Raw genomic sequence first — 69066 nt, 5'->3', positions numbered from 1 at the left:
CCCATAGAAAGTGAATTATCTACATACATGTCATTTTTCTGTCCGATTCCTTTAGTTAAAATTGTTATGTTGGGGTCTGGAGGATGGTCAATGGCTGCTCTTCCTTCCAGAGGACCCAGGTTGCATTTCCAGTATCCACATCACAGCTCACACCTGTCTCTTAATTTTAGCTCCAGGAGATGTGATGCCCTCTTCTGGTCTCTGCAGGCACCAGGCACACAAGTGACACACACATGCAGGCACAACACCCATACACATAAAAGTTCTTAATCAAAATCATTACATGGAAGAGGTATCCACAGTGGCTCTAACCCCTAATTCTAAGCTTTATCTTCATGGAGCTGTGCCGTCTGCCTGCATGAGCAACTTTCTCAGGTCATGAGCAGCAAATGTGGGGTAGTTTCTGCATTGTGACTCCTAAGGGTATAAAAGGGAGTTTATGGGGAATGTTTACAGTGCTCATAGACACTAACCCAGCCTCTGACCCTTGGAATTGTGGAGAGGTCTGCTGAGGATCTTCTTCTCGGTCTTTCTCCCAGGCACTCCAAGAAGCCCATCGCGTCCTAAAGCCAGGAGGACGGTTTCTCTGTCTGGAGTTTAGCCAAGTGAATGATCCTCTCATATCCAGGTTAGCATCGATACCAGGGCTTTCTAAACTTGTCTAGCAAGAGGTTCCCCACCCCAAAATAGATGGAAAATAGCAGTAAGTTACAGGCATCTGTGGAGGTACCAAAGGGCAGACAGGGGCTTGTAGAGGTCAGTGATTCCTTAGTGACAACGCTTAAGCCAGAAGAGCCTCAGCAGACACCCACCCAGAGGCTGGGTTAGCCCATCCACATGGTTTAGTGTTGGATTCGTGTGTCATTTTAAGAAATGTGAGCCAGGTGTGGTGGCTCACACCTGTAATCCCAGCCCTCAGGAGGCTGAGGTAGGAGGGTCACTTCAAGTTCAACACTTGGTATATATAATGAGTTCCAGGACAGGCTAATCTACAGGATGAGGCTCTATCTCATATCCACCAGCCAGCCAAAAACTTAAAATCGGGAGATTTTACATAAGGACCTGGATTTCCAGCTTCATTAGGAAAATCAGATGTGTCACCAGCCTGGCAGAGCAGACTCCTTCACGCAGGCATCGAAGGCAGAGTTAACTGCCTCTCCTCCGGTGTTCCGCAGCTCTGTCATTCACTGCGGCCTCTCGACCTTGCTTTTGCCCTACGTGCCTTGTTTCAGGCACTTGCTTGACCCTGTAGACATCTGAGTCAGTGACTCCTGCCTACACGGTCCGACTTGCTACTAAGGGATGATCCAAGCCCATTTTTGTAAAGCTTTTTTTTTTTTTAAAGACAGGGTCTCACTCCGTAGCCCTGGCTGTCCTGGAACTCTCTATGTAGACCAGGCTAGCCTCATACTCAGAGATCTGCCTGCCTCTGCCTCCCAAGTGCTGGGACTAAAGGTGTGCACTGCCATGCCTGGCTACAGGAAGCATTCTTAACCACTGAGCCATCTCTCCTAACCCTCCACTTTTCCTTATTTTATTGGTGAAGAGGCCAGGGAATATGCCCAGAAATGCACACAAATCCTAATCTTTGCCTTTGTCCCTCTTTTTTTTTTTTTTTTTTTTCCAAGGCTTTATGATCTGTACAGTTTCCAGGTCATCCCTGTCATTGGTGAGGTCATTGCAGGAGACTGGAAGTCCTATCAATACCTTGTGGAAAGTATTCGGAAGTTCCCAAATCAGGTACAGGGCTTTTGTAACTTACAGCAAAGGCCCTGAGGTTGAAATCCAAGCATCCCATGTGCCTTCTCTTGTGTTTTAGGAAGAGTTCAAGGAGATGATTGAAGATGCAGGTTTTCAGAAGGTGACCTACGAAAGCCTGAGCACAGGGATCGTGGCCATTCATTCTGGCTTTAAACTTTAGCTCCCTTCCTGTTGTACAGCATGAACAGTCATTTCTGCTGAGGAACTGGAAGATGGTCTGTCTCCCTGGTGAGCCTGGCTGGGCATCTATTTCCCCTTATGGCTGTAAAACCTCGGATTCATGCTCTGCATTGACCAGTCTCAAAAAGGCAGATACAAACCCTGCCATTTTTTGCAGTTCTCATTAGTAGCAGCCCAGACCACTGAGGCCTTGTCCCAGAAGTGTCTGGCCTGGTTTTGCTGAACTCCTGCTAACACTTGCCTGTGCAGTGTGGAGTCAGGTAAAGCCAGCACTCACCCAGTTCTGAAGCTTCTCTGTCACAGATGCCTTCCAGAGGGATAATGGATCACTGGAAGCCAAGGATAATTTGAACCAGCCCTTCAGACCAGAATTGAATCTAGGGCCAAAAGACCAGGTCCAAGTCAGAACACTGACAATATTAGAACCGGAGGCTGAGGGTGCAGCTCAGGGCAGAGCACGTGCTTATGGACTGTTGAGGGCCTGGGTTTGGTTCTCATCACCAGCAGCAAACAAACAAAAGTAGAATTTTGTGAAGCAGTAAAGTTTACAGTTTGGGTGGTATCTGCTACTCTTTCTTGGAGGAGGTGATACAGATGCAGTGTGTGTCATTGTCCTTCTGTCAGTCCTCATCACCAAGACACCATCCTCAGAGAGAGAAAAGGGAGTGGGCAAGGAAATGATAGTAGGGTTGGGAGATGACTCAGTGGGTCACTCACTTATTGCTCTTGCAAACCAAGTTTAGTTCCCAGCACCCACATGATGGTTCACAGCCATCTGTAATTCATGCCTGGGGAACCCAGTGCCCTCTTTTGACCTCTGTGGGCACTATGCACACACATATATGCAAGCAGTGATACACATGAGCAGTAAAATAAATATAAATCTAAAGAATACATAAACTATGAGCCTTGAATGACCACCCAAAACTGCAGTCCCAGCACTCGGGTGGCAGGACTGCCAGCCAAGTCTGCATAGCAGTTCCAGGCCAGCTTGGGCTTCCTATTGAGTTCGTACTTATCTCAAAAAACGTAACCAACAAACATTACTATGCACATAGGCTACTCCTCCAGTATTTCAGATGGGTCTAGGCAGTGTCCTGTATAGTCCATTGTGATGCTAAGAGGCCATTCTGGCTACAGAGCGAGTTCCAGGACAGCCAGGGCTACACAGAGAAACCCTGTCTCAAAAAAGAAAAACTGCAGAAACCAGTCAGGTGTGGCAGTGCACACTTGCAATCCCAGCACTCGGGAGGCAGAGGCAGGTGGATCTCTGAGTTCAAGGCCAGCCTGGTTTACAGAGCGAGGAGTTCCAGGGCTACACAGAGAAACCCTGTCTCCAAAAACAACCAAAGCAAGGCAACAACACAATAGTCCGGGGCATCTGAAAGGGCTGCAGATGTTGCTTTTTGGCTCAGCACACTAGGGGTCATCTACATATTTCACAAGACCTGGGCTGTCACTGAACAGCTTCCAGACAGCCCACTCAGATGTCTCAGCAGTAAAGAACATCCCAGAAAATGCTAAACCTTAAAACTGCATTTTGTTTTTCAGCCAGCTGGTGCCTACTGGCTTTTAAATTAACAGGAAGGAGCAGGCACTAAGAGATACTCCATAAACCATCCAACCAATTTTATTTCTATAGCAACATGTTTTCTCACATCTGAACCTGAAAATCAAAGTTGAAAGCCACCAGCCTCTTGACAGAAAACCGGGCCAGATCAAATTAGACTAGAACCCTCAATGTCCAGCCATGTTGTCTTGCATCAGCTCTGCGACTGTTGCTGGAGACCGTCATCTGGTTGGATAAACTACAGCTTTGATGGCCAAATTCCTGGGGGGTTTCAGATAAAAATACAGCCAGGTCATAAAGAGGGAAAGAGACTCAATTTATTGAAACATTTCTATCTGTTCAAACATACAAATCTCAATTACCCTAACTGTAGTCTCTCTCCTGCTCCAAAATATGCCCTTCTCTGCAGATAGTAGAGAACATAAGACAAATGTCATAAACACTAAAACAACCAGGAGGGATGTCGCACATCTACAGCTCCAGGATTTGGCAGGTGTTCAAGTAAGCTTAGTTTGGAGGTTATCAACTATATAGCAAATATAGGGCTTCATAAGACAGTCACAAAAACCAACAGGCCTGCAAGATGGATTACGGAATAGACTTGCTGTCAAGTCTGCTCAGAACCCACATGGTAGAAAACCTGCTGCCTGGTTGTCCTCTGCCCTGCATGTGCATACTCACATAAACAATAAAGCAGTTTCATACTCCTTCGAACTGATGAAAAGTGTCTAACCAAGTTCAGGTGTAGAGAAAAACTTTCCAAACTGTAACTGACCTGCTATTATCCATAAAGTGTCAGTTCAAATGTGCAACTCTAGTCTTGTGAAGCAGCTTTTTGGCTGCTGAAAAATCTCAATTACATCTAAAGCAAAAGGCTTTTACCTCATGAAAATGGAAACAGGGAGCCCTGTTGTGATCTTGTACTTCTCAAAGGCCAGTGTGGGTTGGTTCTCAGCCTGTAAGGGGTTGCTTTTGGTGACCAGACCCACAGCTTTAATTAGGTCCTTATATGAAGCTTTGGTTCATTCACCAATTAATTTCTGAGCACAGCCAGTGAAAGCACAAGTTCAGAGATACCGGCTCACTCTTAATTCAGGCCCGCCTGGAACCTACAGTGCTCCTGCCTAAGCCTCCTGAGTGCTGGGGTGACAGGGATGGGGTCTTAGACCTGTGGCTAATAGCCTAAATAATCTGTAGAAGCCACTGGCCAGCTGAGCATTCCATCTCAAGGGCACTAAAATGTCTAATCCCACAAAACAGTCCTCAACCCTAAAGTCCTGGGGATTTGTCGACTGGTAAGCTGCTTCAACCCTATCTTACTTGAACAAACTAACACACACATACACATCTCCAACAGATTTATTTTTAAAGGAATGGCCTAAGGGAGAAAAAAAAAAATGGGTACAGAAGTATGGACTAGAAAATAAATACAAATGTAAGCTGTTTTACTAATTATTTTATAATCACAAACTCGTACAGAGGATGATGCCCTGTACAAAACACAACAGATTCAAACGAGGTGTTCCCTTAGCAAGGCTGAAGAGTCAGTCTCTGGTATTTGGAATTTAGGATGCAGTCCTTGTTTTTGGATGGATCACTGGGTGTTTGGCACAGTCCATGCTTTTAACCAGATTTGAACAGAAGAATAGCCACCTGACCCAGGTAGAAGTAGATGAAGTGTTTGGTTTCATGTGTCACATAACTACCGAAGTTCCGCCCCACAATGCAGTGCCAGGTGGGGTTGTACTTCTTGTCAAACTCCTGGGAAAGAATAAAACAAACAATTATAGTGGCACACCTGGAAAATTAACTTTCTAGAAAAGCCAGAGCCTGTAGGACCAGAAAGGACAAACACTGGCATCTTCAACTGTTTTCACACTTGGGACTGCATCCAGGGCCTTGGGCGTGCTAGGCAAGCACTCTACCACTGAGCTACTCACAACGCAGCAAATTCTTAGGATAAAAGAATGTTCCCTCACTAAGTCACCTACCTAGCATAGGACTGCAAACATGCTTGCAGTCTGAGGTGAGATGGGAACGGGAGCTGAAGAGATCAAAGGCAGAGGGACATTTTCAAAGACATTTCTTTCAGTGATTGCACCTGACTTCTTGGGGGAGGGGAATTGTTTTGGGTTTCTTGAGATGGGGTGTGTCCTGGAATTCCGTATGTAGACCAGTTTGGCCTCGATGTCAGAGAGATCTGCCTGCCTCTGCTGGGATTAAAGGCGTGCACCCCTGACTTCATATGGTCAATGAGGCTAGATGACATCAGCGCTTGTAGTTTATCAGGTTGTTCCTGATAACTATCCTACCATGAACCCCAAACCCAGGAAGACAGAATTTCCCCCCCTCAGAAAGACTAAAGCCTCAATTATAATCTAAATCAAGCTGGACTGAAAAATAAAATGCTGGTGAAAGACTGACAGCTAGCTTAACGGCCAGACTTTATCCTTTAAAATTGCTCTCCTCTCTGAATCCACTACCTGGTCTTAAAGATTAGCATCTGCTCCCTGCTTCCCCCATCCCAGCGGGCAGCTACAACTAAAAACGTTAATTTCTTCACTAGTTGGATCGAACCGGGGCCAAAGAAGATGTACAATTCCTAAGGCTCCTCATATCTCACCCTGCATGCAGCCTGAACACCGTCTATTAACTAAGCAGAATGTCTTTCCTCCAATCTAGACTCACTGCTGCATTTGTCAAAAAAAAGGTATTCATTCTGTTCCATGGGAAGTCTTTCATCTTCCCATTCTCCACTGGAACCCTCCCACGGCTTCGTTCCCCAGTTTCCTCTCCTTCCAGCAAACACAGCTTGACAAGTTGGCAGTCTTGCCAGCTTTCTACAAACTGCCATTTCACCGAGCCTCCACCCAAGCCCCCAACCACCACTGCCACCCACTTGCCCTGAACTGCCGACTAACTCCCGGCTGGAGCGCTGGCAAAACCTCCTCCTAGCCGGGCTGGAAACACCCACGCAGCGCATACCCCCCCACCCCAAACACCCAGATGGATCCTGGGCGCAGGAATCCTACAGTAGGGAACTGCTCGCGGCTCCCCGGTCTTGGAAACCGTTGCTAGGTGGCGCTTTCCCCCAAGGAGCCGGGGTTTAAAAAAAAAAAAAAACAACTTCGGGCGTTGAGGGTCTGGTCTTCCCAGGAGGAACGCAAAATCCGTTCGCGTCCTCTCGAGAAGTGTCGTCTCCACCGAGCCGCCCTGCGCGCCCGGGGCCCGCGGGATCGGGGGAGGAGAAGGACGCGGAGCCGGGTCCTCACCTTCTTGATATGGGCCGCAATGTCCTTCTCGATGTTGTACTTCTCCAACGCCTGGGTCGCGCACTCCACCGAGTCCTGTTGCATCTCTTCCGACATGTCTGCATTTTTGATCACCGCCTTCCGGTCGCACATGGTCGCCTGTGGGACGAGGCGCGGCAGAGCTAAGCTAAGGGTCGGGGTGCGGGCCGCGCTGCCCTCCCTCCCGTCCGTCCGTCCGTCCGTCCGTCCCCTGAGGACGACGCCCCCCCCACCCCACCCGCTTCCCAGGCGCAGCTCCCGCGGCTCGCCCCGCAGGCCCCCGGGGCCCGGAGGGCCCGAGCCCCCTCTCACCGCGAAGCAGGGGCCAGCCGGCTGCTGCGAGCTGCTCGGGAAGGTGCTGGCGCCGCTCAGGCAGCTGGGGAGAGCCGGTCGCTACCGAAGCCGTGGCGCATCTAAGGAGCCCCACGCCAGCCGCCGCCGCCTAATCCCTAGGCCCCGCCCCGCGCCCGCGGCCCCGCCCCCGACGCACGCCTCTATTGGCTGAGTGCGGCCAACAGCCGCTCCCTATTGGCCCATGGATTCAATGGTTCCTTCAGGATCTTTCTCCTGCATTTTGTTGCAGACCACAATGCACCGCGCTCGGCGTCGGTTGCCCGGGCGATGCGCCGCACGCGTGCAGGCCCACACACCCTGAAGGCGGAGCCCCGGTGGAGAGGACCTGGCTGGTTCCCGGACCACCCAGCTGCCTGGAAGGGTGCGAGGCCCAGGGAAGGTTCTAGTAGCGGCGGTTTCCAGAAGACCGGGAGCCGCCGCCCACTGCCCGGGGTCAGCACACTTGTTGACAAGTGGCCCCTGGCCTCCAAAGGGTCCGCAAAGCACCGGCAGGCCGCCGACTCAGTTGCCCGAAGGGTCGCAGGGCTTGGTTTCAAGCTCTGCTGTCTCATCCCTGACCTTTGCGCGTGCGTGCATGCGTGTCTGAGGAGGCCTTGGGCCTGAGAGGCAAGTGCGATGATCCTGCTTTCTTTTTGGTTTTTCTGTTCGTGTCCTCCCCACGTCACCCGAGCAGGGTCTCCCTAGGTGGTAGCCCAGGCTGGCCTGAAACTCGCAGCTCTCCTGGCTTGGCCTCCCTGTGCTCCCTCACTCCAGGGTAAATCCCTAGTTTTATAACCTGGCACTGCGTGTTTGTTTCATGCTGTAGCCCCCGTGTTGCCGGTCCTGCCCTAGAAAACTGGATGCATGGTGATAGATAGCCTCAGGATTGAAGGAGAGTTTCGGCCCAGGAATCATCTCCAGGAGGTCGAGTCTGTCTGCCAGGCAGTGCGGACCGCAGGAGTTTGGATGTGGGTGGCTGTAGGGTGTGTACAGGTGAGGCTTCCATTTTGGGGAACGTTTCTTGGTTGAGGATTTATTTCTAGAAAGGAAGAAGTCTCTTAATGGACCATAAAGTGATCCTCAAAGGTGTCTTCTCTGGCATAGGTACATTGATGACTAGTGAGTGGTACCTAAATAATTAAATAAATAAATAAACAAACAAATAAATAAATAATAAGGTCCCTGTAATAGGCTGATGGCAGAGCTCTTCCCTCACACGCACCATATCCTGAGTTTGATACCCAGTGCCTCAAAAACAAAACAAAACAAAAAGGTAGTCAAAAAGAAGGTGTTAGGGAGCAGAGTCATCCCAGCACTGCTGGAACCTGCCTTGTTCCTTTCTATTTGTAGTGGGGACTAAGAATAAAAGGAAACCGTTTGGTAGGTGTGTGGGAGCACTAAATGTTCTTGTAGATTCTCGGCACAGTTACGTATGCCTTATAGTGCTGAATGAATCCTACCAATCACTAGTGTTGAACCATCAAACCTTCAATACCTGTAAATATATTTTTTGAAACTCCTTAAATAATTTTTGGGTTGTATAGCTTCAAGTTTTCCTGCTCACCCTTCTGCATTTTTACAATGTCTGTCATGTATGTAGCTCCAGGCATCAAACCCCAAAGATCCACTTGTCTCTCTGCCTCCAGAGTGCTGGGATTAAAGACAGTCACCACCACACAGGGCTAACCTAGAACCCTTTTACACTAAATTACGCAGAGGCGCACCCCTCCAAAGAGAAAACGATGGGAGTGACAAGGACTTCCTCACAGTGTATGTCTCAGTCAAAGGCTTCTCCCAGCTCCCTCTTTGATCTTTGCTAAAATGAAGCCATTGCAGCTCTTCATTTCTAATGGCAGCATTGGGGACTTGAGAACTAATCTTGAGGAAGAAGTGGGTTTGTCAAATGAGACTGGTTGGTGTGTTTACTAGCTTTGGCCTCCCGCTCAGAACCCTGGCATTACTGACAACCCCAGAATCTGAGCTGCTCGGCTGATAGATTCATGTTTTTCTCTGATCTGTGGCTTGGTCTTGTTTACATCAAAGAGCTGAGTATCTAAAGCAAACAAAGTAGGACTGGGCGTAGGTAGTGGTAGTGTTTGCCTAGCATGAGCCCTCATCTTCAATCTTGAGCACTGCAAAGTAAATAACAAAAATAACAGAGAACCGGGCTCTTGCTCAGTCGGTCCAGCTCTTGCTTAAGTATGAGTGAGGCCAGAGGCCACGTAATTGATCCCTAGCAGGCTAAGGGGAGGGAGTCAGGCACATGTAATCTCAGAGTACTTGGGAGATGGGGCCAGGAGGATCAGACATTCAAGGCCAGCCTGGGCTTCATGAGACTCTGTCTCAACTCTCCCTAATAAAATAAAGAAGAGGTAGGAATAGCAGCAGCAGTGGGTACTGATCACCAAGCTCAGCACTTACAGTCACTGCCTCAGTATCCCTCAACCACTGTTTGAGATTCTTTCCCTTTCTCTCTCTCTCTTGAATGCTTATGGGTGTTTTGGTTGTTGGTGTATCTATGCACTACATTCGTGCCTGATGCCCACCAAGGCTAGAAGAGGGCATTGGATGCCCTGGGTCTGAAATTCAGACACTTGGAAACTGCTGTGTGGGTGCTGAGAACTAACTGGCTCCTCATAACAACCAGTGCTCTTAACTGCTCATCCATCTTTCCAGCCCCAAGGAGACCCTCTTTATTTACCGACTCAGCAAAGCTTTGTAGCTGAGGATGACTGAACTCCTGATCTTCCTGCTCCCACATCTCAAGTGCTGGGATTTCAGGCATGTGCCACCGCAACCAGTTTTGTGGGGTGCAAGGAGCTGGACCCAGGGCCTTGTGCATACCAGGCAAGTGCTCTACCAAATGAGCAGTTTCCCCAGCTCTGCCTCATTAGACGACAGCTCCAGAGTGTCCTTGGACTCCTGTTTGCCTCCGTCACCACTGTGCTAGTAAGTCTGATAATGTACAGATTAGCTTGTGCATTGCCCTTCTTGCTCAATGGCTGCATGTTGCTGCCTCTTCTGTCCCCGGTTCCATCTTCCACATTCAAGTCACTGTCTGGGGTTAGGGATGTAGCTCAGTAGCAGAACCCTTTACATGTTTTCCTCGGTACTCAGTAAATATGACTGAAATTTTAAAACCACTAGGTCTTATGACCCCCCTACACAACACACACACACACACACACACACACACACACACACACACACACACACACACACGATCAGGAGATATAACAGGGGTCAGCAATTGAACGTGCTGGGCTGCGCAAACTCAAGAGCCTGATCTGATCTCCAAATGCAGGGACAGGCAGAGAGAGAAAACCAACTCCAGAATATGGTCTTCTCACGTCTACAAGTGAGGCATGGACATGAGCACTGCCCCACACTCCAAAATAACACTTTTACGAAATTTAGGAGTGAAAGGTATGAAATAGGTTGACTTTCTTTTTTTTTTTTTTTTTTTTTTTTTAGCTGAGGACCGAACCCATGGCCTTGTGCTTGCTAGGCAAGCGCTCTACCACTGAGCTAAATCCCCAACCTGACTTTCTTTTTTATTGTACTTTTCTTTTTGAGACAGGGTCTAACAGTGGAGCTCCCAGCCTTGAATTTACAGAGATCCTCCTGCCTCTGCATCCTGAGCACTGAGATTAAAGGCACACACCATCACATCCCATTTTTCTTTTTCTTTAAAGAAGGTCTTCTCAGCCAGTCGGTAGTGGTGCACACCTTTAATCCCAGCCCTTGGGAGGCTGAGGCAGGTGGATCTCTGTGAGTTCGAGGCCAGCCTGGGCTACAGAGCGAGCTCCAGGACAGGCAGAGCTGTTACACAGAGAAACCCTGTCTTCAAAGGGAATGAAAAAGGTCTTCTTAGTTAAGCTGTGGCTGGCTTCGGGCAGCAGCCCTCCTGCCTTGCCTTCTAAACGATGGATTATAGGCCAAGGCCATCATGTATGGCTTGGAAAATCTATTTTCTTATGTGTGTGGCCAAACTTACTCCTTTGAGATGGGGGTCTCTCACTGAACCTGGAGCCCTTTTTTTCAGCTGTGCTGGAAGCCAGAAATGCCCTGCACCCTTCCTGTCTCTGTCCTACTCATTTTGAGGATTATAGAGGCATGTAGGACCATACATGGCTTTACATGTGATTGCTGATTCAAATTCTGCTCCCCATGTTTTTGCAGCAAGCTCTCTTAACCAATGAGCCCTATCTTTAACCCAGCTCCTCCTTTTGTGAGACTGGGTCTCAACCCAGACTAGCCTCAAACTTGCTATGTATCAAAGATTATCTTGAGGGCTGGAGAGATGGCTCAGAGGTTAATAGCACTGACTGCTCTTCCAGAGGTCCTGAGTTCAATTCCCAGCAACCACATGGTGGCTCACAACCATCTTTCATTCGATCTGGTGCTCTCTGCATATGTAATAAATCTTAAAAAAAAAAAAAAAAAGATTATCTTGAATTTTCGATCCTCCTGCCACTGTCTTCCAAGTGTTGCAATTATAAGCATGTGGCTACTTTATCCAGTGCTGGAATCCTGGGCACGCTAGGCAAGCACTCCACTGATTAAGGGACATCCCTGCCCCAGTGCCATCTTATTAAAAAAGATGTGTACATGTGTATGTGTCTGTGTGTACATGTGGATACGGAGGCCGGAAGAGGGTATCAGACTCCCTGGAGCCAGGGTAATGGGCTGTTGTTAGCCACCCAGTGCAGATGCTAAGAACTGAACCCAGGTCCTCTGCAAGATCAGGAGGGGGGGGGGAGAGGGGGGAGGAGGAGGAGGAGGAGAAGGAGGAGGAGGAGGAAATGTTGCCTTCTCAGAATGCTGGCCCATCACTAATTCTAATGATTTCAAAGAGAGATAGTGATCTGGATCATTTCCACAGGAAAGAGCTCCATTTGTAAACATTGCTTACAAATTATTTAAGCACTACATAGTACAGCATGTGGGCCTCCAATCCATAACCTCTTTTGGGAGTTTGACACCAAATCCAGGGCTTATCCTTAGGTACCAGGAGATTCATACTTTTCTGGGAGCAAATGGACTGACTATACTACCTGGCACACAATGTTTACCCAATGAATCCTGAATGAACAAATGGCCGCACCAATAGCCACACGAAGATGGTATCTCAGACAGGTTTTTAAGAACTTGAATTTATTTTTATTTTAATTGCATTGGTGTTTTGCCTGCATGTATGTCTGTGTGAGGGTGTCAGATCTTGGCATTACATATAGCTGTTAGCTGCATGTGGTTGCTGGGATTGAACTCAGGACCTCTGGGAGAGCAGCCAGTGCTCTTAACTGCTGAGCCATGTCTCCAGCCCCCTGGTATAGGTTTTTCATTGTCATTTTGTTCTTGTTTTCTTTTTGAGACAGTCTCACGTGGCTCAATCTGGCCTCACACTTCCTATATATAGCTAGGATGGCCTTGAACTCCTGATTCTCCTGCTTCTACCTTCCAAGTGTGAATGGAAGTGCTTATACCACCATGTTGGTTCTGGTACAGTTTTCATTGGCATCAAGAGGGGCTCCATTCACTGTGGTCAGTAGAGAGATTCCACAGGGAAAAAGGAGAAAGCAGTGGCTCAAAAGGCTTCTGCTCTGGGTTATTAAAGCCATCTTGTCAGACTGGGACAGACCTGGACCCCCTGCTGGGGGTTCTAAAGTAAGCCCCCCCCCCCAGAGTCCTCCACACAGAGCTCCTAAGTCACTGTCAGATGTGTTTGTATAACGGGTACCTTTATTATTATTAGTGATTCTTTTTTTCAGTTTTTATTTTATATATGTGTCTGTTTGTACGTGCACTTATGTGGGTGCTCCGAGAATCCAGAAGAGGGAGTTAGAACATCTGGGACTGGAGTTACAGGCATTTGTCAGCTGCCTGATGTGGGTGCTGGGAACAGAACCCAGGTCCTCTGCCAAAGCAGCAGGCACTCTAGTTGCTGGGCGACCTCTCCAGTCCCATTTGTGATTTACTTATTTACTTATTTATTGTGGTTTTCTGAGACAGGGTTTCTCTGTGTAGTAGCCTTGGCTGTCCTGGAACTCACTTTGTAGACTTCAAACTCACAGAGATCTGCCTGCCTCTGCCCTCCTGAGTGCTGGGACTAAAGGCGTGTGACACCTATTTGTGATTCTTAACCTTATATTGTCTGATTGGACAGAGAAAGGCATAGGGCATTAGTAAAGGACAACTCGGTGTGTGTGAAGGTGTTTCCAGAGAAGATGAACCCAAAGGACAGAACCCACTCCATATGGTGGCACCACTGCACAGACTCCAGTGGAATTTAAAAGGGGAAGACGGGGCTGGGGATGTACCTTTTTTAGGTGGACCCTGCCTACCATATGAAAGGCCTTGGGTTAACCCCAGTTAATTGAAAAGAAAGAAAACAAGAAGGCAGACAGCACAGACCGCACAGACAGCATGCCCCTGCTGCCAGGCACTGTGACGTGGACAGCCCAGTCTACCCAGCTTTCCTGGCCATGCTGGACTGATCGGAACTCATGAGTCAAAAATCTTTCCATCTATACTTGGTGGTTCACAGCTATATTCCCAGCACCAGAGAGACCGAGGCAGAAGGATTCCTTAAAATTTGGAGCTAGCCAGAGCTACATAGCAAGACCCTATCTCCAAAAGGAGGGCAGTGGGTGGCTTGAGAGACAGCTAGCTCAGCTGGTAAAAGGTACCTGCCACCAACCTGATGGACCCGAGTTTGATTCCTGGAACCTAAATTGCAGAAGCTGACATCACGTTGTTCTCTGACGTCCTTATGTGATCTGTGTAACCCCTCACCCCCATAAAAATAATTTATTTTTTTTAAGACAGTCTCACTATGTAGCCTGGGATAGTAATTTAACAGTCACTATTTTCTTTTAAGCTCTCTTTATATTTTAAGTGAGTGTATTTTAATTTTTTTAAGTTAGGGTCTTATGTAGCCAAGGCTAGCCACAAACTTGTGTTTAGGTGCTAGGCTCATAGGCAGCTGCCATGCTCAGTTCATGTGCTGCCAGGAATTGAACTCGGTGCATCATACATGTTGGATGAGCATTCTACCAATCCACTACATCCCCAACCCCAAATTATTTCAGTTATTTTTATTTAATTTGTGTATTTCCTTTTTTGTTTGTTTGTTTCTTGAGATAGGATCTCTCTGTGTAACTACTGTGGCTGTCCTGGAACTCACTCTGTAGCCCAGGCTGGCCTCTAACTCATCCGCCTGCCTCTGCCTCCCTGGTGCTGGGATTAATGGCATGTGTAACGACCGCCTGGTAATAATTACATTTTTGTGTGTGTGTGTGTGTGTGTGTGTGTGTGTGTGTAGGATTGCTGTAATGTGCATAGACGTCAGAGAACAGCTTTCAGGAGTCAGTTCTCTCACCATGTAGGTCTCAGGGATTGAACTCAGGTCATCAGGCTTGATGGCAGGCACCTTGACCCACTGAACCATCTCACCTACTCTATTTTTCAGTGGGAATTTTCAAACCAGGGTATTGGAATGGTGAGTGAATATTCTGCCACTAATCTATATTCTCAACTCAGTAAATGTATCTTTATTTTTTTTAATTTTAGTTAAGTATGATGGCATACAGCTTTAATCCTGGGACTAGGGAGGCAGAGATAGGCAGATTTCTGTGATTTCAAGGCCAGCCTGTTCTACATAGTGAGTTCCAGGAGATGCAGGGCTATGTAGAGAGACACTGTCTCAAAAAAAGAAAATAAAATTATTTTGAGAAGTGTTAGACAGTTCAGGTGGGCCTTGAGCTCAAAATTCTCCTCCCTCCCCCAGTGCTAGGTTCAGATCCCCCAGCACCTTCATAAAAGCCAGGCACAAATAAGTCTAACCCTGGGGAGACAGAGCTGTGTGGATCCTGGAACCTGCTGACCAGCTAGCCTAGTAAAATCGATAGCTCCAAGTTCAGTGAGAAATCCTGTTTCAAAACAAAGTGGAGAATGGCCAGGGACTTAGTAGTAGAGCACTTGCCCAGCAAGTGCAAGGCCCTGGGTTTGATCCTCAGCTTCAGAAAAATTAAGCTGAAGTAGCAAAAAAAGTCAACTCCTGACTGGCATGGTGGCACACACCTTTAACCCCAGCACTCAGGAGGCAGAAGCAGACGGATCTCTGAGTTTGAGGCCCGCCTGGTCTACAGAGTGAGTTCCAGGACAAACAGCGCTACACAGTGAAACCCTGTCTCAAAAAACAAAACAAACAACAACAAAAACAAAAAACTCCTGCAAACTCTGATCCCCACGAATACATGCACACAATAAGGAAAAAAAAAGGGTCCCTGCCCCCCTTTGAGACAGGGTCTCACTATACACCTCTGGCTGTTCTGAACTCATTATGTAGACCAGGCTGGCTTTGAACTCAAAAGATCTGCCTGTCTCTGCTACCTTGTTGCTGGGACTAAAGGTGTGAGGACTATGACCGGCTAGGAAACAGGTCTTAAAGCCAGGTCTGGTGACAGCAGGACTGGGACCTCGGCACTCCAGCACGGAAGAGCTGGAGACAGGAGGATCAGGAGTTCAAGGGCAGCCCGGGCTGTGTGAAACCTTGGCTCAAACAAAATAAAAGTCACTTCACACAATGTGGACTGAGTCTGAATGTTACTATGACAGATCTCTGTCCCCATGCGCAGGCCACAGAGCAGTAGGCTGTTCTAGGTTCATTTCTGTTGGTGTGGTAAAGTAACGAGTTATCAGGAAAGGGTTCATTCATTGTACGACTCCAGGGAAGTCACGTCAGATCACAGAGGTGCACGCATGCCCGCCTGGGTGACTGTTCAGCTGGATTCCTCCACTCGCAGTTTAGGACCCCTGTGTAGGGAATGGCGTTGCCCAGAACAGGCCGGGTCTTCTCACTTCAGTGAAGACAATGCCACAGATCCCATTAACTCCAGTACTGGCTATGGGAGGAACCTGTAGTCTACAGGAGGAGCCTGGGGGCCCAGATGACTTAATGGGTGACCTCAGTATTACTCTCTAATTATATGCAAAGTGCTCCTCAGTCAACCTAATTATTCTAGGACTCCAAACAAAGGAATAGGTACTTGGAATCTGATTCTGGCATCTCTATTCTGATTCAGTGAGAGAAAAATCTGACTCTAGAATTTAATAGTTCCTAAGACCTTCAATCTGGATGACTGGGAGTTGTCTAAAGAGAACTTGGCACCAGACAATCTTCTCTATGCTGCAGAAATTCGAGAGAACTGCTGGACACGGTGGCTTGTCCTTCATCACAGCTCCTGGCCAGCTAAGGCAGGAAGCTTAACTGTAAATCTGAGGTAAGCTTGGGCTGCAGAGGAAGACCCTTAAGACAGGAAAAGGGAAAGACATCTAAGGCTGGAGCGCATTACCATTGCAGAGAATACGTGTGAGGCCCTAGAAGCAAGAATCTATTTCCTCCAACTTGTATTCTAGCAGAACACACACACACACACACACACACACACTCAGGGCTGGAGAGATGGCTCGGGGCTTAAGACTACATACTCCTCTTGCAGAGGATCTGAGAGCCATTCCCAGCGCTTACTTGAGGCAGCTGCCTGTATCTCCAGCTCCAGGGGATCTGATGCCTTCTTGGAACTTCTGCAGCAGGCATCTGTACATGACACCCCCTCAACCCAAACACATACATCTATAATTTTAAAAACCCTTAAATAAACAGACGAGTAAATACAACGAATGAAAAGGTAGAAAAAGTGAAAACTCACTGTGAGGGCATGCTTGTAAGTCTAGCACTTAAGTGGAGGCAGATCAGGGTCACAGATTTCGGGGCCAGCCTGAGCTAAGTGACACCTTGTCTCAAACAAAACGAGGTGATGGTGACTTGGACCAGGACATCAGTGACAGGTGGGATGAGAGGAGGTCAGATTCTGGCTGTACTTGAGGGTGGAGCTGATTTGCTGATAAGCCGTAGTGTGTGCAGACCTTAAGGGAAATGGAGGCCTCAGAGATGACTCCAGCTGGGCACGTGGGTCACACCTGTAGTCCCAGCTGCTGCCGCTAATGAGAGAACATGGGATCACTTGTGCCCATGATGAGTTTGAGACTAGCCTGGGTAACACGGTGAGACCCTAAATAAAAGAAATAAAAAGATAGCTATGTGGTCTGAACAATAAGAAGCCAAGATGAGGAAGGCCGGCAGAAGAAGCAAATTCTGCTTCACCACGTGCAGTTTGTGATGCTTCTTAGAGTTCCCCGTGAAGTGTCAAGTGTGCAGTCGGACGTGTGAGCTCTGGGAAGATGTCCAGGCCAGAGCTATAATCCGGGGAGTCACTGGCTTATCACAGACATTTAAAGCCATGGGCCTGGATGAGATCACCACCAAGGGAGGAGTTCCCAGACGGAGGCGGTGCTGACTCAACCCACAGTGTTCTGTTATCTCAGACCAGGCCCCGAGCAAGCGCAGGACACACCTGAACTTCACTTGGTACCTGTCCAAAAGAAACTCCATTTCTTCCCGATTCGTTTCCCCGGCCTGAGCGCCGATCTTATTTAGATGATGGGCCTCCAGAGTGCACCCTGCCACAAAGTCCTAATGATCCTTTACTTTTTGGTGGTGGTACTGGAAACTGAACTCAGGGCTCAAGCATGGCAGGCAAGTGTTGAACCACTGGGCTATTCTCAGCCCTTCACGCTTGATTTTTTTTTTTTTTTGTTTAAGATATGTTCCCAAGTAACTCAAACTGGTCTGAACTCTCTGAATCCTCTATGTAGCTGACACTGGCCTTTAACTCTTTAATTTTTATTGTTTATCTATCTATCTATCTATCTATCTATCTATCTATCTATCTATCTATTCAAGACAGGGATTCTCTGTGTAGTTTTGGTGCCCGTCCTGGACCTCACTCTGTAGACCAGGCTGGCCTCAAACTCAGAGATCTGCCTGCCTCTGCCTCCCGAGTGTTGGGATTAAAGGCATGTGCCACCACCGCCCTGCTTTTTTGTTTTTTGTTTTTAATTATTTTTATTTTACGTGCACTGGTGTTTTGTCTGCAAGTATGTCTGTGTGAGGGTGTCAGATCCTCCAGGGCTGGAGTTACAGGTAGGTGTGTTAGTGAGAATTGAACTCAGGTCCTCTGGAAGAGCAGCCAGTGCTCTAAACCACTGGGTCATCTCTCTAGGCCCCCCCCCCTTTTTTTTTGAGACAGAGTTTCACTAGGTAGCTCTGGCTGGTCTGGAACTATGCAGAAAAGGCTGGCCTCAAACTCACAGAAATCCGCCTGCCTCTGCCACTTAAAAAATAAAGTGTTATGATTGTGTGTGCGCATGCGTGGCAGGCACATGTACACTGCCTGTATGTGTGACAGTGCATGTCAAGAGCTCAGATAGCTTGGGTGACTTGGTTCTCTCTTTCTAGCACATAGAACCTGGGGATGAAACAAGTCATCAGGCCTGATAGCAAGCACCTTTCCAGCTGAGCCATCTCATCAGCCACGGCCTCTAACCCTTTATCTTCCTGCCTCTCCCCCTAACTGCTGCAATTACATGCATGGGACACCACGCCCAGCTTTATTCTTTCCAACATCTCTTAAGCACCTACTCGGTATAAGCTTCCCACCTAGGCATCCAGAATGAGAAAGAACAAAACAGAGCAGTCCCTTCCATAGGGAGGAGCAGCCGCTGAGCACGGGTGTCACTGGCAGAGGCAATGGAGAGGACAGGCTAGTGTGAAAGCCAACAGTGAGGGTTCGGCTCCACCCTGGGAGGCAAGGAAGGCTGGACAAGGACGTCTCTCTCAAGGAGCAATTGGAGCAGGGAAGCAGGCTGAGGGGGAGTACAGAGAACCTTCTGGATGGAACAGCATATCCAAAGGCCTGAAGGTAAAAGGAGGTGACAGCTGAATAAGCCACAATAACTCCCTGTGTGTGAGTGTGAGTGTGTGAGTGAGGTGTTGAGAGAGATGAGGACAGAGGTGGACATCAGTGAGACTTGGGGACTTGTGAGTCTGAATAAGATATGTGGCCTCCATCTTCAACTACCGATGGTTCTAAGAGGCCACAGCAAGCAGTTGAGAAGAGGGGAGTGGGCCACCAGAGTCCAAGAGGGTGGTCGGTACGCCAGAGGCTCTTGTCTCATTCTCTCAGTTCTTCCATTGTATTTATTTTTACTCAATTTTTTAAACACTCTTGCTGTCTGGCCCAGGCTCCCTGATATTGGGTAGCAGTTAGCTCTTTAAGACACAGGATGCTCACCTGTGGGGTGGGGGTGGTGGTGGTGGTGGTGGCGGCGGCGGCGGCGGCGGCGGCGGCGGCGGCACACGCCTTTAATCCCAACACTCAGGAGGCAGAGCCAGGCGGATCTCTGTGAGTTCGAGGCCAGCCTGGGCTACCAAGTGAGTTCCAGGAAAGGTACAAAGCTGCACAGAGAAACCCTGTCTCAAAAAACAAAAAGACAAACAAATAAATCAGCTTCTACCAGGCCATGAAGTAAAATAAGGTCATTAGTGCAGCCAACTGGGGTCATTCTCAGGTTCAATGTCATGGCTGTTCCATATATGGAATATTTATTGGGGTTCTAACCAGTTTTCTTTTAACACCTATTTTTTTTTATTAAAAATTGCAAAAGCGGGGGCTGGAGAGGTGGCTCAGTGGTTAAAACTGGAAATTCTTGCAGAGGATGTGGGTTCGATTCCCAGCACCTACGTGGCAGCTCACAACTGTAACTCCAGTTCCAAGGGATCTGACGCCCTCTTTTGATCTCCTCGGGCACCAGACATGTACATGATGCACAGGCATATGTTCAGGCAGAAACACTCATACGCATAAAATAAAACCTTAAAAAATAAGTCCTTCCTGAAACTTCCTACAGTATATTTTTCTTTTTTAGTACAGAAGCAAATGCCCTCCCACTGGGGTATAACTGCACCCTTTTGTATTTTTCATTTTGATACAGGGTCTCATCAGCTTGCCACGGACGACAGCCCTTGGCTGATCTCAACTCCCTCTTGAGGGCCGGGATTATGGTGTGTGCCTCTGTTGCTGGTGTTGTGGTTTCTTCTCAGTTGCAGTGCTGAAACACTCTGACCCAAAGCAACTGCAGGTTACAGTCCATCCTTGAGGGAGGCAAGGTCACCATCTACCGTTAGGAACTACAGTTAGAAATGTGAAGGAGAAACCACGGAGCAGGGGACACTGCTTGCTGGCTCACTCCTTCATGCTTAGCTAACTTTCACCCCAGGACCACCTGCCCAGGAAATGATGCCACCAACTGTGGGCAGGGCCCTCCTAGTCAAGACAACCAAGACATCCCTGGGGGTTAAGAAGGAGGGTCAGTGGTTAAAAGCATGAACTCGGGTTCCGTTCTGTACCTCACAAGTGGCTCTACATTCAGCCCCAGGGTGCCTGCTGCCACCTTCTGGCCTCTGCAGGCCCTTACACTCACATGATGCATTCACATACATCCAGTCACACATGCACATTAACAAATATTTCTTATAAAACAGGATAATCCCTTAGAGACCTGTCCACAGACCAACTTGACAAAATAACTCAAGACTTTTCCAGGTGATTCTAGGCTGTGTCAAGTTGATAGTTAATGCTAAGCAGGACAACAGGCTTACACAGTGCTGGGGGCAAACCCAGGGTTTCATACATGCTAAGCCAGCATATTCTACTCTTGAGTGAATCACATGCCCCCAGCCCCTAGACCTTGAACAAGGGAAACAGTTTGACATAACCAATCTATGTAAGCCAGTCAAGACTGTTCCATCAAGGGCTGGAGAGATGGCTCCTCGGTTAACAGCAGAGGCCCAGAATGAAGGCACAGGTGTCCAGCACAGTCATTTACAGAAGCTGGGAGGGAGGGGCAGGCCATGGGGAAAAGCTGTTGGAGACAACTTATGAATGGCAAGGTAAGCATGTGGAGATAGATGGGGCCCTCCCCAAGGAACATGCATCCCTCTCCTCAGCTGGGTCCCCAGCATCTAACAGTGCAAAGAGACTTCTATAAATATATTGGACATCTTTTCACATGTGCATGTATGGCCATGGTCTTTTTGAGGTCTACACACTTCACATTTACCAAGCCCTCTAGATGGACCCTAAGGTTCTTCCAGTTTGGGGTGGATCAGTTGTGCATCATTAATAGCACCAAGCTCTCGCTGCCCTAGACTTTTGGTCAGTTTGATTTTGCTCTCCCCAGCTTCTAAACAAGTGCCCTTTTGCTATTCACTGCCCCCTTTGCAGACTCTGAGACCAGACTCCAATCAGGCTTCTTCCACCCCCACACCTCCAGCCTAGGCATCGAGTCCGTACAATCATCCTATTCAGTGATACACAATAAACATTTGTATGGTAAAGGCAACTCACACTGACTTCTACTGAATAGCTGAGATACTTAAGACTACACATTAGAATCCAGCCCAGCTGGGTTCTCATTTACATTAGGGCATGTCACCATTAAATCACATGTGTCTCTAAGTAAGCATGATTACCCTCCCCCCGCTTCCACCTCAGGAACTGTTTAGCTGATGTCCTCGGGCATCAGGCCAGCCTCAGCTTTCTTCCTGTGTATTTTCTTTCTAACTGGAGAGCTTTCCCTCTGCCTTCATTTCCTGCCGAACACCGTCTGGTTGGTCTGGTCTCCGTTTAGAAGCCACTCCCTCCGAGAAGCCTTCCCCGTCACCTCCCTGCAGCCAGGCTGAAGACCTACATACCCCGTGTTTCTTGTGATGACTACTTGCTCTAATGGACTTTCTGTGAAGCGGGTGAGGCCAGACACGAGGCCTTAGTCACTGCTGAATCCCCAGCATGCAGCAAGCACTTAGCCAGGCAGGTGATGCCGTGGCTCAATAAACGTTCAGTGAATGAACATATGTTGAACGGGCCAGGGGTGGGGGAAGTCACTCACGTCCCAGACGCCGGAATCCTACCCTGGCCTCTTGGAGCTGGGGTCACAGCATGCTCGGGAGAAAAGCCTACATTTGCCACAACTCCAAGTAATGTCGCCATAGCAAGAGAAACTTGAAACCACGGAGGACAGAATAATAATAAAAAAACCTAGGTCCCTAGCTGCCTCACTCCAGGGAATGATTGTCAGTGTGACATTCACAGCAGCCCTGCACATGTCAAGGGCTTGCAGAAGAGGGAAGTTAGCCAGTTAGTCTCAGCCAGACACAAGGCAATTCAGCCTCTGTTCATAGGTTCCTGCCCGCCGACCCCGCCACCCGCGCGCGCGTGTGTGTGTGTGTGTGTGTGTGTGTGTGTGTGTGTGTGTGTGAGTGTATGTATTTTCCCACATTCAGGTGCAAGCATGTGTGTCTCCAAAAAGCTTGGTTTTGGGTTAACTTTTTTTTTTTCTTTAAAATAATCTTAAGAGAGGGGCCAGCAAGATCTCCTAGCTGGGAAAGCTACCTGCCACCAAGCGTGTGACCATCTGAGTTTGATCCCCTCCCTTGTGGGAGGGACCCCACTCCCACAAATTGTCCTCCGACTTCCACATTCCAGCCATGTCATGTCCACACATGAACACACAAATTAATTTTTAAAATGTAATTTTATGTTGTTGTGATATTATTATTATTATTATTACTACTATTATTATTATTATTTTGTTTTTCAAGACAGGGTTCCTTTGTGTTGCCCTGGCTGTCCTGGAACTCACTTGGTAGCCCAGGCTGGCCCTGAACTCACAGAGATCCTCCTGCCTCTGCCTCAGTGCTGGGATTAAAGGCGTGCCATCGCCACCACCGAGAAGCAAAAATGTACTTTTCAAACAGTCTTCAGAGTAACCGGGGGCACAGCTCACTGGGGAGAGCATTTACTCACGAAGCCCCAACTTTGATCCCGATCACAGAATTAAGTAGGTATGGTGGCATAGGCCTGTATCCCTAGTACTTTGAAGGCAGGAGGATCAGATGTCCAGTGTCATTCTCAGCTCCCTAGGGAGTTCAAAGCCAGCCTCAGTTAATGATCTATCTTCAAGTCAGCTTGGGCTACAATGTGAGCCCTGTCTCACACCAAAACAAACAGTGCTGGAGAGATGACTCCATGGTGAAGAGCACTGGCTGCTCTTCAGAGGACCCCGGCTCCATTCCCAGTACCCATGTGGCAGCTCACAAGCATCTGTGACTCCAGTTCCAGGGGACCTGAATGCCCTCTGACCTCCTCAACACTGGCACGGGCATTCATGCAGACAGAACACCTATACACACAAAACTATAAAATAAAAACTCAAAGTAGTTAAGTACAATTAGGTATAATACAAAACTCAGTTTCTCAATACCAGTAGCCACACTGTGTGTGTGTGTGTGTGTGTGTGTGTGTGTGTGTGTGTGTGCACATGGAGGCTGGAGACTGACAGCCTTCCTCCGTCATACTCCACTTTATTTTTTGAAGCAGGGGCTCTCCCGCTGGAACTCATAGACTAGGCTGGACTGGCTGGCAGACAAGCCCCAGGGACCCTCCTACCTGCACCTCCCCACTGACCACAGTGAGAGTTCCGGTGACCAGAACTCAGGTCTTCAGCCCTCAGAGGCAAGCTCTCTACAACTGAGCCAGCCTCTCTGTATCAGTGACACTTTAAATGCTAATAACCCAGAACATTCCCATAGTTGTGGAGTTCTAGGCTGGGGAGGTAGCTCAGTGGGCAGGGTGCTTGCCCAGCAGGCACAAAGCCCTGGGTAATCCCTAGCACCGCATAAAGCGCCCTGGCGACAGAGGGACCAGGAGTTCAAATTCAACCTTGAGTACCTATGGAGTTGGAGGCCCGCTGGGTTACAAGAGAACCTGTGTCAGAAATAAATATGAGCCAGTGAAATGGCTGGTCAGGTGAGGGCTTCAGAGGCTCCCCCTGCACAGGCTTGGCGGCATAAGTTCAATCCTTGGAACCCACGCAGAGGTGGAAGGAGAGAACCATCTGCATAAAGTTGTCCTCTGACCGCCACGTGTTTATTATTTAAATAATAAATGCAACTTAAAATAAATAAAAGACTAAGCACGGTGGCACACGCCTTTAAACCCCAGTCCTTGGGAGGCAGCTGGATCTCTGTAAGTGAAACAGACTGTCTCCATCTGTAGACACAGGGAGTCGTCTCTGTGAGAAAAAGTAAATGTAAGTCAGGTGTGGTGGCCCATGCACTCCGGAGGCAGAGGCCAGCAGGTCTCTCTGTGAGTGAGGAGTCAGTCTGGTCTACTGGGTGATTTCCAGGCCAGCCGAGAGGCGACATAGTGAGACCTTGTCTCAAATTGAATAAATAATGATGGAGGATTCTGTCTACTTGTAACAACTTAGCAGAAACAAGGCGGCAGCTGCTGCTGTGAAGAATTCGGTGCTTTAAATAACTCCTATCAGACCAGGCTCTCCTCTCCCCACCTGTTTGACCACAGGCCAAGAAACAGCAGGTCCGTCATTATGCCACCATCATTGAAAACCATGTTCAAATCCTTTTTCTGCTGTCTCTTTCGAAAACAGCAGAGGAGAATTATGTTCACAACAGACCGAAAACCTTCTTGAATTTTCTTCCCTCTGTCTTCTGGTCCTCCCACACTTGGTACTTGCATCCCTCAAACTCTCTGAATGCACCCCCCATTCCTAACGCTCTCTGAATCTCTTAATTTAGCTGCTCGTTCTTCCCAGCCCCCAGCCCCGAGTGCTTCATGGCTCATTAGTATGGAGCTCTCCAGAAATCAACCCTTCCACCCGTCCTTCTTCCTGAACCAAACCCGGGACTTCACGCGTGCTGGGCAAGTGCTCTGGCACCAAGCTGGAGTCACGGACGCATCTCACAGATATACTGGCACATGACAGACAGCAAGCCCCAGGCTGCCGTGACCAATAACACATTCCAGTGACCCAGACCACAGCTCTCCTGCCATTTCTCCAAGATGACTCATTTTCCTCCTGACTGTCTCCTTCTTCCATCACTCCCCCTTCTGCCCGCTGTGAGAAGTTCATGACTGAGCTTCCCCACAGAAGGAAACATTTCACTGAGATGCCAGAGGGGACTGATGTCACAGGGAAAGGGGGAAAAAAAATAACCAGGTGAACAGGTTTGAAGGCATGTCTTTTTGTTTTGTTTTATTTAATTAGACACTGACTGCCCTACTTTCTGATAGAAAATGGCTTGCTGTGGGAAGGGCACTCGTTGGTTCATTAAGGTAGGATCTCAGTATGTACTCCAGGCTGGCTTCAAACGCAAGCTCCTCTTGCCTCAGCTTCCTAAATACTGGGATTATAGTCACTCCACATTACCCAGCTCAGTACAGTTAACTCCTCACAGTCTCTGAAGGTCAAGAAATGTCTCAATCTGAGGACAAGCCCATTGGTATCTAATGTGTGTTTTGTGTGTGTGTGTGTGTGTGTGTGTGTGTGTGTGTGTGTACACCTGGGTGTACCTTTCTCTCTCCAGGGGATCACATGGGCCAGCCTGGCCAATAGGATGACCTTAAACCTCTGATTACCCTGTCCCCATCTCCAGAGATGATAGGTTTGAGACACCACACCTGGTTTTCTGTGGTGCTGGGGCTTATGCCCAGGACCTCAGATAGGCTAGATATGTTCAGCTACCTCCCTAGGTCCTCCGTCAAGTTTTTTTTATTTTTTATTTTTATTTATTTATTTTTTTTACAAGAGCTCATCAATTGGTTAAGAGTGGCAGCTCAGCAAGCTCCAGGGATTCTCTATTTCCATCCCCACCAGCTCTGGGACATATCTCCACTTGGCTTGTTCATGGATCCCGGGGATCTCAGCTCAGGTCGGGTCAGGCTTTTTTGGTAAGTATTTTACTCACTTGGGCGGCCTCACTAACCCTGTTTGTTTGGAGATCTCGATCTGGAGTATCCTGAACTGGGGGGCTCCAACTAGCTACTTAGCTGAGCATGACTTTGAAATTCTGATCCTGCCACATGCTGAGACGGCAGGAGTGTGCTACCACACCTAGTTAACCCAGGTTCCTGCACACGAGGCAAATGCTCTACCAACTAAGCCACCAACCACTTGTTTTTTGTTTTGTTTTGTTTTCAGAGTAGGTCTCAGTGGGCCTGGAATCGGCTATGCTGGCCTCAAATTAGAGATCTTCTGGAATTGGCTATGTGGTCCAAGTTGGCCTCAAATTAGAGACCTTCTTGCTTTGGCATCCTGAGTGCTGGGATTATAGGCTTGTGTCTCAACTATGGCATCTTTCTTATTATCATTATAATACATCAAAGATGAGTATTGATCAAACTTTCACACACACACACACACACACACACACACACACAATTTGTTGTCTGTTGTTTTTTGAGACAGGGTACATTCAACTCACTACATAGCTCAAAGTAACTGGGAATTCCTGATCCTCCTGCCTCTACCTCCCAAGGGCTGGGATTAGAGGCATGTGTCTCCATACATGATGCTTCCATAAATTCCCTGCATGAAGGTCAGTCTGTCTGAATCATCTCAGGAATGCCTATCCACTGTCATTAGGTCCTGTTATAGAATTCTGTCTTCAGCTAGAGGGCACACATTGCCTACAATCCTTCTGCTTTTTTTAATCTTTCCTTTCTTATGTCCTCCACGTTCCCGAATTCCATATCATCCATGCCTCTCAGACTAGCTCCTTTTTCTGCAGACCAGTTCTACCTTGCAATGACATCACTGCCCAACAAATTCTCCAAGCCAGGAACCTGATCCCAGACTTTTCCTTCATCAGCCCTCATTCCTGGGCCATTTCAAAGTCCTACCATTTCCTGTCTTTGAGCCTTCTTAGCCAGTCACGGTGTCACGGGTCATCTTCCAGCTTCTTGGGAGGCTGACATGAGAGGGTTCCAGGCTCTAGGGTTAGCCTGAGCATCTTAGTGAGACACTGTCTCAAAATAAAAAGTAAATGATAGGCCAGGCGGTGGTGGTGTATACCTTTAATCCCAGCACTGGGGAGGCAGAGGCGGGCGGATCTCTGTGAGTTTGAGTGTAGCCTGGGCTACAGAGTGAGTTCCAGGAAAGGTGCCAAAGCTGCACAGAGAAACCCTGTCTCTCAAAAAACCAAACTAAACCAAACCAAACAAAAACAAAAACAAAAAAAAAAAAAAAAAAAAAAAGGAAATGATGGCTAGGGGGGGTCCAGAAAAAAAAATGATTCAGCAAGGGCTTGCTGCCAAAGGCTGATGGCCTGAGTTTGATCTGTGGGACCTATGTGGTAGACGGAAAGAACCAAATGCCTGAAGTTGTCCTCTGACCTCCACGTGTGCGCATGCATATGCGACCTTCTCACCACAAAATAAATACTTGCAATAATAAAAACAAAGAGGATTATTGGTATAGAACAGCGGTCAAGCACTTGTCTAGCACGGACAAGGCCCTAGGTTCAATCCCTAGTGTTCAAACAATCCTAGGATTAAAAAACAAAACCAAACAAAAACCTGTGAGGCTGGGGAGGTGGCTCAGTGGTTAAGAGCACTGGCTGCTTTTGCAGGGGACCCGGGTCTGAGTCCTGGGAGATGAGGGTGGAGAGAAAGCAATCCCTAGAGCTCACTGGCCAGCTAGAGTGCACTCCCGGCCCCTTTAACGGCAGTGCCCTTGGCAGAACCCAAATTCCGATCCTGTGATTGGCCTATGGCGTCTCAGCTGCCTTTTCCTCCACACCTGCTGACCTTCCTGGCTAATTCCTCCGGTCCTTCAGGCCTGCAGCCGGGAGCTCCTCCTGGAAGCAGCGTTAGGGATAGTTCTCTTCTTTCACTTGTAGTGTCTTTCAGTGTGCTTACGTGTGTGGATGTGTGACTGCCTCAGTGCCCACCTGTAGGTCAGGAGACAGCTGGTTGGTCCTCTCCTCCCATCATACTAGGGATCACACTCAAACTGTCAGACTTGGCAGCAAGCGCCTCCACCCGCCAAGCCTCCAGCCCAGAAGTTTCATTTTTCAATTTTTTTTTTAGTTTTTCAAGACATGGTTCCTCTGTGCATCCCTGGCTATCCTGGAACTCACTGTGTAGACTAGGTTGAACTCAGAGATCCACCTGTCTGCCTCCTGGAACTAAAGGCATGCGTCATCCATTGCCCGGCATACAGACCTTTTTTTTTTTTTTCAAATTTATTTTTATTTTATGTGCATTGGTATTTTGCCTGCATGTATGTCTGGGAAGGTGCCAGATCCCCTGGAATTGGTGGGACAGACAAGTTGTGAGCTGCCATGTGGGTGCTGGGAATTGAACTCTGGTCCTCTAGAAGAGCAAAGTGCTCTTAACCGCTGAGTCATCTCTCCAGCCCCCAGAACTTTTTTTTTTAAATTGTACAGAATACAAGGATAAACATACATAATTTGAGGGTTGTTGTTGTTGTTTAGGAGATATTGTTTTATGGTGTAGCCCAGGCTGGACTCCTAACACTGCTTCAACCTCAGCCTCCGGTTACCAGGATCCCCAAAATGTTACTACGGGATCAACAGCTGAGACAATGGCTCAGTGAACACACTCACTGCCTGGCGTTACAGCTAACACTCTGCTCCCCTTACCTGATCAGATCCCTCCAGCCTCCAGTCTAGGTCTGGATAGTTTTCCAAGGCAGGCTCTCAGAATGTAGCCCAGGCTAGCCTAGAATTTTCGAGTCTCTCACTCCAGCATTCCGAGCGTGAGAGTACCGGAATGCACCGCCACCCACGGCTTTGTTTCATTTATCCAGCTTGTACGTAGCCCAGAACGCACTAATAGCCAAACTCTACAGTGATGATTTTGGTGATGTTATGAAATGTTTAGTATCAGAGAGTCTTTTACACTCTTAACCTCCACAAATTCTTTTTTTTTTTTTTTTTTTTTAACCCCCTTTGACACAAGGTTGCAAAAAGAGCTTTGGCTGACCTGGAACTTCCTGGTATAGACCAGGCTGGTCTTGAACTCACAGTTATCCTCCTGCCTCTGCCCCCACACACGGAGTGCTGGAATGAATGGCGTGCACCACCCTGCTCGGCTCTCCGTAAACTCGAGACCACCTCAGGGTCACGCCAGCCCGGCGCGGGGCGGGGGCGGGGGCGGGGAGTCTGGGGCCTCGGGTGGGGTCGGGCGCCCGGGCTCCAGGAACGACGGCCACGCGCCCCGCAGGGCTCGGCGGGTGTGCCCGAAGCAAGGCGAGCCTAGGCGGCGCTCGGGAGCGAGTCCCGCGCGGCTCGGGGCTCTGGCTGCCTGGGGCACTGCCCCCCCCCGCCCCGCCCCCGCTCCGCGCACGCGCACCTCGCGGCCGCTTTCCCTTTAAGATTCCTTTAGTCTCCTCCGACCCCACGGCTCACGGCGCCGCGTTCCCACAAGGCAGCGCGGCTGAGCGCCTCGGAGCCCGCGGGGATCCGGGAGCTGCGGCGGGGATCGAGTCGGGGCTGCGGCGGGCCCGCGGCGTCGGGCGGTGCGGATGTCGGGCTGGGCGGACGAGCGCGGCGGCGAGGGCGACGGCCGCATCTACGTGGGGAACCTTCCGACCGACGTGCGGGAGAAGGACCTGGAGGACCTGTTTTACAAGTACGGCCGCATCCGCGAGATCGAGCTCAAGAACCGGCACGGCCTCGTGCCCTTCGCCTTCGTACGCTTCGAGGACCCGCGGTGAGGACCCCGCGGCTCGCCCTCCTGCAGGCGGGCGCCCGCCGGGCCGGGCCCGGCCCTCCCGTCCCCTCCCGAGCCCTCCCCGGGCGCCCGCCCGCCCGCCGGCCGACCCCTCGCGGCACACCCCCGTCCCCCCAGCGCACCCCCTGCTGGAGGCGGCGGCCGCCGCGACGTCTCTTCCTCGAGCGTTCCGGGTTGTCACTTCCCTCGTTAGTGTTTCACGGAAAAGCCCCAGGATGGGCTCCGGAGGGCCCGAACCCGCCGCACTTGCCTTCCCTCCCGGCCGGGGAGGCACCCTAACCGGGGGTGGGGTGGGGGAGCAGCGGCCCCGGGCTTGGGAGCCTCGGGGTCCCCGAACCGGCCCTGCAGAGGACGGCCGCCCCCGCCGCCGCCGCCCCCGGGGCCCTGGCCGCGGTTACGGGAGAAGAGACGGCGGGGACGGGTTGCCCGCCTTGGGCGGCCGTGAAGGGGTGTCTGCAGCCGATCCCCCACTCGGGCTCCGCACCAGCCTCGTTCGTGTCCAGAGGGTCGGATTAAAGCGGCGGGGGAGGGAGGCGGGCGGGCGGGCGGGCGGCGGCCGTGGCGACCTCACGGCCCTCTGATGAGGGAGGCCCCCAGAAGTTACCGGTCCCTGCAGCGTTGAGGATAAAGCCAGGTCCCCCAGATCCGCGCTCGGGGACGGTGGTTTGGCAGACGTGAGCCCAGGAACTTTTTGAAAGTGCGCCTTGGAAGTCACAGCGCTCCAGTGGTCGCGGGTCAATAAGGGCCTGTTCCTGTCTCCTCAGCATCGTGGGGAGGAAGGCTTCATCTCTGCCTGCCTACCCGCTGTCGCCCGGCCTGGGTTGGAGACACGGATTGCCAGGAGAAGTACCCTGGACTTCGATGGTTGAAGACTTAACAGAGCTTATTTCTAAAATGTCTTGCCTTTTGCCTCCAAAGTAGACTGCAGCATTTTTACAGATGAACGTGAGAAAGTTACGGCTCTTATTTAAGTAGTTAACCGTGCCACTGTGTATTTTGAAGTCATCTCTGTGTCGAGGGCCGTGCTGTGCAGTCGGCAGTTCCAGCAACCCACGAGGCAGATATTGTTGACCGTATTTCACAGATGAGGGAATTTAGGGTTGGTTAATGGAAGAGTTTAGTAAGGGGCTAACACGTGATGTTTCATAACGGATCTAGGTAGCATTTGAACCTCCTGTCATGACTTAACAGGTACTGTGTGTTGTTACATGGTCACGTTTTTTCCTTTAGTCCTAACAGAAGAATTATATTCTGCTCTAATTGAGAAATTTCAGACAAAGCACTTAAAATATTAGCATCTTAGTCTTTTTGATAACCCACTGAGATAGACTTATTTCTCAATTTAGAAGTATGAAAAGTTTAACTCAAAGGACTTCACATACAAATTCGATTTTAATCCTTTATATGTCTGCCCCTTCCCAGGCTCCGTTAGAAATACATTCTGGCAGGCAGCGTTGTCCTGGATGTATTCCTTGATGCCTTTTGTTTGTTTGCTTTAGACAGGGTCTTACACTATAGCTCTGACTGGCCTGGAACTTTGGTAGACCACATGGGCCTCAAACTCAGACATCTGCCTGCCTCTGGCTCCCATCGCTGGTATTAAAGATGTGAGTCATTATACCCAGCCCTCACTTAACTTTTTTAAAAGATTTATTTATGTGCGTCTTACCTGTATGTATCTGCTCCACATGCATGCCTGTTGTCCGAGGAAGTCAGAAGAAATTGTTGGATGCCCTGGAACTGGAGTTGTGAACCACCATGTGGGAGTTGAGACCAGTATCCTCAGACCCACATTTGTCTCTCATTTATATTTGTATTGACCTTTTGAGACAGTCTTTTTTTTTTTTTTTTTTAAAGAAAAAAAACACCGGACTGGTCTCAGAATTTCCTGCCTCAGCCTCCCCAGTGTTGGGAGTAAGGGTGTGTACCACCACACCTGGCCTTTTAAAACGTTTTGTTTTGTTTTATTTTCAAGACAGGGTTTCTCAGTGTAACAGCTCTGGCTGTCCTAGAACTTCATTTGTAGACTAGGCTGGCCTTGAACTCACAAAGATCCACCTGCCTCTGCCTCCCCAGTGCTGGGATTAAAGGCACCATCATCAACTTTTTAAACATTTTAATGTGCCCTCCCTATAAGCTTTATGTCGTTAGGCCTTTTGAAAGAATATTACGGGGCCTAATGTAGGATAAACCTAATGTAGTGGTTCTCAACCTTCCTCACACTGTGACCCTTTAATACAGTTCCTCATGTTGTGGTGACCCCAACCATAAAATTATTTTCGTTGCTACTTCATAACTTAATTTTGCTACTGTTATGAATCATAATGCAAATATTTTTGGAGACAGAAGTTTGTCTAAGGGGTCTAACTCACAGATTGAGAATCAGTTAGCTGTCAACAATTTTTTTTTTTAAATTGTTTTTTGAGACAGGGTTTCTCTGTGTAGCCCTGGCTGTTCTGGAACTCACTTTGTGGATCAGACTGGCCTTGAACTCACCAAGATCACTGTCTCTGCCTCCTGAGGGCTAGGATTAAAGACGTGCACTGTCACCCCTGACTATCCCTCCACTTTACATCCTTAGAATACCATGCTTGACTACTGTAGTCTTTTTTCAGTATGCACATTCAGAATTACGAGTTTTGGTATGATGCCTTCACACACACATGTCACATCTTTTGCTCCTATTCAACCCCCTTCATTAACTGTACAGTTTAATTTTTTTTTTTTTTTCAGTTTCTGAGTAAGTATTTTGCACTTGAGAATGTGTGCATGCCACAGCTGAGCCCTCTTACTGGCCCAGCTGTAAAGCTTATGAGTAATGTGAAAATGACCTCAACTACAGAAGAATACCTCAGGATTCTGTTTGGGTGTCCATCCTCCTAGGCCCTCAGGCCGATCTCCCTCTTAATTACTCATGCCTTCACTGGGAAGTCCCTCAGCCCATTGGGCAGCACTGATTTCAAGCTTTTCTTTGCAGAGATGCCGAGGATGCAATTTATGGAAGAAACGGTTATGATTATGGCCAGTGTCGACTTCGTGTGGAATTCCCCAGGACTTATGGAGGTCGGGGTGGGTGGCCCCGTGGTGCAAGGAATGGCCCTCCCACCAGACGGTCTGATTTCCGAGTTCTTGTCTCAGGTATGTTCTCGCCACAGTGAAGGAGATGGTGTGTGTGCTACCTCAGAGTCTGGCCGCTAAGGAACATGAGCTGTCAGTCAGTATGTGGTGCATGTCGGCTTTTTTGTAGCTGGTGCACATGGACAGTCTAAAGCTTTGCTCTAGGATTTTCAGGGAGGCAGGTACTGTACAAATGAAACTGTACAAGTAATATGGCCTTGTGGTACAGAAACTTGTTTGTTTGTTTGTTCATTCACACAAGGTCCCTCTGTAGTTCTGACTGTCCTGGAACTTGCTATGTAGACCAGGCTGCCCTCACAGAGATCCGCTTGCCTCTGTCTCCTGAGCTGGGATTAGAGGGGAGTGCTACCACTGCCTGATAAACATGTTTCTTATAAAGTGGTTTCTTACTGGTGAGGGGACAAGATGATATCAAAACCTTTGATCTAGAATTCTAAAAATGTTTTTCTTTGGGAATGTTCCTTGACATCTGGCTTTATAGACATCACAGGGGCCAGATTCAAAACAACTAAGAATCTTGGGGATTGCATTGGAAAGCATAGAACATTTATAGCTGGTGTCAACGAATTATGGGTGAAATGCTAAGCTCAGAAGTTTATGTCTTTGAAATATCGATGCAATGTTAAGACCCGGGGCCTCTGCACATTGCAGGGAGTTTGGGGGCCCTAGTGGAGTGAAATGTGTTGAGCCTGGCGCCTTTTAAAGTGTGACTATCCCACAATCACAGTAGTGCATTAGAGTGATGGTATCTGTCTATCTTGTATCCCTTTGTAATTTTTTAACCCTAGGACTCTGTTCCCTCCTTCGAGATGTCATACATTATCTTTTTTTCTCTCCATGCTGCTCTGAAATCCTGCTTAGAAAACTATTAGGAAATGGCTGCAGTCCCGAGCTGTGAGCGGTAAACACAGCCTTTGAGAGCAGGAGCACATTCCCCTTTCATGACACCAGGTAGGGTTGTATGACTCCCAACTAGTTGTAGCGTCTGAGTGTGACTTTCCCCAACCTTAGTGAGGAATGTTGGTGATCTCTTACGAGGTACTCTGCTCTGTCAGCCGGTCACGCTAATAGAAAACAAATTTGATATTTGTTGTGCTGTTCCCTCAGCTACACTTGGTTTGTTTTAAAAGTCCCATGTCTCGGGAAAGTAAGTTCACAAGAAATGCCTGGTACTAATAAATTTCATAATGAAAAAAAAAAAACAAAAACAAAAAACCAGAACTCAGTTTTGGGAGTGCCACATTGATTGTAAAGGACAGAATGGTAAATTCTCAGAGGTTGTAAGCCTGTGACAGGATGCTTTGTTGGGAAACTTTGGTCTCTGGACAGTTAACCTAGACTAGCTTCTCACGGTGGTTTTCCATATGTACTTAGGTATATTTCTCTGGTTTTGTGCCCCTTATAAGGATTTGTGACTTGGGAACCCTTAAGAATAAAGTGATCCACAGAGTATAGACCACCATAGGCATTGCTAGCTCTTAACAGGGCAGTTATGTGGCTGACCGATGTGGTTCTTCTCTTACATTCTCTGTGCCTAGGACTTCCTCCATCAGGCAGCTGGCAGGACCTGAAAGATCATATGCGCGAAGCTGGGGATGTCTGTTATGCAGATGTACAAAAGGATGGAATGGGGATGGTTGAATATCTGAGAAAAGAAGACATGGAATACGCTCTGCGTAAACTGGATGACACAAAATTCCGCTCTCATGAGGTGGGTTCTTACCTTCTATTAAGTTTGATTTAGCAATTGTAGCAACAGGTCATGACCTTTGCCATTGGATGACTTCCCAGTACCACTGAAGATCTGTCTACAGGGGTTGGAGAGATGGCTCAGCTGTTAGGAGCACACTGGCTGCTCTTCCAGCACCTACATGGCAGCTCACAACTGTCTGTAACTCCAGTTCCAGGAGACCCATATGACACCCTCATACAGACACACATGCAAGCAAAACACCAATACATATAAATATTTTTTTTTTTTAATAAAGGGAGTGTTTGCTATTCCTGAGTCCCACAAAGTCACAGCAGGGAGAAGTATGCATTTGTTTATCTTGATTTTCTTCCTTTTTGAAAAGGGAGAGTAAGGGTACCTCCCTCCAAATAACACTGTCAAAGTTTAATAACAGCACAGCACCTTAGACAGCCAGGTTAGAGGTCGGCCTTGGTTGCTGTTCTGATTCTTTACTTCTCCCTTTTCTGTCTGTTCCAACTGCAGGGTGAAACTTCATACATCCGAGTTTATCCTGAGAGGAGTACCAGCTATGGCTACTCACGGTCCCGGTCTGGGTCCAGGGGCCGTGAGTCTCCGTACCAAAGCAGGGGCTCTCCACACTACTTCTCTCCTTTCAGGCCTTACTGAGGAAGGTGGTGGGAAGTTTCTCTATTTTTTTTAGATGCGATGAGCTGCTCTGTGCTCAGAATCTACATTCCAGATTGATAATTTAGCGTCTTAGGAATTTTTTTAAATTTCTTTCTTTCTTTTTTCTTTTTTAAGGAAATACATAATTTCAACCAGGGCCTCCACACTAGCAGTGAAATGTTTTAGACTGCAGAAATAGAAGTTGTGGCTTTGGTTCAGAGACAAGTTGTATATTTTTCACCCCTGATTATGGGACAGAAATCAGTGCTGCATCTTTGTGGGTTGCTGTGCTCTGGAGGTCAGCAGTTACGACGACTGAGTCGCCCATTTTGTTGAGAAATAAATTTTAAATGTTTAGTAGTTGGTGTGTGGTTGTCTTTGAGTAAGCACATGGATAGATTTCACCACAGGTACTGACCTCACTTGTGTTATCTAGCATACCAGTTTGTCGGGAGCAAAAACCGTTGCTTTGCTGGGGAACTAATGGGGATAGTGTCAACACCAAGGGCAGATTGTTTATTTTTATTTTTTTAAGATTGTTTTATGTGCATGTGTATACCACTTGTGTGTCAGTGCCCACCAAGGTCAGACAGACAGTACAGACCAATGGAACTGGAGTCACAGGAGGTTGTGGGCCCCTCTGAGTTGACATGGTGGTAGGAGCCTGACTCCAGTCAGACCGGAGACTAGGAAGTACTCTGTTTTGTTTTTGTTTTCAAGACAGGGTTTCTCTGTGTAGCCCTGGCTGTCCTGGAACTCACTCTGTAGCCCAGGCTGGCCTTGAACTCACTGAGATCCACCTGTCTCTGCCTCCCGACTGCTGGGTTTAAAGACATGCGCCAAGGCACCAGTTTAGGAAGTTCTCTTAACCACTGAGCCATCTCTAACCAAGATTCAGAGTTCTTAGAATTCAGAGCTGACATTGTGAATTAAACTACCTGTAAGAGGAGTTCACCGAGATGATCTCTTGATGCCTCTAATCCCTGTATCTGGGAGGCTGTGGCAGGAAGACAGCTGTGCGTTCAAGGCCAGCCTGAGGTACAGAGGCCCTGTCTGAACAAACAAAACTGTGTGTGTGTGTGTGTGTGTGTGTGTGAACATTACAGATAAAGGGAAGAACGAAAACAAGCCCAGTGCTATTTTTAACAAGTTCTCTTTTCAGAAAGGAACTGTTTGCTGGTGTTCAGAGACACTGTGGGGGGAGAGCGGTCAGGTGTTCACAGACACTGTGTGTGTGGGGAGGGGTCAGGTATTCACAGACACTGTGTGTGGGGGGGGAGGGGTCAGGTGTTCACAGACACTGTGTGTGTGGGGACCGATCAGGTGTTCACAGACACTGTGTGTGGGGAGGGGTCAGGTGTTCATAGACTGTGTGTGTGGGGAGCAGTCAGGTGTTCACAGACACTGTGTGTGTGGGGGGGTCAGGTGTTCACAGACTGTGTGGAGAGGGGTTAGGTGTTCACAGACACTGTGTGTGTGGGGAGCGGTCAGGTGTTCAGAGACACTGTGTGTGTGTGGGGAGCAGTCAGGTGTTCACAGACACTGTGTGGAGAGGGGGGTCAGGTGTTCACAGACACTGTGTGTGTGTGGGAGGGGTCAGGTGTTCACAGACACTGTGTGTGGAGAGGGGTCAGGTGTCACAGACCCTGGGGAGGGGTCAGGTGTTGATACTGTGTGTGGAGAGGGGTCAAGCATTCATAAACATTGTGTGTGCGGAGGGGTAGTACTCCTTTCTGAGAAAGGAAGAGGGTTCTAAATTAGGAGTTCCCAGGCTGTTGTTTATTTTGGTGCTGCGCAAACCTTTCCATAAAATGAACCCTCTGGTAGGAATAAAGTAGGTAGTAGGAACAAATGAAGGTGGCTGGCTGCTCAAGTCAATGGAAGAATAACTAAAAGTAACTTGTCACCTGGTCACGGTAATCTCTCCCCTAAGCAGAAACAGAAGAATTCACATAGATACATTCTGATAGTGGTTTTTAGGAGGAGATGCAGGAGGATGTTTTCCACACAGAACAGCCTGTCAGTACTTGATCCATTTCTTTTGAAGCAGGCTTGTGGTGGTCTGTTAGCTGGGTGTTTTCCATTTCTGTCCTCAGAACAGCTACCAAGAAGTCATAAATGTCCGGTTTACTCCTGACTTCACAGTAGTAAATGACTACCCTTGTGAGTCCACCATCTTGATAGGTAGGGTTCCCCTTTCCCAGAACAGCTACTCTGCTGTGGGAGAAGGGATCTTGTTTACCATGTCTTGCAAAGAAATATTACCTGTTTGAAAACAAGAAAGAGCATTATAGTTGAGCCTGCTGTCCAGCTGGCCCTCCTAAAGGTCACTTGGTTTTCATGGAAAACATTGAAAGTAGGCATCAATGCCATCCTTTTTCCAACTCTCAGGTATCAGTAACAGTTCAAAGTGAAGCCAAATCCACACTTTGCAGTGCATACAGGAAGCTGTGCATAACCACATACATGCAGGAAGGGTGGAAGACTAAGAACAGACCTCTGAGCCTAGTTCTGTGATAGTAGATAGTAGATAGATCTGCTGGGCCCTGAGATGGCAAGGTTATAAGTCTTTTCTCTTGTTAAGAGTTTAACCCATGGGCAGTGGTGACACACACCTTTGATCCCAGCATGCAGGAGGCAGAGGCAGGTGGATCTCTGTGAGTTTGAGGCCAGCTTGGTCTACAGATCGAGTTCCGGGACAGCCAGAGCTGTTATATAGAGAAACCCTGTCTCAAACAAAAGTTTAACCCATAGGTTTGTTAGTGTAGTCAGCCAAAACTTTATTTGTTAACTACCTGGTCTTGGTGTCTGATGTGGAGGTTGAGGACTCATTCACAGGAGATAAAAGGTCAAGCCGCTCAAGCTTCCATTTTAAGTGGGTACAGTGAGGTTGGAAATGTAAGTTGCTGTATCAGGGATTGCAAACCATGGCCTAGATAACATATGCTTATAGGTATGTTTCAGCCGGCTTATGTGACACGTTAACTTTTCTTATTTGAATTGGTTGCCAATACAAGTTGAGGAAATAGCAGACAAAATGCCATACATTTAAGTTCTCCAAGCAGATGGGCTTGGGCTCCTCTTGCACTGGAAGAGCACCATGGAATGGCAGCTGTTCCTGTAGACAGGGTTCCAGCCCAGGGAGATATGCTGTCTGCTGCACACCCCCTTCGTCCTTCATTACTGACTGGCCCCAAAGGTGAGTGTGGGTCCTGGACTACTGCCATAACGCCACCACTTGGGTACAGCTGATCCTTTTGTCTTCCGAGAATGTCTGAACTGCTCTGTTGGACTACCCGGGGGTAACACATACCTGGGGGGGCCACAAAATACTCCTCCACAACGTGACGGGAATTCTGTAGGAGTTCTTCAGTACAGTTGCCTTCTGCTACATGGTCAGATCGCAGGTAGAGACATCTGCAAAAGTCAAAGGTGGGAGTCCCCTTTGAGGGGATCAAGGTTTCCAGAGCACAGAGACAGGTTCAGTAAGGAGGCTGTAGGGGAGCAAAAGTCTTTGCTGTGGTCACCATCCCCAAGCAGGGGTACTGGGGTAAAAGTAAACTAAAGAGCTGCTGCAGTTTGTGGGTCCTCCTGGGCACTGAGGTAAGCTGTGATTATTCCCTAGTTTGATTAGCAAACTTTTGGATTAGTATGAGTGAATTAATTTTGGTGAAGTGAGTGAAAGGGCAATTATGATACAACTATATTAAATCTGGGCTGGAGAGAAGTCTCAGTGGTTAGGCGCACTGGCTACTCTTGCTACTCTTCCAGAGGACTCGGGTTTGGTTCCCAGCACCTACGTGTTGACTCACAACAGCCTATGTAACTCCAGTTCCAGAGGATCTGATGCTTTCTTCAAAGGGCATTGCACACACATACACACCATATTTTAAAGTGTCCCAGACCCTGCTTCAGTGAGAAGCACGTACTCAAGAATCAGTGATGTATGTCATTGCCAAAGGGTAGACAAGAAATAACTAGATGGAGGTATAGGGGTGGGGGGAATGGACATTTTACCAGATGTAGCATGAGTCCATGCAAGAGAACACAGCTGATCAGAGAGTGGCAGGAAGTTTAGCAGTGCCCCTAAGATGAATGCGGCCACCTAGAGGGATACACAGATGCCTGCCACTCGGCAGGATACACTGAACAGGTGTACGTGCCAAGAACTCCTGCACTTAGGTAGGTTAAGGCTAGTGCCAACATGGGCTTTGTCTCAAAATAAGGTACATCACAAACATCATCAATCTATTTTTCTCTAGGCATAGTGGCTTCTCTAAAATATGTAGATTGCTTAGTAGGTCAAGGCACTTGCCACCTGGCTTAAGCTGGAGCCACAAGGAAAGAGAATTGACTTCCCTTCTTTGTCCTCTGGTCAGTGCATCTCCATACAGACGCGCGCGTGCGCGCGCGCACACACACACACACACAACTCAGGTGATGGAACACTGCTTTAATTACAGCGTTAAGGAGGCAGAGGCAGGTGTGAGTTCTTGAGTTCTAAGTCAGCTTACATATTAAGCTCAATCAGCCAGGGCTACACAGTAAGATTCTGTCTCCAAAAAAAACCACAAATCTCTAGTGAAACTAACATGGCCTGCTTCTAGATAATACTCCCACTAAAAAGGAAGGGGTCTAGCACCTTTAATCCCACTACCTGGGAGGCAGAGGCAGGTGGACCTCAGAGCTCAAGGTTAGTGTCTACAGAGCGTGCTCAGGACAGCCACCTGAGGAAGTCTGTCTCAAATAACAGCAAAAGGAGCTGAAGTCACTAGCAAAGGGAGTAACCCTAATAGAAGCATCCAACTCACAGCTAGATATTGTTATTCATGGTAAGAGGATGGAGTGGGGGGGGAGGGATTGGAATTGGTTCTAGGGTCCACACTTGTCTGGTTGGTTTTGGTTTTTCCATACTATGTATGCCACGCTGGACTCAAAACTCTTCATCCTTCCTCCTCCGCCTCCTGAACTGAGTTGTGCCACTACAATAACCCCACCTCCTCCCCCCCCCCCAAAAACTGAAAGTATGTTAGCTGTGGCCTTGAAATGGAATAATCTTCCTAGACCATAGTTTCTTTTCAAAAAGTGAAGTTTGCACTTCCATGGTTTTTTTCTTTGTTTGCGACAGGGACTCACCATGTAGTCCTGGCTGGCTGGAAGTCATGTAGACCAGGCCTGCCTCAAACTCCTAGAGGTCCTCCCACCCTGGTCTCGTGAGTGCTGGGAATAAAGGCGTGAGAGTTAGCATACCCAGCTAACTGTTTTGGGTTTTGTTTGCTTGCTTGTTTGGTTTTTTTGAGACAGGATTTCTCTGTGTAGCCCTGGCTGTCCTGGAACTTGATGTGTAGACCAGGCTGGCCTCAAACTCAGATATCTGCCTGCCTCTGCCTCCCGAGTGCTGGCATTAAAGGCTGGAATTTGTTTTTTTAGCCAAAAAACAAAACCAAACAAAAATTGGGGGCTGGAGCTGTTGGTTAGTGGTACAGTGATTGCTTCATATGTGTGAGGTCCCGAATTCAATATCTAGCACAGAAGGTAGAGAAAAAATTGCAACTGTATTATCCAGAGGCAGCCATTGGTCTTTCTGGACTAGGATTCTGTTGGAGAATGCTGAGAACACAGGAGATCCAAAGTCCCAGCACTGCAAAACTCATCTCTCTTAGCTTCCTTCATTTACAGAAGTATGGAAGAAGGCTTCATAAAGTTGCTGGAAACATCTAATGTAATTTAAAGATTTAGTTTTATTATGTATGTGTGTGTGTGTGGGTATGTGCACACGAGTACAGGTGTCACTGAGCACGAGAGGCGTAGGATCCCCTCGAGTTGAGAGTCAGTTGTTAGCTGCCCGGCTTGGGTGCTACAAACTGAACCCAGGTCCTCTGCATGAAGTCACCACTCTTAACCACTCAGCCATCTCTCCAGCCCCCAAATGTATGGGTTGTTCTGTTTTGTTTTGTTTTAACGAAGGACTCCTGGTAATGGTGGCAACGGTGACAGTGCACAACTTTAATCCCAGCACCGGAGTTCGAGACCAGCCTGGCCTACAGAGGGAGTTCCAGGACAGTCAGGGCTACACAGAAACTGTCTCAAAAAACCAAAAAGGAAAGAAAAAAAGAACAGCAGGCTGGGGTGGGGCAGTGAAACAGCTCGAGTAAAGTCTGTCTGGGAGCCGGGCGGCTGTGGCGCACACCTTAGTCCCAGCAGGAGGCAGAGGCAGGTGGATCTCTGAGTTCCAGGACAGGTGCAAAGCTGCACAGGGAAACCCTGTCTGGGGGGGGGGGGGGGGGAGCTGTTTGACCCCTGGGACCCAAGTGAACAAGACCCAACTCCCTCCACATGTGTGCTGTGTCATTCTCATACCCCTCCCCAGTAAATGCAATAAAAAAGATTAAAAACATCAAGCAGGTAGCAATGCTTAAATGAGGTCAAGGTAGGATATCACAAGCTGAAGCCAGACCAGGCTACTGCTGCATGAAAATTTACCGCAGGACTGACAAACATCTAATCACAATGACAGACCACAGTCCAGCTCGGAGAAGCAATTGGTGTCACCGGGGTTACTGGCAGGGGCACGGACAACTTAGAGGCAGTTATAACACTGAAGAAAAATACCTCTCCTAGCAACTGTTACCTGGTGGTAAATCTTGAGGAGGGGCAGAACCTCATGAACTCCTTTCTCCCTCCATAAACAAAGTCAAGGAGCCCAACTTGGTCTGATTTCCTTTGGATCATCCCACCCGCTGACAGCTCAAGAGGTCAGCAGCATGTCACCCCGGAAGAGGATGTCTACAACAAGTGCATAGCAAGGTCCTGATGTTTGTTTGTGGTTTTTTGGAGACAGTGTTTCTCTGTGTAGCTGAGTGCTGGGATTAAAGGCCTGCCACTGCCTGATACAAGATCCTGTTTTTAAAAAGCAAAATGCAAGCCAAGAGATGGTGGCACATATCTTTGATCCCAGCACTCAGAAGGCAGAGGCAGGCAGATCGATCTCTGTGAATCTGAGGCCAGCCTGGTCTACACAGAGAAACCCCATCTCGGGGGTGGGGTGGGGTGGGGTGGGGTGGGGTGGGGTGGGATCTGACGTGACGGCAGCAGGCCAGCATTCTTGCAGCAACTCCAGAATCTTAGACACTGAACAGGCCTGGGTGACTTCGAGATGAGTTTTTTGTTTTGATTGTTGTAGTTAGTGGTGAGGAATCAACCAAGGACCTCAGGCCCACTGGCTTTTCAGGCACTATTTATTTGTTTAGAAGATTTTTTTAACAACTTATTTATTTTTTTGAGTAAAATCAAAACTTATAAGCCACAGTCATCCTAGGGTCCCCCTGCCATATACAGCCTCCCTGGTTCTGTGGGCTGCAGTCTGGTTGCTCTTTGCTTTATATCTAGAATCCACTTATGGGTGAGTACATACTGTGTGTATCCTTCTGAGTTTGGGTTACCTCACTCAGGACGATTTTTTTCTAGTTCCATCCATTTGCCTGCAGATTTCATGCTGTCATTGTTTTTCTCTGCTGAGTAGTACTCCATTGTGTATATGTACCACATTTTCTTAATCCATTCTTCAGTTGATGGGCATCTAGGTTGTTTCCAGATTCTGGCTATTACAAATACTGCTGCTATGAACATAGTTGACCATGTATCTTTGTGGTGTGTTTATAAGATTTTTAAAGTTATAGCACAAATCTTAAGAGTTCTTATTTATAAAAACAAACCTGGGCCAGGTATTGGGGTGAATGCTGGAAGATCAGAGAAGCAGAACAAGCCACAGCTTCCTCACCTTGCCAGTTCCTCAGCTGATCCTGTTTCCTCAGACTGGAAGACTCTGAGTCCTCATCTGAATGGATCTCAGCTGAACTGCTGCTCGAAGCCTAAAAGCTTAACTAGCCAAATGCTTCTAGTTTCTGGTCTTCACATCTTATATATCTTTCTCTTTCTGCCATCACTCCCTGGGATTAAAGGCATGAGTCACCATGCTTGGCTGTATCCTTGAACGGATGGATTTCTGCCTCTGGAATGCTAGGATTAAAGGCGTGTGCTACCACTGCCTATCCTCCATGTTTAATATTGTGGCTGTCGTCTCTGACCCCAGATAAGTTTATTAGGGTGCACAATATTTTGGGGAACACAATATCACCACAAAAAGTTATTCTTAATTATGTGCATGTGAGTGCCAGTGCCTCCGGAGGCCCTGGAGCTGGAGTTAAAATGTGGTTGTAAGCCACCTACTATGGGTGTTGGGGCTCAGCTTAGGGGTCCTTTGTAAGAGCAGCAGTAGAGATTCTTAACTGCTAAGCCAACTCTCAGCCTCTATTTATCTGTTTTTTTTTTTTTTAGAAACAGGGTCTCCTTCAATAGCCTAGGCTGATCTCAAACTTGGGCCAGTCCTGCCCAAGCATCCCAAGTCCTACAGTTATGGGTGTGAGCCACCATGGCCAGTTCCAGGCCAACTGTTTACTGTCTACCTCACCTGTCTTCCTGCACCGGGATTCTACAAGATGGGTTAGTTTTAATGCTCCAAGACATCCATTTCCATAACTGATGTCTTTCCTCAGCATCGAGGCCAGTGGTTCTCAACCTGTGGGTCATGAACCCTTCAGAGGATGCATATCGGACATTTATGTTACGATTCATAACAGTAGCAAAAAAAAAAAAACAGTTATGAAGTAGCAATGAAAATAATTTTATGGCTGGAAGTCACCACAACGTGAGGAGCTGTGTTAAAGGGTCGAAACATTAGGAAGGTTGAGAACCGATGAGCCAGGCTAACATAAACTACGTAGTTTCCTGCGAGGAATGAAAACTGATTCTTTCTAGGTCCTGGTTCAGATGAAGAATCCTGGCTAAAAAGGGTGGTTGGGTTTGTGAACTCTATGTTTCTTCTGCGTCCCCCAGTTCACTCTGGCCCCACCACTCACGTCTGCAGAGCTCCCCCCACCCTGCTGTCCTGTTTCTACTTTGTTAGAGGCTTAGAATGAGGGCTCAGTTGTCTTGTTCCAGACTTTAGGGATGGACGGACACAGCTCAGAGGTGGAACACTTCCTCCGAATGGGCCTGGATGTGCCACAGTGCATGTGTGAAGATGGGGACAACTCAGGAATCTTTCTCTCCCTCCACCATTTGGTGGGGGTCCCAGGTTTGAACTCAGGCCATAAGGCTTGGCAGCAGATGCCTTGTCCACTGGGCCATCTAGTGAGACGTCAGTGAAGTCAGCCTCTGGATTTGAGAAGACAGAAAAGGCATGTTTAAGTGCTACTACCTGGCTTATCTCTCTCTAGCACTACTCAAATTACAGGCTTATGGGTGCCAAGTCCTGGCTCTTCCTGTGAAATTCTGAACCCGCTTCTCCTATGCATGGAATTGGAATTCTTCTTGCCTTCCAGAGTCATATATGATAACTGAGGTATTGTACACAAACTGCTAGTCCACAGAACAGGCACGCTAAGGCTCAACCTCAATAATACATTATTAATGTGTAGACAGACTTCTATTCTGTTACAGCCATTACTGGCTACTGCCTTAAACTGCTGAAAACCTACTAGGGTGTTTCGAGTGTAGATGAGCATTTAAAACACCGAAGTCAGGGGCTGGAGAGATCAAGAGCACTTTCTGCTCTTACAGAGGGCCCGGGTCTGGTTGCTTGTACCCAGAGGGGGGTTCACAACTGCCTATAACTCCAGGTCCGGGGATCTTGCTGGCACCACTCTCTTCTGACCTCTGTGGATTTCTGCACACATGCAAAGACTCGAGCATACACACATAAAACACCTTCAAGTCTGGCCTGGGGTGCTGGGATTTATGAGGCCTAGTTTTTGAAGTCCTACAAATGTCATATTAAAATGACTAGTGGGCAGCACTCGGGAGGCAGAGGCAGGCAGATCTCTGTGAATTTGAGACCAGCTTGGTCTACAGAGCGAGATCCAGGACAGGCACCAAAACTACACAGAGAAACCTTGTTTTGGAAAACAAACAAACAAACAAAAAAAGACTAGTTAGAGTCATTAACCTAAAGTATATTTAATTGGGAGTTGGGGATTTAGCTCAGTGGTAGAGCACTTGCCTAGCAAGCGCAAGGCCCTGGTTTCGATCCTCAGCTCCACAAAAAAAAAAAAAAAAAAGTCTATTTAATTGAGGGGAAGAAATGCAACTGAACGACAAGCTCAGATTCCAGCCACTACTTGCTATGTCAACTATTGCTTTTTTTAAATTTACTTATTTTGATTTTATGTGCATTGTTGTCTTATGTGCATGTACGTCTGTGTGAGGGTGTCAGATCTTGGAGTTCGAGACAGTCGTTAGCTACATGTGGGTGCTGGGAATTGAACCCGAGTCCTCTGGAAGAGCAGTCAGTCTTCTTAACTGCTGAGCCATCTCTCCAGTCCCACAACTGCACTTCTTTAGTTACTCCCAGAAGTCAGGAAATCCTGACTCTTGAAAAAACAATTACGTTTTAAAAATGTTGTATGGGGCGGAGGTATGTACTATGGTATGTGTGTGGAGGTCAGGGGACAACTTGTTCAAGTCAGCTCTCTTCTTCCCCCATGTGGGTCTTGAGGATCAAACTAAGATCATCAGGCCTGGCAGCAAGTGCTCTCACCATTGAACCACACCACCCCCACCCCATTGTGCTTCTATTCTCTCCCCCAAATAACGTGATGAAATGTTCATTCAAGCATTTACCAAGTACTTACTCAGTGCTTACACCGAAAATAAGCGATACAAACATGCTCCACGGGATGCAGATAAACAGAAGGGGAGGAGAGGCAGAGAAATAACATTCAAGTAGACCCATTGTGATTGACACTCCTGAGTACCACAGACCCACAAAGATGTAACTGTACACGGGAATGAGGACTCTCCGGCAGTCGGCAGCCTGAGAGGAAAGGAAAAGAAGCAGAAAAGCAGCGGGATGAAGCCCCCCCCCCCCCCCCCCGGCTGAGAACTGAGAGAGAAGGTAACATGGAGGGAGAGCTCAAGGAGCTGAGAGAACATGGCAGTGCCGGCCTGGAGAAACGGGCAAGGCCTATGACAGACAGACGATGCCCTGCCGGTCATGAGGAAACCTCCTAGGCTTCATTAGAAGCGGCGGCACATCTCCTGAAGGCCTGGGTCGGGAAAATGACATCGGGTTTCTCTTGTGAAGTGCTGGGTAACATTAGGCAAATGGTGTGAACCTCGTTGGACCTGAGCAGCAGGTCAAAGACTGGAAGGTGAGAAGAACAGGAAACTAACAATTTTCAAACTGAGGAAGCATTTCACATAAAGGACCTGGTTACAGATTTGGCTCTGTTGTCACTAAGGAGACTAGAAAGATGGCACTGGTCATTCAGGGGACCCAGGTTTGATTCCCAACACCCACATGGTGGCTTACAATCACCAGTAACTCTAGTTCCAGGGGATCCCACACCTTTTTCTGCACTAGACACATGGCACACAGACATACAAGCAGCCCAAACATCGACACACAAATTAATAATTAAAAAAAAAATCACCTCCAAGCCAAGGTACCTCACACTTATAATCCCGGCATTTGAGAAACTGGGCAAAGACTGGCTCACGTTTGAGACCAGCCTGGGATACATAAACACGGTGGTTGCTCAACAACCTATAATCCCAGCACTGGGAACGTGGAGGTCTGGGGAGGACCAGTAATTAAAGGTCATCCTTAGCTTGCCTGGTCTACATGAGACCCTGCCTCAAAAGAAGTAAATAAAAATAATGAAACAACTGCTGGGTGTGGTGATACAGGCCTATAAATACTACTAAGGGAACAGCTAGATAACCTTGGGTTCAAAGCTAGCCCGCACTGTATAGCCAGATTCTGTTTCAAAAATAGATGGAACATAGCTTCTGTGTTATTCGGATATGCCATATTAGCATATGAACTTACTTGAGAAGGTCTCCAAAATATATCATAATATTTGCTTCTTTCAGATAGTTAATCTGATGTAGGGGATGAGCGTGGCTTGCTGAGAAAGTTATGGAAACCAGAACCGGCTGGAGGGGCCAGAGGGAACAGTACATCCGAGTGGATGAGCAGGGATCTATGAAGTAGGGCTTCGAAGGCGATGACTACAAGCAGGTCGGATTTTGTCCCTTTTACACCGAGACTAGGAAGGCTAGAGGATTCTAAACGGGAGTAACAGGGTCTATAATGAACTAGGGAGCAGTGAGGACATCCTCTCGGTGACTGGGCAAATTCCCAATCACGCAAAGGACACTCACTGAAAGGACCTGAAGGAGCCTCGAAGGTGCCCTGGTCAAGACCTCGAGGCGGCAACCGGGAGTTTACCTGTCCTCCAGTACCGACTCCAGGGGCTCCACGCCGTCGGTGTCCACGGCGTGCAGCTGATCGGCGAAGGCGATGGCTTTCTCCAGCCGGGCCACCGCCTCGCGGCTGCCGAAGTTCACCAGCGCCAGCCGCTCCAGATGCTCGATTTTCGCGGCGGGCACCGGGCCGCCGCCCTGCGGGGCGAGGCGTGGAGTGTGGGTCCCCGGCCCCGCAGCCTGGACCTCTCCCTGTGGATCCGCTTTGGAAGCGAAGCCTCGGCCCCGGTGCAGCGCAGCCGGAAAACGTCCCCACACAGCCCGTGCCCACATTTCTTCGCTTCTCCGCCTCCGTAGTGAGAAAGGCGGGGCGACGCGCGCGATACTGACGACATTAGAGTGCGCCGTGGTCGCCGTCGCAGCCGCCGCCATCGCCATGAACAGCGTCGGGGAGGCTTGCACTGACATGAAGCGGGAGTACGATCAATGCTTCAACCGCTGGTTTGCCGAGAAGTTCCTCAAAGGGGACGGCTCCGGGGACCCTTGCACCGACCTCTTCAAACGCTACCAACAGTGTGTCCAGGTGAGCCGCGCCCCAGGCCCGCCGCAGAGGCTGCTGCAGCCAGCCCTCTTCTCCGCCATCCCACGAATAGGGGTCTCTCCTTGACACACGGGGATGCTTTTGTGGTGCTTTGCTTTCTGCGGAGTACAGTAGCATCTTCTGGTTCATTTATTTGGTGCTCATTCTAAACTTGCAAAGTAGCCGTAGCTATCCATATCTTAAAAAACTGCGTGGTGCGTGCGTGTGTGCGTGCGTGTGTGTGTGTGTGTGTGTCCGTGTGTGTGTCCGTCCGTCCGTCCGTCCGTGTGCGCAATGAGGGTAGGGACAACTTCCCGGAATCGTTTTTCTCCTTCCACGTTTATGTGGGCTCCGGAGATTGAGTTCGGGTCACCAGGCTTGGCCGCAAGACCTTCTATTATCTGTATCTTACAGATGGAAAACTAGCACTCAGAAGTAGTGATTGGTTCAAATGCACTAGCGTCTGGTGACGGTGATTATTTTATTGGTGGTGCAACGTTTCATTGTTATGAGAAGTGGATGGTGTTTACTGTTTTCTAGACTGTTGACATGGCGGTGGTCCTCATTGTTTATTATGATCTCTTTTTTGCTCTGTTTTTCTCCATCAATTCCCAGTTGCAGCTAGTAAGGTTTGATTCTAGACCAGTAGATGCACTTTCACTAACTTAATCTAAAACACCCTCTCCACTCCAGGAGCGATTTTTAGCCAATTCTCAGACAGTGAAGGTGACTCAGTCACATAGCTGCTGGTACTGGAATATATTTGAACACTGTCACTAAGACAAAGTAGTGGTACCTCCTGCCTCTGCCTCCCAAGAACAGGTGTGCATACCACCCAGGAGTTTCTATCTTTACAGCGGTACTTCCTTGTTAAAACAATGCTGGGTGTGGTGGTACACACCTTTAACCAGGAGTCAGAGGCAGACTGGCATTTGAGTCCCAGGCTAGCCAGGACTACATACATGTGACACCATGACTCAAAGGGTGTTCTTTGAATTGTGGTTCACTTTGGTTTACTTTTGTGCCATTACACTGCAGTTACAAAACACTGACTTCAAGTTTCCATAGACCTTTTTTTTTTTTTTTTTTTTTTTTTGGTGGAGCCGAGGATTGAACCCAGGGCCTTGGGCTTGCTTGGCAAGCACTCTACCACTGAGCTAAATTCCCCCCCCCCCCCCCCCCCCCCTTTTTTTTTTTTTTTTTTTGTTTTTTTTTTTTTTTCCAAGACAGGGTTTCTTTCTCTGTGTAGCTTTGTGCCTTTTCTGGAACTCACTTTGTAGATCCGCCTGCCTCTGCCTGCCTCCAGAGTGCTGGGATTAAAGGCGTGTGCCACTACCACCCGGAGACTTTTTTTTTTTCTTCCTGTTTTTTGAGACAGGGTTTCTCTGTGTATTCCTGGCTGCCCTGGAACTCCTTTATAGACCAGGCTGGTCTTGAACTCAGAGATCCACCTGGCTCTGCCTCTCGAGTGCTAGGATTAAAGGCATGGGCCACCACTGCTCAGCTACTTCCATAGACTTTGATGATACATTTTTTTTTTCTTTCAGAAAGCAATAAAGGAGAAAGAGATTCCTATAGAAGGACTGGAGTTCATGGGCCATGGCAAAGAAAAGCCTGAAAGCTCCTCTTGACTTGCTTGTCACTTGGAAGATGTCGGGACATTGAGAGGCCTCTGGACTGTGTCAGCTAGGCTGAGAAGCTAGCCATGGGATTCCAGGAGTTTAAGAGGAGCGTTTTATTTCTTCCTTCTTGGTATTCTCCTCACTTCTAAAAGAGCAGCTGTCCCTCTTGCTCTGAGTTTCACTTTTGCTGGCATCTTGCAGGGACTCCATGTGCTACAATGGAACAGCTTCTTGGGGTTTTGGTTATAATACATGGTTTGGAATCAGCTTTCACTAGTCCTTGGATGTAAATAATGATAAACTGGTCATGATCAAGGTTGCGTGACAGCTTTTGCTGCAGAGGACACTTCTTGGGAGTCATTATTCATGAGCACAGTTGGTCAGGACCTCTTTTTCCTCTCAGGGAGCTAATGCTCTGAAAAGGGATCCGGACACAACAGTTTCAATCACTGCTTGGGAACATGATTGTATTTTTATAGTAACGGTTATAACTGCTGTCGGCCTGGGTTAACTACGTAGAAGACAGCTTTACTCAGCTCCTGCCTTAATGAGGTGTCGGATTAACTTGTGAAAGCTTCTGAAACGGCACACACATCACTTTGGAGCTCACAGGGCCGCTCTGTTGGCTGTGGAAGAGTCGCCTACATTACAGCTTTGCTGTCGCCAGCTTCACCTCCTTGAATTAAGGTCAACCTGCATAGCACATAAAAGGCAAGATGCATCTGGCCAAGTGGGATAAAGGTGCTTACTTATTTTTGTTTGCCTACCATGCCCTAAGTCTGTAATCATGAAAATGGAATAAATTCTAAAATTCAGATTTTACCCTTTGCCCCTGGAACTGTGCACGTTATAGAACACTTATTACCCAGTTGCCCCATGTATCTCACTGTGCTGCAGAGAGCGAGGTTTGCTTTGTAATTTCATCTGTTTAAGCCTAGGTGGCTGATGCAACACAACACGTAGGTCAGCAGTCTGACCATCAGGCTGGCCTCCTGCCTCTACCTTCAGCTTGCTGGGATTACACATATAATACCCAGTTTATATAAATAGCTTCTTTAAATTACTATGTATTGTGGTTCCAACACAATGTCATGTAGCCCTCACACCTCCCTACATTTAGAATTTAGTATGTCCCTAGGATGATGTACAGAAGGCTTACATTCTATTTTCTGTGTTACTAATTACTTCATTTTAATTTCACCAACCCTAATGCCATTTCAAAACATTTTACATTTACATTTTTAGGAAAATATAGATGTAAAAAATATTCATGTTTTTCAACTGCCTAAGTCATTGTCCAAAAGATCACAAGAGATTTTTGAGACCTGTATGAGGGAAGCCAGGGGGCTAAAGGTTAGTGCATGTAACTTGGTCTAAGTAAGGGCTCAGTACAGCCAGTAGATGGCAAAGAGAACAGAACAGATTTTTGTTTTTTTTAAACTTGATAATCCTTCCTCTACCTCTTGAATGTTGGGATTTCAAGTATGTTCCACCACATCCAGATTTACAAACTTTTTAAAACAATTATTTATTTTATGTGCATTGCTGATTTGCTTGTGTGTGTGTCTGTGTGAGGGTGTTAGATCCCCTGGAACTGGAGTTACAGACAGTTGTGATCTGCCATGTAGGTGCTGGGAATTGAACTCAGGTCCTCTGGAAGAACTGCCAGTGCTCTTAACCTCTAAGCCACCTCTCCAGCCCTGATTTTCCTGTATTTTTATTGCATTTTGTGTGTGCATGGATAGAATCAGTTTTCTCTGGGTCCTGGGAATCCAATTCAGGCTTCTATCTTGGTAAGTGCCTTTACCAGCTGAGCCATTTTTTCCCCTTTTTTAAAAGATATAGTCCTTGAATTAAATGGATAATTGAGCATGACCTTGAACTCCTGATCCTCTTGCCTCTATCTCTCACATACTGGGACTTAGTTAAGATCACATTTGATTTATGTACTGTTGAGGTTAAACCCAAGATTTCATGCATTCAAGTACATATCAATTGAGCTACATCCTCAGACCATTTTTTCCTTCCTATTTTTATTTATTGTATATGAATATTTTGTTCACATGCATGTATGTGCCTATTGGACCCCCTGGAACTGGAGTTATAGATGGTTTTGAACTATTATGCAAAAAGAACAAGCACTCTTAATTAACCACTTCGCCATCTATCTATAAGATTTCATGTAGCCCAGGCTGGCCTCAAATTTGCCACGTAGATGAAGAACTCTTGATCCTCCTACCTCCACCTCCCAAGTATAGGGATTACAGGCGTGTTCCTTGGGTGTGTACCATCATACTGGGTTACTTTTCTGTTGCTGTGAAGAGATATGGAACTCATAATTTCAGAGAGGTTTTTGTTTTGAAGATTTATTTAATATGTATATAGTGTTCTGCCTGCAGGTCAGAAAAGGGCACCAGATCTCATTACAGATGGTTGTAAGCCACCATGTGGTTGCTGGGAATTGAACTCTGGACCTCTGGAAGAACAACAGTCAATGCTCTTAACCTGTGAGTCATCTCTCCAGCTCTAGTTCCAGAGACTCTAAGTCTATGATCATCATGTCAGGAAGCATAGCAGCAGACAGGCAGGCACGAAGCTGGAGTAGAAGCTGAGAACTCATCCTGATCCACAGGCACAAGGCAGAAAGCTAACTGGGAATGGTGTGGGTTTTTGAGACCTCAGAGCCTGCCTGGCCCCAGGGACACACCTCCTCCAACAAGACCATGCCCCCTAATCCTTCCCAAACAGTTCAACCAACTGGGGACCAAGCATTTCGACATGAATCGATGGGGCCATTCTCATTCAAACAACCACACTGGGGCAGTCCTTTCTGATAACTGATTCATGTGGGCACATTCAGCATTCGTGCATATGGATGCAGGCCAGCCCCCTCCTTCCAATGTGTATGGGACTTGGGTATGGGACTCAGTCATCAGACTTGGCAGCAAGACCTCTACCTGCCAAACCATCTCACTAGATTTTGTTTGTTTTTTCCCTCTTAAGACAAGTCTTGGACTGTAGCTTAGGCTAGTTTTGAACTATATCAGTCCTCTGGCATCAGACTCCTCTTCCCAAAGTTCTAGAGGTTGTAAGTATGTACCACCGTGGCCTTTTAGAGTGTTTGTCGTTGTTTTAGGGTGGTGGTGATGGTGATCATTTTTGGCTTAGGTAAGAAAACCATTCAAATTCCTTAACTTCCAGAATAGATTTAAGAATCCTTGAAATAGGGGCTGGAGAGATGACTCAGAGGTTAGGAGCACTGGCTACTCCTCCAGAGGTCCTGAGTTCAATTCCCAGCACCCATAATGGTGGCTCACAGCCATCTGTAATGAGAGCTTGTGCCCTCTTCTGGCCTGCAGGCAAACATGCTGTATACATAATTAATAAATAAATCTAAAATAAATAAATAAATAAAAGAATCCTTGAAATAGCCAGGTGGTGGTGGTGGTGACACACACTTTTAATCCCAGCACTTAAGAGGCAGATGCAGGTGGATGTCTGAGTTTGAGGCCAGCCTGGTCAGCAGAGTGAGTTCCAGGACAACTAGGGTTACATAGAGAAACTCTGTCTCTAAATACAAACAAACAAACCAAAGAATCCTTGAAATAATAGCATGGTGGTGCATGCCTTCACCTAGCTCATGATGGTGAGGCTAGAAAGCCTAGGAGTTTAAGATCACCTAGGCAACATCACAAGACCCCACCTTAAAAAGAGCAGCCATAATAGTCACCAAGCAATATACACCACAGAGAATATTAAAACACAATTATTTTTAAAAAAGGAACCTGGAGGCATGAGCATGGCCAGCAGGCTACTAAAAATGTCATTAAGCTCCAGCCTAGTGTCAGGATTTATTCAGAAAAAATTACTTGCTATTTGAGAGTTGTTTAGATTTAGTAATCACTGCCTTTAGTTTAGATTTTAACAAAACCCATCAGTCTAATGTTAGAAACACTACAGTACCTCAGTTATGCATTGTACTATAAGCTGCCAAGTTACTCAGACACTACCTGGGGATGGAGGTGGGGTGCAGTAGGTGTCCTTGGCTCAACAGACCAGTTTCACTCAGGAGCTATCAATAATCAAAATAAAGTGTCATACTCTTTCACTTGAAAATCTGGTTTTGTTGTAGGACAGAAATTAACATATAAGATTTCGTTGGTTAGCCATGTATTATTTGGGTAAATCCTTATAATTAGTGGCTCTAACTAAAATCTAACACAGTGTGAACTCAATAAAATTAGTTTCTCACTAATAAATAAAATAATAAATAAAAGCCACTAATAGCTTCCTTGCTTTACACCACATTCCAACAGGATCATCTTAAACTGCTAAGACAATTATTGATTATCCACCCTACCTGACTTCGTCCTCTCTAGAAAATGACTCCAGCTATTTCAAAGGTCTTAACTTTTGACAAGCAATTAATGGCTATGTCAGAGTCATTTTGTAACTACTGCTGTTTTTATTTTCTTTCTTCCTTCCCCCACAAGACAAGGTTTTTCTGTGTAGCCCTTGCTGTCCTTGAACTCACAGAGATCCACCTGCCTCTGCCTCCTGAGTGCTGGGATTAAAGGTGTGCGCCACCACGCCCGAAATGAAACTTCACCCCTTTGGTAGACTCAAACTGGACAACACTGAGAACCACAGCAGAGCTTACAGGAGCACAGGCGCTCTGTTGGATCTGTGTAGCCTCAGCTGACCTGGAACTTGCTATTTTGCCCAAACAGTTTTTGAGGCTGTCACAGGTACCTGTTATTGGTGGTAAGCAGCAACCATTTTATTGATCATTCAGTGTTTGTCAGGGATAACTGCTCTGTGCTCTTGACTACCTACCCTAAGCACAAGAATCCAACACAGAACCAATTATAAACAGTATTCAGTAGGCTAAACCAGATCTGAAGCTCTGTATAATAGCAAAGTAATGTTGATTTCTGGGAATAAACAAAGACTGCGACATTCAGCTCATGAACAATGTAAGTTTAAGTTATTTATTCAAGCCATCTCCTCTTATGAGCAAAGGGATGGAAGACTGGTGTAATGGTCACCTTTTGATACAAGGAAAGATGCGCTTTCATGGTCCACACACACAGTAATGGTCCACACCAGTGCTGTGGTCCCTTGCCGTCTGGGGGAAGGTCCAGGTTCTCTTTACTCATCTTCATAGCCAGTCGGAAGTGGGTTCACATGAGGGTTGTGGAACAGGGTATGGTTACCATCTCCCCAGGGGAAGGGCTGTGGAGTGAAGATGTCAATTAGATAACAGTTCCAAAAAATGCTCACAAAGAACTCTGCCATGAACTGCTTGAAACAGATGATACATAAAACCAAAATGAAAATCTGCCCTTTACTGGCACAATTTCAATTTTCCCATAGCTCCCCCCCAGATTTATTTATTTATGTATTTTATGTATGAGTGCTCTGTCTTCATGCACACCGAAGAGGGAATCAGATCACAGATGATTGTGAGCCACCATGTGGTTGCTGAGAATTGAACTCAAGACCTCTGAAGAGCAGCCAGTGTTCTGGACTGCTGAGCCCTCCCTCAAGCCCCGACTTTCCTGTAACTTGTGTGTTCTAACAAACAACTAGCAGGAGGCCCTTGAAGTAGATGGTAAGAAAAGCAAGCTCCAGATAGCTTGAGACGGCTCAGCAGCATGCACTCACTGCTGAGCTTCAACAGTGCCCAAGCCTGATTCCCAGCACCCACATTAGGGAGCTGATAACTCCTGTACTCTAGAGCCAGGGATTGGAAGCTCGCTCTGGCTTCTCTGAGCATCCATGTGCATACACACTTACTTTAAATCTTTCTTTCTTTTTAGTTTTTTGAAACAGGGTTTCTCTGTTTAACAGCCCTAGCTGCCCTGGAATTCTCTTCTTTTTTGTAGACCAGGCTGGCCTCGAACTCACAGAGCTCCACCTGCCTCTGCCTTCTAAGTGCTGGGATCAAAGGTGTACCACCACACCCGGCTAACTCACTACCTTATTTTAAAAACCAGTTTATTTGTTTTGTGTATGGCCACTGTCAGAAGACAACTTACAGGTGTATGTTCTAAGGCCCTCTACAGAGTGGGTCCCAGGACTGAACTCATGTCCTCAAGCTTGGTAGCAAGTGCTTTTACCTGCTGAGCCATCCTTGGAGCCGAGATTTTTTTTTTTTTTTTTTTGTATGATTCTGCCAATTACAATGTCTTTTGTTTTCTTTCTTTCTTCTCTCTCTCTCTCTCTCTCTCTCTCTCTCTCTCTCTTTCTTTTTTAAAGACAAAGTCTCTCTCCATGGCCCTGGCTGTCCTGGAACCTGCTATGTAGACCAGAGATCTACCTACTTCTGCCTCCCAAGTGCTGGGATTAAAGGCATGTGCCACTATGCCCAGTTTTGTTTTGTTTTGTTTTGTTTGGCTCACAACCATTTTTTGGTTTTTCTGAGACAGTCCCATTTAGCCCAACCTAACCTCGATTTTACAATGTAGCAGAGCAAAACCTTCAGCTACTGATCCTCCTCATCTTCACCTCCCCTGTGCTGGGATTACAGACCTGAACTACCACCATGGAGCAGACATTTAGGAGGGATTAGTACTGCCATCTAGTGGCAGAGGCCAAGGCAGGATGCTGTCAAACACCTTACTTTTCCTTCCTTCCTTTTTTTCCCCCCTTTTTCCTGAGACAGGGTCTCACTAAATAGCTCTGGCTGTCCTGGAGCTCACTATCTAGATCAGACTGGCCTTGAACTCAGAGACCGACCTTCCTCTGTCTCCCAGGGCTGAGGCTGTACAAGCCTGGGCTCGAGGCTCAGGGGTTCTCCGTCTAGAATAAAGTTTCTGCGAGGCTAGTCCTATGTGAATAAGGTGACACAGTTTTTAAGGAACAAGAAGACACCCTTGTTAGAATACATCAAGTGACGGGAGAGCAGATTATTTAACTGTCTACACGAACAGCCGAGGAAGGAAACAGTTGAAATGACAGGCAGGCCCGGTGAGGGGCACACCGGCAGTCGGGGGTCGTTAAGCACCTAGCATCACCCAGCATGGCAAATGCCCAGATCGCGAATCACCTTCGGGGCTTGCCGCTGTAGAGGCACCCCAAACCTCCAAGCTTTCATGCAAGAAGCAGCTGCTTCTGAGCTGCAGCAGAAGACAAAGAGGCGCCACCAACAGGGGAAAATGGAAACCCAGCGGCATCTACTGTGTGACCTCTTAGGAAAACTGAGCCACAAGCTGGCTTCCCTCGGGCAAAACGGGCACGAACAAAACGTTCTGTTTGCGCGGACAGGCCGGCAGCCACGCTCCTGGAGCCCCACGGGCTTGCCTGGGCCGGGGAGCGGGGAATGAAACAACCCAAGGGCGGCAAAGGGCGTACCTTGGTCCTGATGCGGAGATGGGGGTAGGCGACGAACTCCGGCCTCTCGTGCTCTCCTGCACGCCGCGACGTGAGGAAGACGTTGAGCATGCTCACTGCCACCCCGGGCAGCGCCACGAAGTAGGTGAGGGCCTTCCACATGCGAGCTGCGGCGGGGCCACAACGTCAGCCTCGGCCTCTCCCGCCCGCCGGCCGGGCCTCCCGCCAAGGTCACGGCCCGGCCGGGCCGCCCGCCGGCCGCCGAGGCCCCACTCCCACCCGCGCCCCTGTACCTGAGCCCTCCTCGCCGTGGGCGCCGCTCGACATGGGCCGCCCCACCCGTGGGAGGGCCCGGCCCAGCAGCCCAGACGCCCGAGACGCACACACCGCCGCCACCATCTTGGAACTGCACCGGCGCGCCGGAAGCGGAAGTGGGAACACCGCGAAGGGGGCGGGACAGAGACGCCAAACGAAGCCTCCATTGGGCAACGCCTCCCTCGACGCTGCCCCGGAGCGGCGGTACCTGCGCACTTCTGCCAACTCCGGCCAAAGCCTCCCCGCGGCTCGGGCGGGGGTGCGCATGCGCCCCGCGCCCCGCGCCGGCGCCCCGCCCCGCTCCTGTCTGCTGCTAGGTGACCGTCATGGCTGATTCGGCCCCTGCGGAACTCGTGCGGCTTTATTCTTTTATATATATATATATATATAAATTGCTACCGTCTTTGGAGTCCCTGGACAGGAGCTGAAGTGCCGAGAACATATCACGTTACCGGAAACGCCATTCTCTTTCCTCGCTGCCTTCTAATGCTGTGTTTTTCCGAGGCACCCGACACCCTCGTCCTTGTTCTCACTCTTAAAAGACAATTATCGCCGGGCGGTGGTGGCGCACGCCTGTAATCCCAGCACTCGGGAGGCAGAGGCAGGGGGATCTCTGTGAGTTCGAGGCCAGTCTGGTCTACAGAGGGAGTTCCAGGACAGGCTCAAAGCTACACAGAGAAACCCTGTCTCGAAAAACCAAACAACAACAAACAAAACAAAACAAAGACAATTATCACCGTCTTCTGTGACGCCCTCTTTAGACTGTAAAGTCCGTGGTTTGCCAGCGCTGCATTCTCAGAGTTACTTGCTCGGAATCATGCCTAGGCAATCGTGCCTAGCAGGCGCTTAATACAATTTAATAAATGAATGCATGAATCCACGTCTTAATGAGTCATTGAATAGCTCCTAGATCAGGAGGGACCCTGGAATTGGTGGCGGAACATCTGAATTCTAATATCAGCTCCATATCCTCAACGTTTGGCCTGTGGTCGTTACTGCCATTTTCTCCCTCAAATTTCACAAATATCTGTTAAATTTTGTCTATATAACTTTTTTGGTTCTGTTTTTGTTTTTGAGATAGGGTTTCTTTGATAGCCCTGGCTGTCCTAGAACTCGCTCTGCAGACCAGGCTGGTCTTGAACTCACAGAGATCTGCCTGCCTCTGAGGGTTGGGATTAAAGGTGTTCACCACCAGGGCCCAGCGCCTATGCGATTTTTCAGTTCCTCCTTTCTTCTTTCTATTTGTCTAAAAGCCTTCATAAAGATAGAAGTTAAAAAGCCGGGATACCAGGTGTGGTGCTGCACGCCTTTAATAACAGCAGCTGCATGGAAGACACAGATGGAGCTAATTCCAGGCCAGAGAGTTTCAGGCTACATAGTGAGACCCTGTCTCCACAGAATAAAATACTTGCAGAGTGTAGTGTCACATTCCTTAATTCCCAGTGATCAGGAGGCAGAGGCAAGCAGATCTCTGTAAGATCAAGGCCAACCTGGTCTACAAAGGGAGTTCTAGGCCAGCCTGGTTTATAGAGCAAGTTCCAGGTCAGCCAGGGCTACACAATGAGACCTTGTCTCAAATAAATTAAGAGAAAATTTCAAACCCATGGTTTGACTTGCAATGTCCAGGAGGAAAGTGACTATAAAGTATGTCTGGAGACCCCCAACCCAAGGTCTTTATACCTCAAATTAAGAACTCCTGGCCAAGCTAGGTGTGGTGGCTCACTCCTATAATCTCAGAAATCTAAGGGCTGAGCAGGGGGCTCTTGAGTTCAGAGACTATCAGGTAGTCTCCTCATTGGCAAAGCCTTGGATGACTGAATTTCAGCAGCCAAGAAAAACAAAACTGTTAGCACAAAGTATGTGTAATAGTTTTTTCATTTGTTTGTTTGTTTGATAAGGTTTTTCTGTGTAGCCCTGGCTGGCCTGGAATTTGCTATGTAGACCAGGCTGGCCTCAAACTCACAGAGATCCAACTGCCTCTGCCTCCCGAGTGCTGGGGTTAAAGGTGTGCACTCCCACACTTACCAAATTTATCTTGTACTTAAATCTATGTTAGGCATTTTGTTTATTTTATCTAATCATCTTTTAAATTTTTTGTTTTGTTTTAGGCAGGGTCTCATGTATCCCAAGCCATCCTCGAGTTCACTATGTAGCCAACCTTGAGTTTTGTTTTGTTTTGTTTTTTTGGAGCTGAGGATCGAACCCAGGGCCTTGCGTTTGCTAGGCAAGCGCTCTACCACTGAGCTAAATCCCCAACCCCCCAACCTTGAGTTTTGATGCTCCTGATCCATCTACCCTGCCCTGCCAACCCAGATTCGTGCAATGCTTGGAACTGAACCCAGAGTATGGTAGGCAAGCTTTCTGGCAACTGAGTTCCATTCCAGCCCATGTTATACATTTTATATAAATTGCTTTCCCCACCTCAGAAAATGGTCTTCTATTCCTGTCACACTCGCTGTAATCTTTAGACCTTCTCACTAATATTCCATAACCACACATATATTTAAAATCCTTGTGTGTGTGTGTGCCTGCTTATCTGTATGTGCACCATGTGTGTGCAGTGCCCACAGAGGCCAGAAGAGGGCACCAGATACTCTTGAACTGCAGTTACAGGCTGTTGTAACCCACCTCATGTAGGTGCCAGTAACAGAACCTAGATCTCCTGCAAGAGCAGCAAGTGCTCCAAACTGCTGACCCATATCCCCAGTCCTTTATTTTATTTTAGACAGGTCATTTTTGTTTTGGCTTGGTTGAGTTTTTTAGGCAGAGTCTCATTCAGCCTCTCAAGTGCTAGGATTCCAGGTGGGAGGCCCCACAATAGCTGGCTATGTTGGTTTGTTGTTGTCTTTGTTTTTGAGACAGGGTCTCACTATACAGCCTCTAACTCTAACTATAATGCCTTCCAGATGCTGGGATTACATGTGTGTGCTACTCATCTTCCCTGTTCTTGCAACCATGTTATCAGAGAGGCCTTCCTTGACCATCTATAAGCAAAACAACCCCTCCCCACACAGACACTCTATCTGCCTTCCAGTGCCTTATCTACTCCATCGTACTTACCACCATCTGTTATATTAAATATTTATGGGATTAGTGTCTGCCTTCCTCCATTAAACTCCACGGGGGCAGGGATTTGGTTTTGTTTACTGGTGGGACCCCAGCACTTGTCCCACGACAGGCACTCACTGATTACGTTAATCCCCACCTGGATCCTGTTAGGTAGATGCTGTCCTCATGATTTCAGATCGTGAAACCGAGAGTCTGAGATCTTCAGGGAAACCGCCCCAGATGGCGCAGTCTTAGGTAAGCGGTGGATCCGGGGAGGCTGGAGCTCCACCTGTTCCCTTAGCCTCAGAGCTACATAGGGTTTGCTTTAGGGTGCAGAGCAATGACTTTCGGGAGCTCTGTTGGCCAAGCTCTTGCTGAGCCGGTGTGCACAGCAGAACAGGAAGGGCTTAGCAAAGTCAGTCACGGTAGCACGAGCCTATAGCCCCAGCACAGGGAAGCTGAGGCTGGAGGATGGACAGCGTAAGGGAAATACCAGTTAGTAGAGACTGGGAAGGCTGTGGGATTTCAGGGGAGGTGGAGGAGTAGAGAGATTGATAAGTGCACATCGTGTACTCGAGCGGACATACCACACTGAATCCTCTTTAGAGGTGCCATTCACGTCAGCCAATCAAAAATAACCCTTTCAAAATGTTCTGACCTCTGCAGAAATATTTCAGGTCATCCTCGAGAAAGGACCAGGCCATCGAATGTCTTCTCGGGACACTGAGGTGGCATTTCGGCACACGCTTGGATCTGATGTCATCCTCTCTAGTGGCTGGTGATGGCCATGCTGGGGCCACCGAACCTGTGTCTGCCATACTGTTTTCTAGAACAAAAGCTGGCAGGTAAAACGCTCCACAGTGGGACAGCTCACGTCAGTGGAAGAGGATTTTGGGGTGACCCTGGCTAAGAACAGCACTTACTTAGGAAGAAATCATATCTGGGGTATCCCGCCTGCTACTTCTGCCTCAGTTTCTCCCAGCTAAGAACACTTTTTAATGCCTGGACCAACCAATAGATAGCTGTCTACCGGGAGACTGACTCTGGGAGGCACTGAGGCATCTTTTCAGCAGATCTCCAGGGAAACCAAGGTGCTATGACCACCTCATTCATCCTCAATGTAACTGAACTGGGCACCATGATTCCTTAGGGTCTTCATATCACCCTTCAGCTGGGGACCCAACAGTGGCCAGTCGAGAAGGAGGTACATGTCAATGTGTTATGACAGCTAGTGTGATGGAGACAGGACAACATAAGTCACTGATGTCAAGTTCAAGTCGCATGTCTGCCACTTAGCTATACAATCATCCCTAAGTCACCTGTGAGAGCCCCACTTGTGAGTTGGGCTATTCTGTGGACTTGGGATGATTGACTTAGCTGGCATTTATTAAACATTTACTATGTAACGGGCTCTTCCCTTGTATTGATTTCTTGGTTACAACATGTTGACACGTTTCATGCTCATCCCCATTCTGTAGATGAGGCAACTGAGGTTCATTGTGGTTAAATCACTGGCTTGAGTTTCACCCTTTAAATGATAAAGCCAGTATTCAAATCCAGAAGCTTGTGCCAATACTTTCACGTTGGACCACTATGAAATGCCACAGTAAGGGGCAGGAGAGATGCTGGCTCAGCCATTAAGAGCACTTGTACAATCCCACGGACTGGAGTTTCTTAAAAAAGAAGCCTGGTGTCCACAAAACCCTGCAACTGCACATCCAAAGGATCTGATGCCCTCTCTGCCTCCCCAGCGAGCGCACGTACATGCACTAAAGCAGACTCATGTACACACAGATAAATGATGTTTTAAAATGCTGGCAAATGGCTTGAGGGGAAGACACTTCCTGCCAAGCCTGATGACCTGAGTTGGATTACTGGGACTCGCATGGTGGAAGGAAAGAAATGAATCCTGAAAATTGTCCTCTGTCCTCCACTTGAGTGCTGCGGACGTGTGTTCACACAAACACATATGTGATTTAAAAAGCCTCTTAAAGAAACACTACATCAGTGACTCAAGAGTGCCTGGCACAGGGTGAGAGAGCTCAGTTGGGCAGGGCTTGAGTGAGTTTGAGGCCAACCTAGACCATAGAGCAAGACCCTATCTCTCAAAAGGAAAAAAAAAAAAGGTGGATAAATAAATAAAGTGAGCAGGGTGATGGTGGCATATGCCTTTCATCCCGTATTCGAGAGGCAGAGGCAGGCAGAGTTCTGTGAGTTCGAGGCCGGCCTGGGCTACATAGCGAGTTCTAGGTCAGGCAATACAGTGAGACCCTGTCATGCTCAAATAGCTCTCCTTCCTCATTGCTGTTTAGATTCTTTTTTGGGTGGGTAGGGGTTTTGAGATAGGGTTTCTCTGTGTAGCTCTGGCTGACCTGGAACTCACTCGGTAAGACCAGGCTGGCCTTGAGCTCACAGAAATCCACCTGATTAAAGGCATATGCCGCCACTGCATGGTTGGTCACTGTTTAGGTTGTTGACTTGTCAATGCCTGACTTCCTTCAGGATGCTCTGGAAGCACTCAATACTCCATCTCTCACCTCTGCTCTTCCTGCCCAGGCCCCAGCTTCCTACCTCCCACAGACAACCTCTCCTGATTACTTCCTGCCTTCTGGCTTCTGGCCCCCCCCAGTGACCTTTACCACACTGCCTCTTGTAGGAGAAGGCTCTGTATTGTCATCTCCACTGTGCATTCCAGGAGCTCCTGCATTTTCCAACCCCTGACTTCCAGGGGCTGGCACAGAGCAGGCCCAACACACTGTTAGGGATGAAGGTTCAGAGATGAAGCTGCCTTTGTTGAATAAATCCCTATTTTTCTAGGCCTCGGTTTCTTTTGCATAACGAAAGAAATTATAGCATCTGCTTTTAGTGTTATTCATAGGACTCAATGTGATTTATATAAATCATTTAGTATCTTGCTCAACAAATAACAGCAATTATTAATTTTCTTTTCTTTTCTTTCTTTCTTTCTCTCTTTCTCTTTCTTCCTTCCTTCCTTCCTTCCTTCCTTCCTTCCTTCTTTTTTTCCCCTTGGTCAGGATCTCACTATGTAGAACTGGCTGTCCTGGAACTTGCTCTGTAGACCAGGCTGGCTTCAAATTCAGAGATGCACCTGCCTCTGCCTCCCAAGTGCTGGGATTAAATGCTTGTGCCAGCATGCCTCTATGGATACAGGCTCTCATTCTGTAGCCCAGGCTGACCTAGAATTATTATGACATCCAGGCTGGCTTCTAATTTGCATCGATCGCCCTGACTCAGCCTCCTAAGCAGCTGGAAATATAAACTCACACCATTAGTATTAATCATCCATAATTACATTCAGTTCAAAAATGAACCAGGCCCAGGGATGTAGTTCAGTCGGTAGAGTGCTTGCCCAGCATATAGGAAGCATTGAGTCTGATCCTCCCCCAACCCAGCCTAACAAAACTGGGCATCAGCACTCTACCAGTGGATTCAGGAGGATCAGAAACTCAACAGCATGCCAGGCTACATAGCAAGTTAGAGACCAGTCTAAAATACATGAGATCTTGTCTCAAAAAGAAAAAAAAAAAAAAAAAAGGAAATATGTGGCACGTGAAGATGTGGAACTCGGCACCGAAGAGATCATTCACTGGTGTAGAGCACTTGCTGCTCTTGCAGAGGACAAGGGCCCAGAACCCACGGGATGGGTCAGAACAGTCCGTAATTCCAGCTCTGAGGGATCCAATGCCCTCTTTTGGCCTCCACGGGTACCAGGCATGCACATGGGACATACATAGACATACAAGCAGGCAAAACACTATACAGATAAAATTAATAATAATGAAAACATGGTATACTGAAACACATTGTATGTGTTCCTACCATATTGTATTTAAACAAAAGTAAAAAAAAATAAAGGCTGCCTACAAAATATCACAAATGGCTGCCTTCATTTTTGTAAAACATACAGTGTAGCATCTCTGCACACCTGTAATGGAAGTTACGTCTGAGCTTTTCTTTTTAAATATTCTGGTATGAATGTATACATACTATTTGTGTTGTTAAAAAAAATCCTTCTACCCAAAACAGGGCTGTTAAGTTGCTACCAGGGTTTCTGTTCTTGTTATCAGTCCCATTAGACTGTAAGTCACATGAGGTCAAGGACCGTCTGAGCACAGAGAAAACAGGAAAAGAGCTGGGGAGGGGTGGGTCCTGCGCACCTGGACTGCAGTACCGCTCTCTCCCAGTGGGTGGCAGGCTCCTCATGCGGGCGCCGCCCAAAAGCCTGTCCCAGGGAAGCCCTGCCTGCCACCTTCAACGTGGCTGGTCTAGTCTCAGGTTCCTGGAAGGAGGGAGAAAGGAGGGACGTGAAACCTGAGAAAGGAACAGAGGGAGGCCAGCCAGGCCTCACTCTCGGGGACTCTTTCTTCGGGCCTTCCTTCCGAGGCTTCTCATCTTCCCCACATTGGAACAAGAAGAGAAATCTTCAAGAAGGGCTTGGTAGTGCACCTGTCATCCCAGCACCTGGGAAGCTAAGTCAGGAGAATCAAAAATTCCAGGCCAAGATGGACGTGGTGGCTGGCATACTCGGGGAGGCAGAGACAGGAGGGTCTCTGTGAGTTTGAGGCCAGCCTGGTCCACAGAGTGCATCCCTGGGTGGGTGGGGGATGGGAACCTTCCGTTGTTCCAGACAGGCCTGTAATTTCAGCTGCTCTGGAAGACGGAGAAAGAAGATCACACATTCAAGGCCAGCCTAGGGTATAGATCGAGTTCCAGGCCAGTCCGGACAACTTGCTAATATCTGTCTCAAATAAGAAGTAAAAGTTAGGCACGGTGTGGCCCATGATTTTAGCTTAGCTTCCAAGATCAGACACGGCCAGGGCGGTATAGCCTCAGATTGCCGCTTGGCACCTGTTTTTAAGCCCAGCAACAGAAGACAGAAATAGAAGAAACACTGCAAATTCAGAGCCAGCGGGAGCTGCATTTAAAAAAAAAAAAAAAGAAAAGAAAAAAGAAAAAAAGAAAGAAAGAAAGAAAGAAAAAAGAAAAAAAAAGAAAGAGGATGTTTGCGGCTACATCTCAAGCGTACAGCAATTGCTTAGCTTGTGTGAGAGGCCCTGGGTTCAATCCCCAGCGCAGCGACAGTTATTAGGAGAGAACAGGGTTTGGGATGAGGGTGAGAGGGTAAGGTGCTCGCCGAGGCCTGCGCTCAGTCCCCAGCACTGCACAGAACCCTCCGCGGTGGTGATGAAAACCAGCCTGGTGAGGAATGCCTGTAACCCCAACAACATTCAGGAGAGGGCCGCAGGAGCACCAGGAACTCAAGGTCATTTACAGTTACAGAGCAAATCCAAGGTCAGCCCAGGCTGCACAAGAGCCCGTGTGGGGGGAATCAGAACTATTTTGAAAATCAGCGTAACTCAGGACTCACTTGACAGTTTGTTTACAGTCCCTACTCAGCGGTTCCTTTGAAGTTTCAGGTGGTTGTGATGGGGTGGGGGCTGGGATTAAAACTGGGGTCCTCTGGAAGAGCAGCAGGCACTGAGACATCTCTTCAGCTTCTGGTTTGTTGCTGTTAAGTCAGGGTCTCACTGTGTAGTTCAGGCTAGCCTTGAACTTTACACTCCTTCTGCCTCCTCCTCCTGAGTCCTCTCCCTCCTCCTCCTTCAAGTTTATTTTTTTACTTTTATTTACTGCCTCTGTGGTGTGAGTGTGTGTGTGTGTGTGTGTGTGTGTGTGTGTGTGTGTGTGTGTGGTGTGGTGTGATCAGTTGCCACAGCCCGTGTGGAGAGATCAGAGGACAACTTTCAGGGGTTGGTTCTCTCCTCCCACCACATGGGTCTTGGGGAATCGACCTAAGGTTTTCAGGCTTGATGGCAAGCACCATCTCACGGCCCCTTCTCTCTTCTTAATATAGGTCAGGGACCTGGGCAAAAGCATAGTCAATAAAGTGCTTGTCTTATAAGCATTCAGACCCGAGTTCAATTCCTAGAATCCATATGGGGGAAAAAAAATTGAAACCAGAGACCAGAGGAACCCTGGGGCTCACCAGCCAGTATAGCCTACTTGGTGAGATTCAGGCCCGAGAAAGACAGACAGCCCCTGGCCCTGGAGAAAGACACCTAAGAATGGCATCCTCTGACTTCTACCACCCCCCACAATTATAGATTAGATATCATATGGTTAAAACAAGAGAGAAAGAAAGAAAGAAAAAAAGACAACCTCTGCTCTTCCTTGTCCTGTTCCCCAATCTCATCCCGAACTTGTTGCATAGTTGAGGATGAATTTCAATTTCTAATCCTCCTGCCTCCAACTCTAGCGCTGGGATCACAGGCGTGTGTCATCTCTGAGGTGCTGGAACCCAGCACCCAGGTCTTCCTGTGTGCCAGGCAAGCACTCTGCCAACTGGGCTACACCTCCCACCCTGGAGATTTCTGAGCTATTCTTTAAGAGATACTGTGAGCTGGATGCTATGGTGTACATCCCTGTAATCCAGGCATTCCAAAGGAAGATCTGAACAGTACTTCAAGGTCATCTTTGGCTATATAAATAATTTGAGGCTGTCCTGAGCTACATGAGCCCATGTCTCAAAAAAAAAAAAAAAAAAAAAAAATCCAAAACCAAACCAACCAAACAAAAACCACAGAAATAGAAGTGGGGATGGGGGGATGGCTCAGCAGTTATTCCAGGCAACCATGTGGCTGCTCACACCTGGAGCTGCTTCCGGTTCCAGGGGATCTGAGGTCCTCTTCTGACTTCCTCAGGTACCAGGTACGCAGGTGGCACACATACATACATACATACATACATACATACATACGGGCAAAATATTTGTACACATAAAATAAATAACTCTAAAAATAATCCATAAAAATAAGACCAAACATCACACACACACACACACACACACACACACACACACACACAGCAAATGAGCACCCCATCTCCCTGCCTCCCACACTCGAGGCTGATCCTCGAACAAGAAGGACCACATTCACTTCTGTAGGAACTCAGTGTCGTTTCTCTTCGCTGATTCCTTGGCTTGTCATCCAGGGACTCCCAGGGCCACTGTCACCCACTCTGTATGTGTCACCCACGCTGAGTCGTGTCCTCTTCCCAGCTCCTTTGTCTCCAGTGTCTCTGCAACTGCCTCATCTGCCGAGATCTCCTCACCCCTCCCCGCCGCTCAGCCAGAGCCTCTCCGCTCCTTCGCTGCCGCGAGGGCCGCTGCAGGCGTCCTTCTTGGGCATCTTGGGCCGCTGCAGGCGTCCTTCTTGGGCATCTTGGGCCGCTGCAGGCGTCCTTCTTGGGCATCTTGGGCCGCTGCAGGCGTCCTTCTTGGGCATCTCGTGGTCCTGTGTGAAACACACGGCTGTCTCCACGCCTGCCTTTCTACTACTTTACGCATCTTCGGCTTCTCTTGCCGTCGGTTAGATGGTCGTATAATGGTGCCAGTGGCGTCCCGGTCCTCACTCCCGCAAAGTGGGCGTCAGTCTTTTTCATCACCTCTCTCGTCCATATCGAAGTCCTGTGCGTGTTTATCTCCACCGCGTCTCTCAGGTCTTTCCAGCCCACCTCTGCCTTAGTCATGGCCCTTGTGGACCGTTATGGTGGTTTCCAGACTGGCCTCGATCCTGAGAGCCTCCCTGCTGCCAATCTGTTCTCTATACAGCAGCTGCAGGGATCCATCTAAAGTGCAGACCTGATGGTGGCACCTGTGTCCCTCTTTGAAACCCTTCAGTGGCTGTCTGTTGCCCTTAGGATAAACCCCCAGACTGATGTCCAAGTCCTGAAGTATACAGTCTCTCTAGTTCCCACCATCATGGCTAGATGCCTCATTCATCCTGAGTTAGCATTCTTCATGTTTCCAACCTCAGGGCCTTTGTTGGTGCCACTCTCTGCCAGGAGTGATCTGATGTGCTCTTCCTCCTCCTCCTCCTCCTCTTCTTCTCCTTCCTCCTCCTCTTAATTCACTAATTAAGAAAGTGACCTGCTAGGCAGTGGTGACGCACACCTTTAATCCCAGTACTTGGAAGGCAGAGCCAGGCGGATCTCTGTGAGTTCGAGGCCAGCCTGGTCTACAGAGTGAGATCCAGGACAGGCACCAAAAATACCCAGAGAAACCCTGGCTCAAGGGTTTATGGGAATTAATCCTAGGGCCTATTGCAAACTAGGTGGGCACCATACCATTGAGCTGTCCCCCATCCATTATTGACTTATGAGACACCCAGAAGCTCCATTTGAGCAGGTTTGTGGTTTGCTTATTTCTGTTACCCCACATCTAATACAGCCCCTGACCCAAACGAGTAATGTTGACTATATGAATCATATTTTGCTGTTTCTTTTCTTATCCCGACAAAAGAAAATATGTCTGCCCAGTATGGTGGCATGTATCTGTAATCTCAGCACTCAGGAGGCAGAGACTGGGTTGAAATTTCTGTTTGTTTATTTTTGAGACTGGGTCTCACTAAGTAGCCTTGGCTGGCTCTAAACTCACTATGTAGACCAGGTTGGCCTTGAACTCACCAGAGATCTACCTGCCTCTGCCTCCTGAGTGCTGAGATTAAAGACATGCACCACCATCACCCCCAGTTTGGGAATTGAGATTTTAAGGCCAGCCTGGCCTATATAACAAGATACTGTCTACAAAACCAAAAAACAAATAAACAGACAATTAGAAAACAGCTGTGTCAGGATTTGAATCCCAGTGTCTAGGACCAAGGAGTCTTCAGTAGTGGCCATGAGGGAAATTCCAAGTGGGAGGCCCTCTTGAGCCCACTCTGTACA

General features: G+C 47.9%; 6 protein-coding genes across 6 annotated transcripts in view; 3 read left to right on the top strand and 3 right to left on the bottom strand.

Moving 5' to 3' along the window:
• Positions 1-2091, top strand: part of Coq5 (coenzyme Q5, methyltransferase) — a 15117-nt gene extending 13026 nt beyond the window's left edge. Inside the window, exons 5-7 of the mRNA XM_036171670.1 lie at positions 540-628; positions 1629-1740; positions 1820-2091. Of these exons, the coding sequence (XP_036027563.1) occupies positions 540-628; positions 1629-1740; positions 1820-1921 (303 nt within the window). The 3' untranslated portion in view covers positions 1922-2091. The remainder of the gene's footprint in view (positions 1-539; positions 629-1628; positions 1741-1819) is intronic.
• Positions 2092-3810: 1719 nt separating this feature from the next.
• Positions 3811-7247, bottom strand: Dynll1 (dynein light chain LC8-type 1). Its single transcript, XM_036172335.1, has 3 exons — positions 7114-7247; positions 6784-6921; positions 3811-5272 (listed from the first exon to the last, which is right to left on the bottom strand). Exons 2-3 carry the CDS (start codon positions 6913-6915, stop codon positions 5135-5137), a joined length of 270 nt encoding a protein of 89 aa, XP_036028228.1. The 5' UTR covers positions 6916-6921; positions 7114-7247; the 3' UTR covers positions 3811-5134.
• Positions 7248-29316: 22069 nt separating this feature from the next.
• On the top strand, positions 29317-35514 carry Srsf9 (serine and arginine rich splicing factor 9). The gene is made up of 4 exons (XM_036171828.1): positions 29317-29636; positions 32635-32795; positions 34334-34506; positions 35011-35514. Exons 1-4 carry the CDS (start codon positions 29449-29451, stop codon positions 35152-35154), a joined length of 666 nt encoding a protein of 221 aa, XP_036027721.1. The 5' UTR covers positions 29317-29448; the 3' UTR covers positions 35155-35514.
• A 1397-nt stretch (positions 35515-36911) lies between these two features.
• Positions 36912-47868, bottom strand: Gatc (glutamyl-tRNA amidotransferase subunit C). Its single transcript, XM_036171826.1, has 3 exons — positions 47447-47868; positions 38468-38571; positions 36912-37419 (listed from the first exon to the last, which is right to left on the bottom strand). The coding sequence occupies exons 1-3, from the start codon at positions 47857-47859 to the stop codon at positions 37364-37366; spliced, it is 573 nt and encodes a 190-aa protein (XP_036027719.1). The 5' UTR covers positions 47860-47868; the 3' UTR covers positions 36912-37363.
• On the top strand, positions 47826-50445 carry Triap1 (TP53 regulated inhibitor of apoptosis 1). Its single transcript, XM_036171827.1, has 2 exons — positions 47826-48004; positions 49549-50445. The coding sequence occupies exons 1-2, from the start codon at positions 47858-47860 to the stop codon at positions 49630-49632; spliced, it is 231 nt and encodes a 76-aa protein (XP_036027720.1). The 5' UTR covers positions 47826-47857; the 3' UTR covers positions 49633-50445.
• A 4143-nt stretch (positions 50446-54588) lies between these two features.
• On the bottom strand, positions 54589-57388 carry LOC118572423 (cytochrome c oxidase subunit 6A1, mitochondrial). Its single transcript, XM_036172042.1, has 3 exons — positions 57252-57388; positions 56980-57125; positions 54589-54858 (listed from the first exon to the last, which is right to left on the bottom strand). Exons 1-3 carry the CDS (start codon positions 57355-57357, stop codon positions 54775-54777), a joined length of 336 nt encoding a protein of 111 aa, XP_036027935.1. The 5' UTR covers positions 57358-57388; the 3' UTR covers positions 54589-54774.
• Between the last annotated feature and the right edge of the window lie 11678 nt (positions 57389-69066).

Source organism: Onychomys torridus, chromosome 22 (genome assembly GCF_903995425.1).
Source record: "Onychomys torridus chromosome 22, mOncTor1.1, whole genome shotgun sequence".
Classification (NCBI taxonomy): Eukaryota; Metazoa; Chordata; class Mammalia; order Rodentia; family Cricetidae; genus Onychomys; species Onychomys torridus.
Note: the sequence above shows the minus strand (reverse complement) of the source record. Positions and strands in the feature narration are given on the sequence as shown.

Coding starts and splice junctions, on each gene's coding strand:
- Dynll1 (XM_036172335.1), bottom strand. CDS start 6,915: ATGTGCGACCGGAAGGCGGTGATCAAAAATGCAGACATGTCGGAAGAG. Junction 5,273..6,783: donor TTGCGGCCCATATCAAGAAG/GTGAGGACCCGG, acceptor ATTCTTTCCCAG/GAGTTTGACAAGAAGTACAA.
- Srsf9 (XM_036171828.1), top strand. CDS start 29,449: ATGTCGGGCTGGGCGGACGAGCGCGGCGGCGAGGGCGACGGCCGCATC. Junction 32,796..34,333: donor TTTCCGAGTTCTTGTCTCAG/GTATGTTCTCGC, acceptor CTCTGTGCCTAG/GACTTCCTCCATCAGGCAGC. Junction 34,507..35,010: donor CAAAATTCCGCTCTCATGAG/GTGGGTTCTTAC, acceptor TTCCAACTGCAG/GGTGAAACTTCATACATCCG.
- Triap1 (XM_036171827.1), top strand. CDS start 47,858: ATGAACAGCGTCGGGGAGGCTTGCACTGACATGAAGCGGGAGTACGAT. Junction 48,005..49,548: donor GCTACCAACAGTGTGTCCAG/GTGAGCCGCGCC, acceptor TTTTTCTTTCAG/AAAGCAATAAAGGAGAAAGA.
- Gatc (XM_036171826.1), bottom strand. CDS start 47,859: ATGGCGATGGCGGCGGCTGCGACGGCGACCACGGCGCACTCTAATGTC. Junction 38,572..47,446: donor GAGTCGGTACTGGAGGACAG/GTAAACTCCCGG, acceptor TGACTTTTGCAG/ATGTCTCTACCTGCGATCTG. Junction 37,420..38,467: donor GTATTTTGTGGCCCCCCCAG/GTATGTGTTACC, acceptor GTTTTCAAACAG/GTAATATTTCTTTGCAAGAC.
- LOC118572423 (XM_036172042.1), bottom strand. CDS start 57,357: ATGGTGGCGGCGGTGTGTGCGTCTCGGGCGTCTGGGCTGCTGGGCCGG. Junction 57,126..57,251: donor CCACGGCGAGGAGGGCTCAG/GTACAGGGGCGC, acceptor GCCCCGCCGCAG/CTCGCATGTGGAAGGCCCTC. Junction 54,859..56,979: donor ATCTCCGCATCAGGACCAAG/GTACGCCCTTTG, acceptor TTCACTCCACAG/CCCTTCCCCTGGGGAGATGG.